Source organism: Thalia democratica, chromosome 8, assembly GCF_965202585.1.
Source record: "Thalia democratica chromosome 8, ktThaDemo2.hap1.1, whole genome shotgun sequence".
Taxonomy (NCBI): Eukaryota; Metazoa; Chordata; class Thaliacea; order Salpida; family Salpidae; genus Thalia; species Thalia democratica.
Window position 1 is genome coordinate 17,714,428 of NC_139172.1, and position 63,063 is coordinate 17,777,490.

The 63,063-nt window shown below is 26.1% G+C and overlaps 5 protein-coding genes across 5 annotated transcripts; all 5 read left to right on the forward strand.

The window, feature by feature from the left end:
• The first annotated feature begins 6,163 nt into the window (after window positions 1-6,163).
• LOC145842946 (spermatocyte protein spe-26-like) lies at window positions 6,164-7,501 on the forward strand. Its single transcript, XM_082950419.1, has one exon. It carries the CDS (start codon window positions 6,164-6,166, stop codon window positions 7,499-7,501), a length of 1,338 nt encoding a protein of 445 aa, XP_082806545.1.
• Window positions 7,502-20,029: 12,528 nt separating this feature from the next.
• LOC145842483 (uncharacterized) lies at window positions 20,030-21,024 on the forward strand. Its single transcript, XM_082949934.1, has one exon. It carries the CDS (start codon window positions 20,053-20,055, stop codon window positions 20,812-20,814), a length of 762 nt encoding a protein of 253 aa, XP_082806060.1. The 5' UTR covers window positions 20,030-20,052; the 3' UTR covers window positions 20,815-21,024.
• Window positions 21,025-23,530: 2,506 nt separating this feature from the next.
• On the forward strand, window positions 23,531-31,249 carry LOC145842697 (uncharacterized). The gene is made up of 3 exons (XM_082950173.1): window positions 23,531-23,792; window positions 27,549-27,766; window positions 30,828-31,249. Exons 1-3 carry the CDS (start codon window positions 23,571-23,573, stop codon window positions 30,991-30,993), a joined length of 606 nt encoding a protein of 201 aa, XP_082806299.1. The 5' UTR covers window positions 23,531-23,570; the 3' UTR covers window positions 30,994-31,249.
• Window positions 31,250-42,024: 10,775 nt separating this feature from the next.
• Window positions 42,025-51,623, forward strand: LOC145842947 (cationic amino acid transporter 4-like). The gene is made up of 11 exons (XM_082950420.1): window positions 42,025-42,126; window positions 45,160-45,336; window positions 45,587-45,731; window positions 47,597-47,811; window positions 47,923-48,079; window positions 48,538-48,835; window positions 49,315-49,481; window positions 49,786-49,998; window positions 50,427-50,739; window positions 51,065-51,173; window positions 51,289-51,623. Exons 1-11 carry the CDS (start codon window positions 42,030-42,032, stop codon window positions 51,360-51,362), a joined length of 1,965 nt encoding a protein of 654 aa, XP_082806546.1. The 5' UTR covers window positions 42,025-42,029; the 3' UTR covers window positions 51,363-51,623.
• A 1,183-nt stretch (window positions 51,624-52,806) lies between these two features.
• Window positions 52,807-57,204, forward strand: LOC145842753 (double-headed protease inhibitor, submandibular gland-like). The gene is made up of 4 exons (XM_082950229.1): window positions 52,807-52,906; window positions 54,887-54,945; window positions 55,211-55,323; window positions 56,985-57,204. The coding sequence occupies exons 1-4, from the start codon at window positions 52,843-52,845 to the stop codon at window positions 57,046-57,048; spliced, it is 300 nt and encodes a 99-aa protein (XP_082806355.1). The 5' UTR covers window positions 52,807-52,842; the 3' UTR covers window positions 57,049-57,204.
• Window positions 57,205-63,063: the final 5,859 nt, after the last annotated feature.

Here is a 63,063-nt window from a genome sequence, read left to right on the forward strand (position 1 = left end):
TGCCAGAAAATGAGTTTACAAAACTTTTTTTTAATGAATTTCTCAGGTTAAGTTTGAAGCCACTTAGTGAGTTCAGATAAAGTTTACACTTTGATGAAACTCATGAAGTTGATGAAACAGCCTTAAGTTGGATTGCCCACAGAGTTAATTCCAATTGTAAACTCTGGAGCTTGGAATTATATCTTCAAGGCTATTTCACAGAAACTATATGGTACTTATACCATCACCAACACCTAAGACTCAAAGTTTTTGTTTTGATGTTGCAAAATAAAGAAACTGTTGTCAAAATCAAAGAAAAGTACAACTACCTTATAACAGACATTGTGTTTTTTCCTTGACGCTACAAATTGGAATACCACAAACTTGGCTGGGGGTTGTTCCATATTTCTTGCAGTGCAATGGCATTGAAGGTGCACATAAGTACTTTTTATCCTCTTGTTAATGGTTTAGAAAACACTATAGCTGAACTGCTTAACACAATATACAACTGTGAAGTAGTTAGTAGCGTAGTGATCATATTGGCAGCCTAATCATTTTGTGAGTTTAGTTGAAGAAGTTTAAAAAGTTATAAACTTGATAATAATAGCCGGGGATATATATAACTTGACAGTGATGAAAATGATAATGGTAATTTTTATGGTGGTAATGATTCAAAAAAAATTGTAAGCAAGGTAAAACAAAACATTCTATAGAAACTGTTGATTATTAAACACAAAATGAAATTTATAAAGCTTCACAATCTTTTTCAAGTTATGATTCCGATGAAAATTATTTGTTTAATAATGCTCATTACAAGGAATTTGAAAGTAACTATAGTAAACAAAAAGTAACTTAAAAACTGTTCATGGTGTTAAAGACAACAATACGGGTAATAATATTGAGCAACTTGTTTCAATTGAAGATACAAAAAACAATTATTTAGTAAACAACTTGGATAATGTCTTAATTAAACCTTACAGAGAATTAAAACGAAACAAGAATATATATTAGTTTTTAAGTAACTGTGATCGATTTTTTGATAAAAAGCAGTAAACAATTTATTTATTTACTGTAAACATGAGTAAATATTTTTTACTAAATAGCATAAGACCTTTTAAATATGATGATTGCGGGGAGTGGGATTATAAAACTAAAAACTATAATGTATTGTTTTAACTAAAATTAGATTTTTCTCAAGTTTATCAAAAAGATGGTGTTTTTCAGAAAGTCGAAAACCTGTTCTGTAGAAACTATAATGAAACTACTAGATGGAATAAAAGAACATGTCTTAATCAAATTTGTATGGTATAAAACAAAACAAAAACTTGATAAAATTTTTATTAGAATAGTTACTGTAATAGTTTTAAATAAAATCAAAAGAGCTTTGTTTCAGTGCATAGATAAAAAACCCATGAAATGTAAAAAAACCAGTGCGTGCCTTAATCACTTCTTAAATTGCGTACCTTATTAATGTACTTACTTTGTTAAAAGCACATTCAGGGTTGCCACTCGGTCAGGAAAAGTCAGGAAATCAGAAAAAGTCAGGAAAAGTTTTAAAAAATGACAAAAGTCAGGAAAATTCAGGAAAAAATTGGGGGTTTTGAAAAAAAATCAGGAAAAGTCAGGAAACTTGATAAAAAAAAAGTCAGATTTTATCAGTTTAAATTTAAAAAATTCCTTGTTTTCCAAAGCCTTCAAATGATAAAAATTAATTAGAAGTCTTTTAAAGTCAGAAAAAAATTTCAAAATTTTCCTAGAAATTTACAAAAATGTTTAATTTTATTTCCAATGCCTTCACCTAGTATAAATTAGTAAAATACCCTTTATAAACCTGCATAAATTTTAGATTAACATATTGAACAAGTACCCTACTTGAACAAGCAGATTTTGTAAGCTTTATAGAATTGATGATCTGTAGCAAGGACACTTCCATAGTGAAACTGTAATATATACACAAAAGTTTATCTAGCATAATTTTAGAATCAAAGTGTTTTTTTTTAAGTAAATAAATGAGTTCTTTATAACTAAGCAGTTAGTTTAAGTTTTTAAAGTAAATTAGATTTTATTTATTTGTTACAAATTTTATACTAAATGATAAGAGGAAATGTTTTATACAACAGGTATATAGTAAACTTTTTTATGTCTTTTTTTTACAGTTCCTTATATGTCGTTTCGTTTATTTAGATACATTTATGCTAGGAAATTCTAAAAAATTGTGTTATTTATTGTTTTAAAGTTTCAACTGTAAAAATTTGTTATTGTTTTAATATTTTAGTTGTGAAAGTTCGTTATTAATTCAAGGTTTTAATTGTAAAAGTTCCTTATATGACGTTTGTTTATCTAGATACATTTATGCTAGGAAATGCTAAAAAACTTGTCATTATTCAGACAAGCTGTGTTTATAAGGTATAATACAAGTATTTTGCTGATAGAGCTGTTTATTACAAACATCAATCATACACAGATGGTTTAAGTCAGTGCTTCTGAAATGGGGTTCCGCGGAACCTTAGGGTTCCGCGACGCCTCTCAGGGGTTCCGCGAAGCCTTTTTAATTTTAAAAAAGAAATAAAATTATAAGAAAAAAAAACATAAATAATAAAACTTCAAAAAAAAAATGGAACACATAAAATAGAAAACATATATAATTATAGCATTCATTGATCTTCTTAGTGTGTATCTAGCGGTAGGACTTTTAATGGGTATTCATTATTAATAGGGGTCGTAGTGGCGCAAATTATTTGAAGATGATGTTTTTTCGGCCAGGCTAGCTTATCTCACCGTTATTTTTGAAAAATTTAACGCTTTGAACTTAAGCATGCAAGGGAAGCAAAATTCCATTTTTGTCATGACAGACAAGATTGAGGCGTTTAAAAATAGAATTAACTTTTAGAAGAAAAAGGTTAGCAATGGTAAATTTGCGATGTTTCACCGGTTTAATGAAGCCAATGAAAAATGCATAGAATTCAACTTCTCTGACGAAATATACAACCACCTTGATCTTTTGCCTATAAAGTTTCAACATTATTTTCCTGAAAATGTTCGCATCGGAAATTTATGGATTTTAAATCCTTTTATGTGTGATATTGCTTCAGAAGAAGTGAATCTTCCTACAGATACAGAAAACGAGTTGCTGCAACTATCTGAAGATAGCAATTTAAAATTGAGTTTCAAAGGGAAGGAGCTTTTAGATTTTTGGAAATGTGCAATTTCAGAGTACCCCGTCTTAGCAAAGCGTGCAGTAAAATTTCTTTTACTATTCGACACCACTTATCTTTCCTAGTCCGGCTTTTCGCATGTAACAAACATTAAAACGAAGCAAAGGAACTGTATGCTGACTCCAACCTTATCTGCCTGTCTCAGTCTATCCAAAATCCAGCCGCGCATTGACATGCTTGTTGCTAACAGACAAGTTCAAGTTTCGCACTAAATGTTTTTTATTTTTTTTTCGTTAGGCATCTTACCCGTTTATTACAGTAATCTGTGAATTCGATTAGGTTCATGTTCATTTCGTTATTGTTTGAAGCTCTCATTTTGATTTTATAATGCAAGGAAAGATTTTTATGACGTTGCGATTAATCATGTTTGTTTTAGTTTATTTATTATAGAATCATAAAATATCTATTGCCTCTGGCGCACTTTGAGTTTGACTCGACTTAATACTATTACAATTGGTATGATTTCTAACAATGGTACAGTTTTGCTAAAAAATTCGTTTTTCACTGAAATTCTTTCGTTTTTTGCAGGAAATATTATATTAAACATTTTGTGTAAAATTAAATTAGGAGTTCCGCGGAAAAGTTGAACTTTGGAAAAGGGTTCTGCCACTAGAAAAAGGTTCAGAAGCACTGATTTAAGTGATGTACTAGAAGTTTGATGATAGAATTCAGCAAAAAACTGTTGTTTTTAACCTGTATTAAAGTTAGATTGAAAGCTTTATATAGTTTCAAGTGTTAAATTATGTATTTTAGAATAAGTTTAATTTAAGAGTTTGATTTAGAAAAGTCAGGAAAATTTTGGTGAAAAGTCAGGAAAAGTCAGAAAATTTTTCTCAGCTTGATCAGTGGCAACCATGTGTTAAGATTGTGGTTTAGTTTATACTAGAACCCGAATTAAATGAGCATGATTTTAATTTAAGTTCAATATTGGTTTAACATCATCCTAGTTAATTATCAAATATCTAGCTAAAATTATTTTTGTTTGTAAATAATATAAATTACATAAATGCACTTATAAATCAAACAATTAGTTTATTTGTATTTAATTTTTTCACATAAACTATACATACTATTTAAATAAGGACTAGTAACTATTCTATTTTACATTTTATAGCAGCAACATTTCAATACTACATATAACTTTAATGACATCAAATTATGAGTAGATTTGATTGCAGCAATTCTACCCTTAAAATAGTACCCATAAGAAGTCCTATCAAAAAGGTTTATTTTTAATGACGACGTTAAACTAAAAGGTAAACAATCATCCATCCATACAAACACCTCCTAAATAATCCTAGCTAAACTGAGGAGTAGATTCGAAATTCTATCCAGAGCGAATATTCTTACCATCTCTCAGTTCTAAAATAATTGTTGATTAAAACTCGCAAGCTTAAAACTTTTAAACAATGAAATTTCTACAGTTTAAAATTTGATAGATAGCTGGTTTTTAGTATCATTATTATAGTTTTTTGTAATGTACTTTTTGGTTCATTTTCAAGTTTTAGTCAAAAAGTTTATTTCTACTAACACTGTTTTCTAAACCAGTGTGAAGTTAACTTGAATAATTTTTTTTTAATGTCCAAACTTTGGATCTAAATTTTTTCCTTATCTTAATAGCTTATTAAAAACTTTTTTTTTTATTCTAGAGAACGGTCCTTTGTCTTTAATTTAAAAAAAATTCATTGGATTGGGGTTTGGTTTATTTAATGAGGCCCCTTAGAAAAAACTGGGTTGTTTTTGTTTTTATTTTATGAGTATGAGTAAAAAAAAATAAAAATTTATTTATAACCTTCTTTATAATATGTGTATAAACGGCTATAATTTTTTTACTAACTGTCAATATTTTGCACTTGGCCTTAAAGGAGTTTTTTCATTAACTTTTTTATTTTATGAGTTTGAGTTCATAATTCATAAAAAAACCCAACTAAGTTGATTAAATTAAACTTTGAAAATTTAAGGACATGATTAACTTATTTTTTTAATAGTTTTTAAACTAATTTTTTTTTTTTATCTTTTTTAAGTAGGTAAGTTGTAATTTTTTGAAAAAAATACTGTTTTGCATTATACATTTTAGACTAAAAACATAAAAATGATTACAAGTGATTCAAAAAACAATGAAAGTCTTCACAAAGATGTTTGTGGTGATAAAACTAAAGGTTTAAAGTTCATCAGTCTATGCAAAGAGAACTCAACAGACTGCAGTGTTGTTCTGAAACAAAGTGAGATAACTTTAATTTTTTTAAACTCAGAGTTGGAACAAATTAGAACATAAGGTTTGTAAAAAACAGCAATCATTTAAATATAATCAAAAAACATTTTTAGCTTTTATTTAAAGTTTTAAAATTGAACACTAATTTTTCATTTTTAAATTAGTTTTAATGTTATTGTTCGAAAACTAGTTATCTTAATGTTAATATCGCATTAAATAGTATTATAGCATAAATAAAGTTGTTTTTAGAAAAATAAATAAAGATTAATCGTTTTTAATATAGGAAAATTGACAATAAAATTCAATTAGTTTTATAAAATTGTCAATAAAATTCATTCTTACATAATACTAATTTTTTAATCTAATCAAACAAAGTTTACATAGTTAAAAAAAAAAAGATTTTTTTTTTTCAAATCTTAAGGAATCTTTTTTTGATTTCTAAGCTTACAGTTTTACAACCAACCAAATTTATTGGTGGTAGTAATCGTAAATATTAAAAAATATTTTAGTAAAGAGAAAACATTGAATCAAAATTGGTTTTGTTAAGCATTAAACTTATTGCTACTTAGCAGCAACAACTAATCAATATGATTCAATCTATTACAGAATTATTCTATGTTTGATTAAATAAATAGTACCTCTTTAAATATATTGATATTATATATGATAAACTTAAGGTATATAAACTTTAGGAAAACTGAAAACAACTAAACTGGAAAATTTAGTGTTTGTATTGAAAACGAAGCATTGCATATTAATGGATGAAGACAAAGAATATAGAATGTGCAAGATCATCAAACAAATAATTGACATTAATAACGTAACAGCAGTTTTTTTCTTCACACAACTTTTTAAACTTTCTAGTTCACTTGAACTTTCTATGAGTTTTATAGAACGCTGTTTCACAATAATTTCTGATTCGATAAACTTCCTAGAGCTAGACATAGTATCTGTGGTAAAAATACTCTCTAGTAATGAACTGAGCATTGATTCAGAGATAGAAGTTGCTGACGCTGCGGAAAAGTGGCTGCTTCACAAAACTTATGAACGCTCAAAACACGCGCAACTTCTTTTGCGCTGCTGTCGCCTGCCACTGTTATCAATTCCTGCTATGAATTACGTTCTGAACAAGGCGTGCTTCGCTAATAAAGCCGTAAAGGTGAAAAAGCTCTCGAGTTCATGTAAGCCAGCAACTCGATATTGCAGCCAAAACAACTTTAACATCATTATTAGTGGAGGCTGTCTTTTCAGCTCAGGTTTTGTTTTCAGCGATGTTTATCGAGTCGACGTAAATCGCTTTGATGTTCGGAAATGCCCAGAGCTGAAAAAAGGACGACAGTACTCAAACTTGCTGTGCGTTAAAGGTGAACTGTACGCTTTTGGCGGCGAAGACGCAAATCATGACGTGATAATGTCCGTTGAAAAATATTCGCCTACGACCGGCGCTTGGGAGATCATAGCTGAGATGTGCGACGATCGCAGCCATTTTTGCGCCTGTTCTCACGTGATCGACGCCTACATCCTTGCGGGTCATTGGGGCAGAAACATTGTGAACAGAACCAACTCTTGCGCAAAATTCAACTTCAAATCTGGAAAATGGACGGAAATAGCGCGGCTGAAGGAAGCAAGGAGCAACGCGTCGTGCACCGTCTTCGAAGGAAGAGTCGTTGTTTCAGGCGGCTTTAACAACAATCGCGACCTGAGCTCTGTTGAGGCTTATGATCACGCGACTGACTCGTGGTCGTGCTTGCCCTGCATGGTCGAAGGAAGGAGTTGGCACAAGTCGATTGCCAGAAAAAACAAGCTGTTTGTGGTCGGCGCAATATCTAATATGACTTATGAAGTTTTTGACTCGACTTGCGGCAAGTTTGTGGTGCTGACTCCGCCAACAGAACTACTCAGAGAACGAATGATACATCCTGCCGGGGTTGTTACCGTAGGGTGCAAGCTTTTTGTGTTTTATAGTTTTTATAAAAAAGTTTTTATCTACAATATGGACGAGGGTGGATGGAGAGAAGAGCGGTGTGAGTTTTTAGACGGTGTAATAGAATTTGGTTTCGCTAAAGTGCCTCATTTTACACAAACCACAACTTAGAAATTTTATCCTGCAACGGTTTTTCTTTACGAGCCAAACGAAAACAGTTTTTTTTTTTGGACTTAATTAAGATTTTTTTTATTAGCCTTATGTGTGTTTAGGTTTAAAACTTGTACATTTTATATGTTTTTAAGTTTATTTTTAAATAGATAATAACGTGAAATTTTGAATTCCTTTAACTTTAAAAAAAATATTAATGAATGCTTAGTTGTATAATTTTAGAATTTTTAATTTAGAATGTTAAATATTTACGTTTATTATTTTGAATATCATAATCTAAGTACAAACTATTATAGAGTTAAACTTTCTAAGTTGAAAATTATTTTATAAGAAAGAAATAAATATAGCTTACATTTATAATAAGTTAACTTGTGTTTAACTACTTTTTATTAAAACATTATTAAGTTCAATTGGATATGTCGTTTATTGGTTACAAAAGATAAACAAAAAAAGAGCCTAATTTTATTTTTTGTTTTTAAATGATTAGAACAAAAAAACTTAAATCTAATTATTTTTATTATTTACAAACTGACACAGTTCATCAAGTATGTTCATTGATATTTGTTTAAGTTAAGTGTGGGCAACGTATGGCCCTCAGGCTGGATCCGGCCCGCAGAGTGAAAATGACCGGCCCTCAAACGTTTTTTTAAATTTCAATAGAATCCAGCCCGAGAGTGATGTGACCGGTCCGCCAAGGTTAATTACAAAACCTGTGTACCGCTTACGCGGTAGTTTTCTCTTTTTTACTTTCTTCTTTTTTCTCAAGCGAGTATAAATTCAACAGTCTCGAGTAATAGAGAGGGCTTTTAGTTTCTACTGCATGGCAGCAGTGTGAAGTCAGTGCAGCTTTTCGCTGCACTAAAGTTTTAATGGTTTCAATCTTGTTGTTGTAATGGTTGATTTCGACTTTAGAACACTTTTTGAGTTTGGTTTAAGCATTTAGTTTTTAGTTTCTTTTATTCGAGTATTGTCGTCTTTTAAAAGAATTGATAATTTGGTTTATTAGTGTAATGTTGTGCAGTTTTTTATCATCTTTTCGTTTCGCAAATTCATTGTAAATATAATCATTATCACAGATTCGAACTAAGTTTAAATTAGTATAAGTAACTGATTTATTAAACCTTTAGTAAATAGTAAGTAGTTCATATTATTTTACTTAAGTCAACTATAATTTAAGCGTTATCTTGGGGACTTCTATTATACAAGTTAGAGCGCACGTTCCGTTGTAAACCAGGCCAATAAAAGTGTATAAGTAGACCCGGTGATAGCGACACCTGTATAAAACTTTGTATAAAAATTTACAAACAAAAAAAAAACGTAAAAGTTAGACTTGAAAAAACATGTTAATTTAATATCTTTTGAATTATGTGTAGTAATAAAAACACTATTTTATCCTAATATTTAAACTCAGTTGGAGATTTGTTTAAACTCGGTTGGATAATTTTTTTGTCAAAATACCCAAAGGCTTAAGCAAAACGTATCATTTAAAATCTGATTTTTTACATATCTACCTTTGTCAATCTACTATGTCTATAGTAATAATACTCATTGACAATGGAAAAGTCAAAATTGAATTTTTTCTCGAGTAAAAAATGATTTGTTTATATCAGTATTTAGAAAAAATAATTTTCAACAAGTAAATGATAATTATTTTCACTCGAACTGCTCAACTTTATATTTTAACAAAGTTTAGGAAAAACTTTAAAATGCGTTTAGAACTTAAGCCGCGAGTTCTTCAAAATAAAAGAAAAGTATAAAGGTTTCTCAAGATTGGTTCTCAGACTTTGCATTCATGGTAAATTTGTTTGAGCATATGAACGAACTAAGAATAATACTATAAGGGTATTTTTGCTCATGAAATGTATATGTAATTAAGGTATAAAGGTTGAAGTTGAAACTATTTTCCTCCATCTCAGAAAGAATAATTGACGAATTTTGCAACACTTATAAGTACAAATATTCAGTGATGTCAACAAAAAATAGTTTTTTACTATCGTTTAAGCTGACAATAAATTTCGTTTGATGATTAATTTCAGTATATAAAACAATACCCTAATAGAAAAATTCGAAGTTTAAAAATCTAATCAAAATTATGATACACTTTATAAGTTAAAGTTTGTATTAAGAATTTTTCAGTAATTTAATTGTTTAATTTATAAAATTATTATTAATTTGCCCAGGGTTATAATATGGGCAGCTGTAAAATTTGCACGAGCGTACGAAATTGCACGAAATACTTTTGCACAAAAAATCTTTTGCACGAGGGGACATTTTTGCACAGAGACATTCTTGGACGAATTGAGTTTTTTTTTATTAGTTTTTATTGTTTTTTTTAACTATCACTGTTACACCTCACCCACTGTAGGTAGCTTTTTTTTTAATTATTAATTTTTAATCATTTATTTTCTTTTCGTTTTTATAATAATTTTTAATTATTACTTTTTTCATTTTAATTTTTACTATTACTGTTACCCTCGGTCAGTTACTATTTTTTTGTTTTCTTTTTGTTGCAAAATTGACCTTTCATGTAAATTTGTCTTCGTGCAATTTTTACCCCTCGTGAAAAAGTATCTTCGTGCAGTTTTGTGCTCTCGTTTAATTTAGTAACTTCGTGCAATTTTGTCTTCATGCAATTTTGACCCGTTCCTTTATAATATAAATAAAATCTATATACTTTTTAATATCAACTTAAATTTCATACTTGAAAAATTTTTGTGAATTAAAGAAGTCGAAATAGTAATCAACGGTATCCATAAAATTAGTATTAGGCCAGATCAGGATAATAAATTCTAATTAGGACCAGGCTGGATCTCGATCCAGTATATTACTAATTCGAATTGCTTCGGTCCGCCAAGGACTAAATTCTACCTGATTCGGCCCACCGACTAAAAAAGTTGCCCACCCATAGTTTAAAACAAGGGTCGGCAAACTGCGACCCGCGAAGGGTAAATCTGTGGTACTCGAGCACAATATTTTTTAGTATGGAATGCGGCCCGCTGAGCAAAAATTTATTTTAAGTTAACTCCTAACTAATGTTTTAAATTCTTATAGCTCGTCTTATATTTCCTATTTACTGTTTTTAAATGCAATAACTTTATTGCAGATAAAAAATTGCTATAATGCCCAATAAAAATGAGTTTTTACATTTCATTTATGGCTCAATAAACTTTTATACTTTTGTTAAAAATGTTTAATAAACTTAACAGTCCTTTCAAACTGACTTATAATAATTTAATCAATATATTTAATTTACTGTAAATAAACTTCGTTATTTCTTTTTTTGTGACTTTATTAGGGTTGCTAAACAAACAGGCTACTTTAAAAGTTTGAAAAACTCAGACTAGGTTAAACCTGTTTACGACATTTTTTGAAAGTCAGATGTGTGTGAAACTTTTACTTCAAACACTTTGAATAAATCTTCAAATTATCAGAATAGTATTTATGACTGTAATGTAGCTTACTAATTGTTTTTTTTTTCTTGTCTTCCTATATATTGTGTACTGTTTAATATTGGTGGTGTTTTAATTAGTAGGTATTTAAGCTTGATTAACAGCAAGTTTTTAGCTCTTTCAGCTTTTAATAAACTTAGGCCGGTTTGATATAACTCAGAAACTTTTGCTTTTAAAGTGGCAACCAAGTAAAACACTAATTAATTACTGTTAAGGTAGTTTATTAAAGTATTTCGGAATTAATTATGTTAAAAAGTTTGTTTTAGCTATGCACAATACAAAAAGGTATTAATTTTATTCAATTAACTAATTACTGAATTTTTTAAAGAGTGTATTTAAAACGCAAAAACTATTTTTATAAGTAAATAATTTTATAAATATGAAAAAAGAGTTAATAATATAAAAAAATGTATAAAAGTGACCCATAAATGTTTATAGAGACTTTTATAGAGAGTAGTTTGTCAGTAGAATTACAAAAATATTAAGTTTAACATATTTTGTCCTCAAAAAAGTATATAGTTTATTAACACTTAAGTATATTAGTCAATGTAAATTTTATTTTAATAAGTATATGTAATTTAAATAGGCTTTCTGTGTACAGCTAAACTTCATTTAAAATAATCAAGTGAATAAAAGTAAAACTTTCACTAGTGTGACTAAAACTAAAATATTAATCAAATGTCACTTAAATTAAAATTGCAGCCCACGAAATTTTTGGAAACTTGAAATTTGGCCCGCGAGCACCAACTGCCTGCCGACCCCTGGTTTAAGGAGTTAGTAACATGTTTTCGTTTAAGAAGCAACTTTACTTCATTTTTTTATTTTTTTGTTAAAAAGTTGAATTGTTTGGTTACAATAACAGTGGTTTAGTCTAGATTGCAGCATTTTCTATCTGGTTATTCTTCATTTTTTTTTAAAGATTACCATTTCGAATTGAGTTCAGAATACTTACAAACTTTTTTATTTTGAATGCCAACGTAAAAAAAAAATTAAAGTTGTATATACCTTAACAGAAAACTAAGTATTTAAAAAGTACGCTGAGATAACTGTTTCAAGCAAACTTATGTTAAAAAAATTTTTTTTTCTGAAAAAATCAGAATTTTTTTTTATGTTAACGAATATTTTTTGCCTTGTAGTATTACAACTTTAGACTTTAAAAATTGTTTAAAATATAAAAAAGTATATTTTAAAACAGAAGGAAATTAGTTGTTGTTAATATTATTATTATTTTTTTTTTCTTATTAGAAGCATAATTTTAACAGCACTTATCTTTTTATTTTCATTTATAAAAGCTAAAATTAGTTGTGGTAGAATTAACTTCTTTAAAGTTTAAAAAAATTATGCAATAGTTTATTTATCTAATCGCGTATAAAATTGTTTTTACTGTTCAATTAAAATTATTAAATAAAATAAAATAAAACTCAAAGTACTGATAAAATTAAATGTAAAAATATTTTTGCGTATTACATTTTTACTTTCTTTAAAGAGGTTTTAACCTATCATTCAAGTATTCAAATGTTTTCTTTAAATATTGTTTATCTTCTTTTATAAGTTTATTTAAAGTTATAATTATTTTTTAGTTCTTATGTTACTAAACAAGTTTTTAAGTACATTTTTATACACAAAATTCATTTAATTTTCGTTTATTAAAAAATTTTTTTTTTTGTTTAACTGATTGTTCTAATACTTAATATAAAAATATTAAAATGATAAAAAATTAAATCTAATAGCTCGTAAGAAATTTTATAATCATATAGTGTACGACTCGATAACCGAAAGGTTCCTTTGTACACCTTAGAATAGGGTGGGCAACGTAAATAATTAACGGGCCGGATCCAAAAAAAATAGTCCTCAGCGGGCAGGAGCATTTCGAGTGAGTGATCTACTGGATCTAGTTGGACTTTTTTTTTTAGATCCGGATCTTTATTCAAAAATGTTATCCGGATCCAGATAAATACTAATTTTAGACAAGGTTTCGTATCCGAATAGAACTAATTTCAAAAGACTTGAATCCGGCTGGATGCTAATTTATCTGGTGTTTTAAAATTTTGAATCAATTTATTAATTACCTATAAAAAAGAGTGTTTTTATTACTACAAAAATTAAAAGCCATTTTTAAAAATGGTTTCAGGTTAAAGTCTTACAGCTTATTTTGTAAAAATAATTCAAAAAAAGTTTTGTACAAATTTTTTAATATTTACATTAGCTTATAGGGTTTCATATAAGTTTTGAAAATTTCTAGCGGGCCGGATCATCCACTCGCGGGCCAGATAAATTTTGTCCGCGGGCCGGATTCCATTTAAATTTTAAAAAGGTTTGGGGGCCGGTCATTTTGACTCTGGGGGCCGGATCTGGCCCGCAGGCCGTACGTTGCCCACCCCTACCTTAGAACAAACTTTTTGAGCGATTTTTTTTATCGATCAGTAAACAATATATAATGTCATCTTTTAAAAAGACTAACTATTCTTTATTTCAATTATAGCTGTGTACTTTGCAAAAGATACAAAGCAAGCTCCTCGAAATTATGATTTACTGGTTTTATGTCTAAGGTAAAAATTATTGTGAACTTTCATAAAATTCTATGTATCTTTCTCGCTGTGGGGGTACTTGGCCTAAAGTACCCCTTTTTACGCTCTTTTTTTTTAAACGCAGTGGCGTTACATATGAAATATCATAAAAGTTAAAAAGTGAAAGTTACCATGCCTAGTAAAAGTTATGTTCTTTCTGCTATAAAACCGTTTATTAGTTAGTAAGCTTAAAAACAAACATAGTGCAAAAAAAAGTATATGTAATAACTGCTATATGATTTTTTCGAAAAAGATGTTTTCTATCTGTTTACTGACGAACTCTCATAGCGAAACTTTATTTTTAAAATAAATTATTTAAATATAGAATTTCGTATTTGTTCCCCTTCTATGAAATAGAAACTTTTTTTTTTTAACAAGCAAAGTTATATAAAGGGTTTGTAGCAATGAAAATAAGTTTTAAGGGTAAATTAAAACTATATTGAAATTTCTTAATAGGTTATTTTGTAATTAGCTAAGTAAATCAACCGTTTAGATAAGTTGGTTAAGTACCTAGCTTTAATAGTTTTGATGGTAAATTTTATCGCCTTCAGCAACAAAAAAACATAAGTGAAACAGAAATTCAAATCAGAACCTATCAGATTGTCAGTTGTGGCTTTTTTCTCTATATAATTATTGTGAAGTAATTAATATTTCCTTAACGTCCTAAAACCGCAAGTGGGAATCTGTAAACAAAAACTTTATATAGACCAAATGACCTGTTCCGTCAAGTCTGTTAAACGAGAAGCAAATTTGGTACGATTTTTTTGCTCAGTTTAAAGTTTGTTATTGACAATGAACAGAAAACAAAGCGTTTTAGATTTGTTTTTTTATTTAACGATATAAAAAACGCTTAAATTTGGATCCTAGGACCTGGTGTACGAAAAAACCTTTCTGATATCGAGTCGTACACCACGTGGTTACAGTTTAACGTCTTGTTCACGACAAACATGTAAAGGACAAACAGGATTTGATGTAAACATCTGTTTGAAGCTTGAAGGTACATAATCACATTGCTTGTTAACTTACCAATTAAAAAATAAATATTTTTTACTGCTTATAATTCAAATAATTTATAATATGGCTTCTTTAAAAAAAAAAAAAGATAAATATCTCAATTCTCAACTCAGTCAACTGTCTATCGCTATTTTTTATAATGTTTTAGCAAATAAGACAAATGTTCTATATACAAACTAAAAAAATAAATTCGATTGGCGTATAACAATTTTTTAGGTGCTTACAAGCGATGTTTTAATGCGTTTAAGGTTTTTTAGTTTTTTAAGTAATTTATATTTTTTTTTATACATTACAATTACATTGCACTATTTTTAATGAACACGGTGAAATTTTTTTATAAATAAGTATTTCAGGTATTTTTATGTTAGATTCTTCATGCAAGTTTTTCACATAAACTATGAAGAAATTTATGGAGTTTTTATACTGTTAAAGGCAAAAACTTGTTGTATTTAAACTTACACATCTTTTTAAATACTTGAAGCAGAAAAGTAACAAAACCAAATTTTGAACAAAAAAAACTAGTTCTATCTAATTATGTTTGGCACTTAGTTTCATTTTCTATTCAACGAAATTTGTTTTTGTAGTCAATAGCTACTTGAAAACTGTTTTCAGCCCACTGTCTGAAGCGACCGTTAGTGGGTAGAGAGAGTCAGCAAAATTCTTTATATTTTTTAAGCTAAATTACTAACCTTTAATCTTTTTTACTTGATGTTATTAAGTTAGTCTTGAAGGTAGAATGTTTAATTTCTTGTGTTCAGTGAAGCATAAAACAGTAAATTTTATACTGAAAATTTAAACAACTGAAGTAAAAAACAACTGTTTAAACCTCAAGTTCTACTTCATAATGCTTTCACTTAACTCTGGTAGTCTAAATTTAACATCTACGTTTAAGGTATCATTTAGATTAGAGGTGGGCAAACTGCAGCCTGTGGGCCACATTAAAAATCTTATATCAACTAGTTTAATATAATTGTTCAAAAGAATAAAAAAAAATTGTTTAAATTTTTGATTAAGTCTCAAAATAAAAAAAAATAGACTAGCTTAAATAGTTTAAACTAGAGATGATTTAAAGCTAAATTTTATTACATTATAGACTAGTGTTTATTTTACCTATGATTTAGTTTTATTTCTTAAAAATTATCCAAAAAAGAGCCTTGTGTTCTATTTGAATTTTTATTCATAATAATTTTCATGTGCCCACATTATTTTTTTAAATATTTTCCTTATTGCCAATGTTAATATTACTAGTGACTCAGGCTACTCAAGATAACTCAGGCTAGTTTTATATTTTTTTAAATCTTAGGCTAATTTTTGGACTTAGTATATATTTTTAAGTATATTTGTTATTATACTCTTGTTTTTTTTTGTTAATTGAAAATTAATTATTAATAAGGCAGGTAAAATTTTATATGATCTAACACACTTGATTTTGCCCCAAATATGTTTTTTGTTGTAAAGGGTAGAGTTTGAGACTGATTAATTTTACCATTAAAATATATATGTATATTTAACTGTGAATTTTTAGTTGTAATGCTCATGTTAATCAAGTTTTTAATATTGCAAAAACCCAGGCTAAATCAAGCTAGCTTGTCATATTTTGTGTTTTTTTTGCTGCAAAAAATTGAGACCCTGCTATAAATAGAAAATAAACATGTGAACTTCCTGTAAAAATGATAACATTCATCAAAATAATGTGTGCCAGGGTGGCCAGTTAACCTAAAATCCTAGAAAAACATGGAATGTGAAAATTTAGGCTAAAATAACCCATAACAAACTAGAATTTTATACTTGATAAAAACACCTGTGGTTTGAAACTAAATCATAGAAAAAAATTTGAATTTACTACAAGAGTAAAAAATAAAATTTAAATTTGATAACAGATAAAAATTTTACGAAAAAAGACACTTTCTTATAATTTATTAACTAAAAAACTAACTTATGTTAACACTTCATTATGTTTTTTGTAAGTTTATACTGTTGATTATATTTTTAAACCTTAATTGATTTTTAAAATAAATTGAGACCATAAAACTAGTATTTTTAAAAGCATAGAAACAAGTCATAAAACATTGAGGAAATTTTTTAAAAACAAAATGCTACCCTGGAGCATACTTAAAGTTGTAACAACTAAATTATTTAGTAATTAAGATATATTTTTTTATTTTTTTTTGTTATTACTAATAGCATAAATTATTGAATTGAAGCTAGTCTTTTTTTTACATTATTACAGGGTTGCCATAAAACCTAGAGTTCTGGAAAATTATGGAACTTGACAATTTATACAAAAAAAAAACTTGAAAACCTGGAGTTTTAACAAACTTTTCCTTTAAAAATTATAAATTTTAAATTTTGTTAGAAATTTCTATCATACACAATATAAATTTTTGTATTGTCTAAATTTATATTTATTTAAAAAAATATATAAAGTAGTTTTTTTTTAAATGTATTATACTATTAAGTAAATAAATTATAGTAACCTCTCACATCTTTACGCACTCGTGACGTTACGCACTTGTGACGTTACGCACTCTTGTTTAGTTAGCATTTTAGAATTCTAAAATATTCAAACAATGAAAATTTTAGTTTTCTTTAATGTTGCATAAATTAGGTTAATTGTAAAATGGTTTAATGTAAAATATGTTTTTAAACACTAACTCACCTCTCTATATCTTTATACTTTAAAAACTTATGTTCCTTGACTAGTTAACTTAAAACTAGTTAACTAAAAAATTAAGTTATACCTCAGTATATCAGAAATTTTGTTAGCAATAAGAGATTAAATTAAAATTCTGAAAGAAATATGACTGTGTTAAATAATGAAAGTATAATGAAATAATGAGAGTTTGTAACGCAAATAAATAACACAGTACTCTTGCCCTATATATGAACAAACATCTAAAAAAGAAATTTAATGAAATTTCCTAGAAAAAAGTACAATGATACTTAATAAATATATAGCTAACACGTAAAACAAATTTCAATTGTTTTTTTAGTAAACATATCACTAATTTTCATTTGACTGTTTATTTTTAAGTATAAGTTCTTCTTCTGTAACACTTGCTTTACACAGCATTTTGCTTAATAGAATAGAATATAAATGTAAAGTATCAAATAAGTCAGATATAAGTAAAGATAAAGATAAAATCTACTTATTATTAAAATTAGTATTTTTTTTACAAGTATTATTATTTTATATAAAATTAAATCCTATTTTATATGTATAGTTTTATATATTGTTTTCATATTTATAAATTTAGTAAACAAATTGTTTAAAGTGAGAAAATCCTTAGTCTGCTTTTAACTAGAAGCAATATCAAAAAACATCCATTATAGTAAGTATATTTTGTACCTCTCGTATCTTTACAATATCTCCATCTTTACGCACTTTTTCTGTGGACACAATGTGCGTAAATAAGCGAGAGGTTACTGTAATAAATAAATATATATGTAAATAATAAAAAACAATGAACTTCACGGCAGACCAACAACAACAGCATCCGAGACAACCAGTTTTGTCCTTTTTAGGACTCATCAGGCAGGCTTAGTTGTGAGAAACCGCTGTTGTGATCTTAACCAAGCACTGTGATCTCAACCAAGCGGGCCTAAGTGCAAATGCACTGAAGCAACTGTTTGTTGGTAAAGTCCAAAAAGTATACTAACTAGGACAGACTTGTACTTTTTATTTAGTTTTGTATTTAAAATGACTTTCAAAAACCTTGAAAAATTCAGGAAACCTGGAAAAAATTTCAGAAAATCTTATGGCAACTTTGTTTAGGACATAAGGGATAACACTTTTTTCACAATTTGATCTTATTTTATATAGTTTTTATTAAGCTACTAGATGCTTTTTACAGATTTAAGAAATTAAAGATTAATTGCTGTTTTGGTTCGCGCCTCCCATATGGAATTATTGCCTCCGACTTTGACTGGCTATATCTCAAAAAATATTTTGAATTTTTAAAATCTGTAAAAAACATTTTGTAGCTTAGTAAAAACTACATAAAATAAAATCAAATTGTGAAAAATGTGTTTTATCCTCACTATGCCCTTAATAACTAAGCTTGCAGTTGTATTTAAAGTTATTTTTGAATTCAAAATAATTTTAAAGCTTTTACAGTTAAACAAATTCTTAATGGAAAACACATAAAAAAAAAAACACTAATATAGTAAAAATCTATCTTCTACAGTGATTAAACAATTGTTTACTAACTTTCTCCTTTTACTTTCAAATAAATTAAGAACAACCTGTAGGCAACAAATTTTTAGTTAATAGCTAAAAATTTTATGTATAGAATTTACAAGTTTTTGTGGTCATATTTTTTCTCTCAAAAGTATCTTCCCACAAGTTGTTTATAAAATAAAAAGTTCATGTCATAAGAATTAAAAGTAAATTGTTTTCAAAATGTAGGAGTAAACAGAACTTAGTAAATTTTCAAATTCAGAGAAAACTGGCCCAAAACATATGTTAAGATGTTTGTTTTAAAAATTAGTTAAATTCAAAACTAATTGATTTTTTTATTAGTTTTATCAAATTATGTTAAAGTGTATACTGGAAGTATACATTTAGGAGCAAATTTTAATTTTCTTAAAAAAGATAATTTACCCCTTTAAGAACTCATTTGTTTGTAATTTTTTAGATTATGAATTAAACTTAGATTTACTTCAGCAAGTTTTTAGTAACGTTTTTTTTGCCAAAAAGTTGCATTCTTAATGAAAATTGAAATTGTATTTGTATTATTTAATGAACAACTTAATGAATTTAACTCCTGCTACTTTTAATGACATTCAAATCTTTTTTTTTCTTATTAATTGTGTTTTGTTCTAAATATCAAGTTTTTTTTTATTGTTTGATTTTTTTATATCCATTCAAGGTTTACTGTAAATTTATTTACTTTAAGCTGTTAATACTCTTTATTAATAGCTTCAGTAACTTATGCTGACTCAGAGTAGTTTTTTTATCACTCAGGCTGGCTTTTTTTTTCAATCTTTGTCAAGAGCTAAATATTTTTTTAGTATTGTTGGTTATATTGAAACAAGTACTTGCACAAAGTTAAGTAAGTTGTTTTCATTTTGATGTTGATATTTATTCCATTCTTTTACAGTACATAGTTCTGAATTGAAAATGTTAGTTGGATAAAGACATGTGTGTTAGAGCTATCAATCCAAAATAAAGTCTAACATTAAGAAAGTTATTAATATCCACTAAAAACTGATGTTGGAATATAAACTTTGAATAATAATAAAATTTTCTACAAAAAAGTTTCTGAAAGTATATCTATAACGATACACATAAAAATAACTAAATGTGCAGTTGTCTGTTTTGGTATAATTATAAATAGGTCATGGTTAAAAATCAACTAATTATGAAATGTCATAGTCAGTTTCTATAAATGTTTAAGATTTGTAAAAAAATAGTTTGTCTTCAAAATATAATAATATCCATACAACTTTAAGTGAAATAAAAAATAAGAAAATAGCTTTTTGTTTCTTTTAGAATTTCAAAATCAAATTTTAAGTCAAAATGGAAATGGACAGTTTCAGTTCCCCAGCTTATTTTCAAACAAGCAATGATAGAAGGTCAAATAGAGGTAGAGGCAGAGGTAGAGGCCGTGGACGTGGTGGAAACCGTGGAAGAGGTTTTTCAAGAAATTTCAGGCAATCATCTAGAGGTGGTGCTTACTCCAGTTTTCAGAAAAAAGCTGTGATCAATGGTGGTGTACAGCAAAGGAAAAGAGATGGTTTTAAAGTGCAAGCAAATACTAAAAGGGGGAAGTTGATGATAAACAACTTGCATTTTAAAGTTACTGACAATGATATTGAGCAGCTTTTTGGAAAATTTGGAAAGCTCACAAGAGCTTCAGTGCACTACAACAGTCAAGGCAAATCTCTTGGTTCTGCAGAAGTAATTTACATTGATGTTAGGGATGCTGCAAGAGCTATGAAACAATATAATGATGTTCCTCTTGATGAAAGACCTATGAAAATTTGCTTAGTTGGAGCAGATAACCAGCCTTTACCTGCTAATGCAGGCAGTATTGAAAGTAGACTGGGTAAAAGAGTCTTTACACCAACAAGGGCATTTAATAGTCAAAATGGAAGAGGTAGAGGTTCAAGAGGTAGAGGAAGGCTTGGAAACAGAAGCAGAGGAAGAGGTAGGGGACAGAGTAGGGGTACTGGCAGAGGAAGGGGTGGTCGTGGTAGAGGTGGAAAAATTTATAAAGATACACCTGTTTCAGCTGCAGATTTAGATAAACAACTTGATGCTTATATTAACCAAAACTAATCATTGCTTCATTATGTTTGGAATATTATATTTGCATGCAGACTTTGGAATATATGATGTTAACTGAGTGATAAAGTGCTACTTAAGACAAGTTTTATTCTGCTTTTGCATTAAGACTGTTGATTTTTAAGTATTATAATTAAGTTTTAGATTCTGAAATGTGTTTAACAATTTTATGATAATTGAAACTAATGTTTCAATCATTTTTAGGCTTGATCAAATAGTAACAAATGTTGTTATATAAAAAGCTGCTTGTTATAATGCATCAAAGGGATATGTAAAAGTCCATGAGAAGAAATTTGTAAGTTTCAAAACAATATAAAATTTTTAAACCAATAATTAGTCCTATGTTATACTTTAATTCTGTTCAGGGTTGCCACTTTACCTGGAATCCTGGAAAAACCTGAAATTTGACAATTTAGGCAAGAAAAAACATGGAAAAACCTGGAATTTTAACAATTTTCACATGTTCAGTAGTAAAATTTCAATTTGACACAAAAAATCTATCATACAAATAAAAAATTTTTGTCATTACAATTTTTTTTATTAAAAAACAGGTAAGCTATCTTTTTAACAGCATCTTTTTAATGTTTTTATACTATTATTTAACACAGTTTTTTACCTTAAGCTTAACTTTAAACTAAAAATAAACCCAAAAATGTGTACTTTTAAAATCCTGGAAGAAATTTGGAAAACCTAGAAATTTTTTTGAAAAAGCTAGTGGCAAGCCTGTCTGTTTAATGTCTACTTTATTTTAGTTAGTTTATTATATTGCGATGAAAATGCTAATTAATTTTTTTTTTAATTAATAACTAAGCTAAAAGTTTCTTTTACTTGTTATTAAAATATAAGTAAATAGTATTTATCTTTTTCTGTTTATTAAAAATTTTAAGTTTTTAATAATTTTTTACTTTCATTTACTAATTTCTACATTTGATAAAAAACTTATTAAGAAAAATGATTGTTTTTACATATGATTCTTTAAATATTTAAAGTTAATTTCCTTTAAATCTGTGAAGCCTAGGAAAAATTAGGGTTTTTATAAAACATAGAATCCTAGAAAAACCTGGATTTTGACAGTTTAGGCAATTTTTTTTTTTAAACCTGAAATTTTCAGTATTTTTACATGTTAAGTTATGGAATTTTGATAACACATGAAAAATTTATCAAAATAAAAATCTTTAATTAACCACTTTTAGAAAAGCTCTACAGTATCTTTTTATTGTTATATACTATTAAAAATTTTTTTTTTTAACTTAAGTCTAATTTTATACTTATAGAGCACCTAAAAACTTGTTTTTTAAAAACCTACATGAAATTCAAAAATCATTGAAGAAATTTACAAGACTTTAAAATAAACCCTTTAAAAGATCTTTGTAGGATTTCTTAAACTCCAAGAAAATATATCATAAAGAAAGTCTCTTGCATATGTATAAGAAAAACTAAAACAAACTAAGTATATCTCAAAACTTTATGAAGGTTCATATTTTATAAAAAGTATTTTATAATATCAAATAAAGGCCAATTAAGTTGTTGTAAAAATGCTGGACCTCTAGCCATAGTAAATACTATTTAAAAAACTGACATAAAAAAACATGAAAAAAAAAACAGTATTTGTGTTTATTATTTATTACAAAAAAGTTGAACAAAAAAAAAGTTTTTTAATTTTGTTCAAAATTTATAAAAAATTACTCTGAGAAAGTTTTAAAACAATTACTAAAAAATGAAGAAGGAGGAGATAGGTACAGTGCTTATTCACTTATCCAGACATGTTGGGCAAGATTTTTCTGTAAACATGTCGGATAAGCATTTTTCCGGGTAAGTACAAAAAATTGTTTTCTTCATAAAATAGTAAAACTGCTGTATTTTATGCAATGCATAATAAATTATAAAAGCGTTATAGTAAAAACAAAAAGTAATTATGAGTAAAAGATAATGAAATTATAAATAATAAAAGCTAACTTTAAAAAATTATGAGTAAAATATAATGAAATTATAAATTATAAAAACTAACATTAAAAAACTTTTAAAACAAAAAAAAAAATTAAACTAAATAAAAAATATGTAAACCTAACTCTAGTTTTGAACTAAGTATGAATGTAAGCTTTAGTAGTATTATTACGCCATAGTAATGAAGTAAATTTCAGAATTTATAAATACACTAAAAACTTCTTACATCATGATAACTTAAATGTTTGTATTTAATATTGAAATTAAGACTTGTTTGATCTTTTTGCTAATCTAAGCTTGGTTTTTGAGTTTCAAATCATCATTTCTCGGATTGATTTTGATCATGAATGGTATTTATGATTTAAAAATTATTTTTATTTCTTACAATTTATACTTTTTCTTATAAATATTTAGTCAGTCCTTATGCTTTTTTTTTAGTATTTTTCAATTAATTTGAACTGATTAGTATTAATTATTCTCTTTTTGACTCGTACTAGTTTTTATTTCAAGTTTTACTAACTTAACTAAGGCTAGCTTTTTAACCCAAGGAGTGGCAACCCTATCAAATGCTTACTGGGTTAAAGATTTTTAAAAAGTATTAATTAAGTCCAGTTTAGTTTTTAAGAGTGGTAACCTTGAGTATACTTAAAGCTAACAGCTTTACTGCAGAAGATAGGTTGATATTGACAGTTAAGTATAACATGGAACAAACGGTATTTTTTTACTGTTTACAAATTACATTGCCCTTTCTATTTAAATTTTATTTTATATTTTTAACTAATTTTGTTGTTTTAATTAATTTTATTATGTTCATATTTATATTTAATCTTCAAGGTTTAAGTAAAATGACGACTTTAGTGTTTAACAATAAGGATAGAGAGGAATACCTTACTGGTTTTCACAAAAGAAAAGAGAACAGAAAAAAGAAAGCAAAGGAACAAATAGCACTTAAGCTAAAAGAGGAAAAATTGATAGTCAAAAAAAAGAGACAGGAGATAGCTAAAAAGCTCTTAGGTGATTCTGCATGGGTTAGACTTTTTTTGTTTGTTAAATTTTAGAGAAATAATATTGTAAAGTTATCTTATTAATTACTCGAAGTGTATATTAAGTTTTTAATGTTTTTTTTGTTAATTAACGGAATTTGCTTAATTTTTTAAAAATAGACATATTAGAAAAATATTGTTATAATTTCTAAAATACTTGAAACCTTTGTCCTTAAAATCACGTGATAAAAATAAACTTAAATAGCACTGAATTTGTACTATCGATTTAATTAAACTATTGAAACCATATTTTTTGTAGCTTGTTTTGTTGAAGAATTTATATTAATTTTTCAGTGCTTTTTCAGTTATCTGCTTATGTTTGAAAATACTTTGAAAGTACAATGTTATTATTTCTAAATATAATTTATTAAAATATATTTATATCGATACTATAAAGTGTAATATACTTTTTATTTCGAGTTGAAAATGATTTAAAATCAATAAGTAAAGTTTTAAAATTGTAAAATCAAAACGTTTAAAAATAATTTTAAATAAGGTTATGTTTTATTTATTTAAAAAAAGTTGAAATAACATTCTAGTGCTGATTTACTGTGGTTGTAAAACTTCAAAAAACTGCTCATTTTCCTTATTGTTATATTGTTCAATATGTTTAATCATAACTGAACAAATCATTTGTAATCTGTTTGCAACGTATTTACACATAGTTACTTTAAGTGTCATCAATTTACGTTAAGTTTATAAACAATTTATGCGGATCAAATTCATTAGCTGTATAGTATAACTGGGTAGGTGTCAGAAAAGCACAGCATCACTTTAGCACGCAGTGACACTTTAGCACAGTGTGAAATTTTTGCACAGAATAATTTTAAATCTTTAAAAATGCTCATTTAAATAGTGTTTAGTTATATTATAATTATTAAGTTAACAAACAAATAAATTTAAAAACTAGTTCTAACACTATTGAAAGTTTTGTATTAAAAAAATTATAAATAAAGTTTTAACTAGGAGTATTTTAAATTAAGCTGTTTGTTAAGGTTTTAAAACAATAAAACTAATAAAAAATCTAAACGGGTGAAAAAATTGTTGAATTAAGTTTATTTACCCTTGTAGTAGTATATAAATTATTTTTGTAATTAAGCATAAAAAAAGTTGCGAGATGCGTACATTTATAATAAGACATTTAGATTCTTAAAAATGAAATAAGTAAGTTTTTCACTTTTATATATCTCACTTTTTATTAAGTATTTACGCTTTAAGTTTAACCTTATTAAAATAAATTTAAGCCTTTAAAAAAAAATAAAGAATCCTAGACCTTGTATATATACTAGTTTTATAAAGATAGTTTAATGTCGAAAACTTAAAAGTATAAGTATCAAATTATATTCATTTAAAATTATATAATAAAATAAGTTAATAAAATTTATAAATTTATTTTTGTTTTTGTTTTGATTAAAGCTTAAACTTCTAACTGATCTAAAGCTTGATAACTTTTGGTTTACATGTTGCATAGTTCGCTTTTAGATTTTCAAACATAATAGTACAGTAACCTCTCGCATCTTTACGCACTCGTGATGTTACGCACTCTCGTTTAGTTACGCATTTTAGAATTCTAAAAAGTTCAAAAAAGAGTTTTTTTTTTTAATGTTGCACATAATGGGATTATTGCATATTTTTAATTTAAAATATGCTTTTATATGCTAACTCACTTCTCTATATCTTTAGACTTTGTAATCTTATGTTCCTTGACTTACTGATAAACATTTAGTTAATATATCTTTAATACAATGCAAGACAAGTTTATTCTTATGTGGGCAAAGGTCAAATCAAAAAATGTTTCTAGTAACATAAACAATTTCTGTTAAACATTTTCTTATATTTTATATAATTTTTTTTTTAAAGAAGAAATAAATTACAGCACCAAATGCATATTTTTGTAAAAGACTATAGAAACAAATTTTAATATAGACACCACATCATTTCTTAATTGTAAATAAATGCTTAATTATAAGTTGAATTTGCTAAGTAGAATAGTATATAAATGTCAAGTATCAAATAAGTCACATATAAATAAAGATAAAGCAAAAATTAAATTATTATTTTACATAAATTTAAAACTTTTGTTTTTAGTATATGTATAGTTTTATCTCTTGTTTTCATATTTATAAATAAAGTAAACAAATTGTTAAAAGTTGGAAAGTCCCCAGTCTGCTTTAAATACAACCAAAAAACAGTCATTATAGTAAGTATATTTGGTACCTCTCGTATCTTTACGATCTCTCATATCTTTACGCACTTTTTCTGTGGACACAATGTGCGTAAATAAGCGAGAGGTTACTGTTCAAATGTTTTTTAAGCATAGAAAAAAAATTGCAAAATAAATTCTGTGCTAAAATGTACTCCGTGCTAAAGTGACACTCTGTGCTAAAGTGTCATACCGTCTAAATTGTCACTCCGTGCTCAAGTGTTATTCTGTGCTAAAGTGACATTCTGTGCTAAAGTGACATTCTGTGCTAAAGTGACGCCGTGCTTTTCTGACCCGTTCCGTATAACTGTATCTAAAACCTTCTGTGTTAACCATAAAAGAGTTTTCTACATAAAAGTATCTTTTTTACCAATAGTAAAATAGAGTTCTGATGAATATCAATTTTTTCGCTCTACAACAAAACAACTATCATTAACATGTCAAAGCTAAAAGTTATTATAATTAAAGATTTTGTCTTAAATCTTGAGCAGTTGTTAAAAAATATTTATCCTTTGAAATAACCTATTATTTAAATATGTTAAAAATTAAAACATCTCTGCAGAAATTTTTTTTAACCAAAACAAATCTTAAAATATTTAGTTATTTAGAACGATAGATCAATAATTGTTTAATTAAGTACAAAAGAACTTAAAATAACTCATTTTTGTATTTTTTTTGTATTTACTATTTAAATCTTTACTATTTTAAATAAAATTATAACCATTTTATATTGATTTTTGTTATTTCTATTTGTAGAAATCTTAAAATTTGGTTACAATACTTTTGCTTTTTAAAGATATAAGCTGATTTGTAAAAACTTCCATTCAAAAATTTACATAAAAAAACTTTAGTATAATTAATTTTATTTTCCTAAGGAATTGGTTATTAGGTAACCTTCATTTTAATATTTATAAAATCAATGGTAGTTAAAAATTGAAAATTTTTTCATTTTATATAATTATTTTTTTTGTATATTTTCTAATCTTTTATTTTTAACCAGTAGTTATTACGGCCATCATCAACAGAGTTGAGATGTTTCGTGCCATCAATAACAATTAATGAACTCTACCGCAAGATCAATAACAACAGCATCCGAGACAACCTACGACCGAGAAGTTTCTGCGAAGTTCACAACTCTGTTGATAATGGTTAAAACTGACCAAAAAAGCACAGACTATAATCTCACAATAAGCTGACAATGTCTGAGACGTTGGGCTGTGAATGATTTAGCTGTGTCAATTTTTTTAACTTTACCCATCAACGGTCGCTTTAGTACTTAAGCCCGTTTGGTTAGATCTCAACAGCGCCTTCTCGTGAGTGTGCCTGCCTGATGAGTCCTAATTAAAACGAAACCGGTCGTAGGTTGTCTCGAATGCTGTTGTTGTTGATCTTGCGGTAGAGTTCATTAATTACTAATCGTTTATTATTATAGATCTAAACAAAAACACTTTTTAATCAAAGTATAAGAGAAGTAATTTTCATATATTATACAATGTAATTATACAAATAACAAATATCTATATATAATGTAAATACAGGGAACTGTCGGTAAAGAAGAGTGTGTGGAAGCGAATGAAACAACGATGGACTGCGGGAGCGACCAGCTCGTGACGATCGTTGAGAGCGAAGTGCACGACCCGACGTTGATGGGAAGCACTTACATGGGTGAGAACAGACCGAGTTCCGACGAAGAGAGCGGCGGTGAAGACAGTAAGCCAGTGAACGAGGATAAGCAGGATAAAAAAATTTACATAAAGTTAGTTTTTTTTTCATAGTTTTTTTTTCTAGTTATTGAGACTATGTTTTTTATTTTTAGGGATTCAAACGTTAACGAAAAAAAAATGATGCTTTATTGATATTGATAAATTTAAATTATTTTGATATGTTTATTGTTAAGCATATATAGAATATTAAAAAAAATATACAGTAGAGGGATATCAAGTCAAAGATGTACAAGTTTTGTTTTTTGTTCTTCATAACTTCATTATTTGTTTTAAATTAATAAATAATTAATGGAATTTTTGGGATATTACTGTTTTACTTATATTCTACTATAAGTTTGTTATATAAAAGTGTTCCAAAATCGAATTAAAAGATGTCGGATTTTTTTAAATTTTAACTTGTGAATTCTTAAATATCAATAGTATGTATATATGACTTGTGTAAAACTTAAAGGTTAAGACGAATATTTGTATTTTTTAAACTGCTACATTTAACCCTTTTTTACTGGTAAACAGTTTTACTTGATTATGTATCAACTTTTCAACCAGATATGATATTTAAACTTAAATGTTTTTGAACTAAATGGCATTCAATTGATTGTTTGATGTAAATAAATATGTGACATAAATAAAATAATTAGTGTATGAAGTTTATAAATATTCAATTGTTTAAAATGCAGCACATTCATTAGTATTCGCAGCGACAATCCTACGTAATTCACACTACTAAAGTCTCAATTAATCCTTTAAATTTTTTATAAGCTTGTTATTAACTTATAACTTTTAAGTTTTCACCTCTTGTTAAAATTAAAATTCTGGTTGTTTAAAAAAATTTTTTTTTCAGTTTTATAGTAGGTAAATAGTACACTTTGTCTTTAACTTAGTTTTTTTTGACACACATTTACAAATAAAAATTTAGAATATGTACATTAGGTTATTAGTTTGCTAAATAATATTTAAATACCCATGCATATAGTAAACGTTGTTAAAAACTATTATTTATCTATTTTTAAAAATAAATTTTACTAACTCTCTAAGTATTTAAAGCATATACTTAGACAAAAAAAAAACGTTAAATGATGTTAAATCACTACTTCAATAGCTATTTATATTAGTTAATTAAAAAATATAATGAAATATTAATTATATTGATTTTCTTGAAACTATTATTTTTGTTTATTTAGTATTTTATATTCTTTAATATTTGAGATGGATAAGAAAGTTTTAACTTAGTTTTTTTCTCATATTGTAATAGTTTTATGGCAATCTGATATTTTAGTTAACAAAACAACAAACTCACTAGTTATTTCTTTCTTCAGCTGTCTCATAATAAGGTATGTTTTGCAACGGTATTAGTTAATTAATAAATCGAACATGTTAGAATTGAGTACTGTAATTTTAAGCTAAATAAATTTTAATTAACCGATATTAAATTGTTCATTTTTGTAATTTCTAAAGTTGTTTATTATTATCGGAAAAATTAAAAGAACAAATAAAGTTCAGCTTATTGAGAAGCTTTGTATAAACCAGTGAGACTGTTTTATTTAAGTTTTTTTTTTACTTTTGATAAAACTGTTAAATTGTCACTACATACTTTCTTATTTATAAGAATTATTAAAAAGGTAAAAAAATCATATAATAATTTGTTTTTATTAATCGTAAGTTTTAGCATACGAGTTTATGACTAGTATTAATGGTGTGTTTTTTTTAATCCTTTTTAAGCACATTGTTTTACATATTACAAAAGGGATGACTTATATACGTTTTAGAATTATTCATTAAGCTTAAGTTCTAAGTTTTATTTGTAATTTTTACTACTGAAATAAACATTTAAAAATTTTATTGGATTTTAATAACTTTTAAAAAGTCTTTTTTCGTTGTGTGTACAATTGAATTATTTTTTATTTTTTTTGTTAAAATATATGAGTAACAAAAATTAGCTATTTTTTGTTTAAATATCCCTACTTATGTACCATTTTGAAAACTGATTAATTGCTGATAAAAAAAGCTGTGTAAGATCATACAAACTAAACTTGAACATTTTATTTTATGTTTAACAACTTGAATAAAAAATATTTTATTATATTTTATACTGTTTTAAGGTTTGTTATACATTCGGTAGCATTAATTTTGTGTTTCATATGCTTTGTTGAGTATTAAATAATCACATATATACTTTCATATTTTATTGATTATATATTTACAATTTTATTAGGCTAAATTGTTATAGGTGTTAACTACACTAACCAGACATTTTGAATAATTTTGTCAAAAAAGTTTTTAGTTTTTAAAAACTGTTTCAAATTAAGGTAGACATTGTATTTTTCTCACCTAGCTCGGAAAAAAAAATTATAGTAATACTAGTGTTAAAACAAATTTTTATTACATCTTAAATAATTAGTATTTAAACTTATGCAAATTATCTGTAAATAAATTAATTTTGGTTCTGAATTTGTTGTTCTATAATGTAGTTTTAAAAACTGAAGTTTTAGTAAATTATAGTTCTACTAATTGAAATAAAAATATAAAATAAAATAGTTCAATAATTTTATTCAACGAATATTTTGCTATCAACAAAGTTTCATTGTTTATCTACAGCTCTTCAGGGTAGTTGTCTGCAATCTAAATAATTTTCTTGATTCTTTAACAACTTTGGTAATAAATCTGTTGAATATTATCGTAAAAACTTAATATAACTTAAAAATTATTGAGTTTTTGACAAAAAATTACAAAGTTTACTACTTATATTGAACCTGTTATACTTGCAGTATAAAAAGTTTAGATTAGTTTAAGATTGAAAGTATTAACTTAGTTTGTAAACTATAGTTTTTTAAGTCTTAATTTCAAACTTTTTATGTTAAAACTAAAGTATATTTTCGTTAAACTTTTAAACATAGTCTTGAGTACTTTTTTCTTGTATCACTTTTATATTAGATATTGCAAAATTAGATAGAATTTTAACAAAAAGGTTTTAGTAACTAATATTTTGTTGATACAAGAATTAAAAGATATTTTTTTTACTATCACAAATACTAAGGGATGTTTGTTGTTTTGTACTTAAAGAATTAACAATATAATATTTGATAATAAACGCAGGAAGACTGCCAAGAACGTGGCAAAGTTGAGCAGGCAGAAGCAAATGTTGGATTGCACCAGGAAGCACAGGTCTAGTGGTAATTCAAAGAAGGTGGGCAAAAGAGCTAGAAAGTATATTTCCAAGAAACAAAAAGCTACGAGAAAGGCAAACAGAAAAAAGAAGTGAAAGTTGTAGGAAAAAATAGAGCATGGAAAGTTTTTAAAGAATTTATTTTACATTGTGCTGTTTTATTTTTGCAAAATTAGGGAAAAGAGTTTCTTTAACTTTATATTCATGCACTTTTTAAGTTTGTTGTTATTCTAAACTAATGGACCACTATTCTTTTAATTAAGTACCGTTTGCTAGTTTTTAGATTTTTACAAGTTTAGGAAATTTTAAATAGTTTAAGCTTTTATATTTATATATATACATAGCGGTTTTTTGTCTACTAAAATAATAAACATATTTTGATTAACTTCAATTTTATTTAAATAGGTTTCATAGAGAAAGGAGTTCAAAAATAGTTATTATAACAAAAAATAACTTTGACTAATTTATAGAGAATAGATTAATTGTCTTTTAATATTAAACAGTAACTGAGCAAAAAGTTGTATAATACCAAACGTGCTTTACTAACCAAACTAATCAAATGTGTTCATAGAATGTAGATGAATAATATTATTGAGACACGATGTAACAAAAGTTCGAAAATTATGAAAAAGAGTTTATGATATTGGCAACCTAAGGGTCCTTAACTTACTTTTTAGCTTAAAAATAGGTGTGCAAAACAACATACAATATCATAATATTTGTATAAAAACTTACAAGAATGCTATTAACTTTATTGTCAGGATACTGCTGTAATAAATTAATAGATATTTATTATGTTATGATAGGTAATCAACTTTTATTTTACGTTTTTACAATTCATACGAGGTCCAACACATCACAATTAAAAGCCAACCTCAATCCATTTGTTTTACATGTTAACTTGAAACGTTAAGTCTTCTACCTTGTTATGTATTTCCAACTTTTTCAGTATATTAAACTTGTATAATTATATATTTTTATATGAATTAATAGTTCTGAATACTTTATAAAGCTACGATACCTAGTTAAACTAAGTTTAATAACTTATGAAAAAATAATTTGAATGGTATTTTTTCTGTTCTAGTTTTATTTAAATATTAGGTAAATCGATAACATACTCACTTTCTACCCAATTAAAAGTGTGACTTACGTTAAATGCGTACCTTACACTTTTTAGAGAAATTTAGCCTTTTATCGCAATAATTGGTAATCTATATTTTTTTTATTAGAACTAAGATCTAAATAGACTTTGCAGAATTGAAAAGAGGAAGTGTGTATTATTGGCATTTATCATATTAAGATCAAGTTTTTGTTCGTTTAACAACTTTCGATTGTTTTTGTAAAATATTTTGACTTTTTTTCTTGCACAGGTACCTTTAGAATGCGTACTTTATTGATGTCCCTACTTCTAAAAAAAGTTTCATTAAAAAAGGAGTTCAAAAAAAATGATTATAAAAAATAACTTTGACTAAGTTATAGAGAGTAGATTAATTGTCTTCTAATATTGAATAGTAACTGAGCAAAAGTTGTATAATACCAAACGCGCTCTACTAACCGACCATCAACAACAACTACTGAGATAATCTACGACCGAATTAATAAGTGCAATACAGCATAAGCTGTAATCTCACATTTGAGATTATAATGTCTTTGACGCTGAAATGTGTACGGTTTTTTATCTTTTTCTTTCAGTGTTAATGTGGATGATCCCGCTTTGTTAGACTCAACACAGCACTTTCTCGCGACCATGCCTACCTCATGAGTCCTAGTAGTGACGGAACTGGTCGTAGATATTAGGTCACGCGGTACAGTCTAGAACAGGGTTTCCCAAACTTTTTTTAAATGGCCCCTTTAGAGAAATAAAGAAAGCTGTGGCCCCATTCAACAAGATTACTCAGAAGACTATCATTGAAAACGTTTGAGATCTTTTTTTGCTCTTTCCTATCAGCAACTACAGAATATTTAGTATTAGTTTCAAATGATGACCCCATGGCTCGCTGTGGCTCCTTTACTGCTCATGACCCCCTGAATATCTGTCATGGCCCCCGGGGGCAACTTTGGAAACCCTGGTCTAGAACTAGTTGGTTGACGGCGAAAAATATTAGATTTGATAAAGATAGCCGAAACGTTGCTACTAATTTTAAATAAAAGTATGAAATTAAGAGCTTAATTTTTTTCTAAAAAATAATTGAACTTTTTCATTTATTTAAGTATGATAACAAGTTCTCTTTTTTATTCAGCTACATAGGAATATAAGATTTGTTAAAAATTCTATTTTGTACCTTTTAAAACAAAACTCAATTGACCCAAGAGTACTTAAAAGACAAAATATATAAAGTGAAAAAACTGATATAAATATAAATTTAATCGTTTTCTAACAAAATACCTCCTTCATTTTTATTGCTCCATTGAAGTGGGTTAATCCGTTAACACATAGAAACATGTGTTAGTGTAATTAAAGAAAGACACTGTATAATTTGTTATTATTAAAGTGTAAAAAGCAATTTTAATTAAATAATTTAAACCTGTTTATACATGTACTGAGAAATTAATTTAAAATAAACCTTTTAGGAATTGCTCAAGGAAAGCTTACTAAGTTTGCTAAAAATAAACATAATTTTCTATTAAACTAAAAAATACTCTTTTTAAAAGACAGAAGTATTTTTACCTATAAGTTCTTGTTAGTAATTTTCCAATACTTGTAGTTATTTTGTTTTGAAAAAAATACTCCAAACAAATAGTCCTAACAGGCTGATATAAATTTGGAACTTTACTAGCATTATTAAGCTACTAAAGGTGCCACACTATTTGAGTATAGATTTTTAGTATTGCATTAAGTTTTAAAAACTACATAAGAATAGGTAAAAGTTTAAAAATTATATATTTTATAGCAAAATTATTGTTAATTAATCAATAATATGGGTTTTACGAGTTAATTTTCATACCAGGATTTAATATTTGTACAAGGTGTCAGATATGCACGTAGAGTCTTTTTTTTTTTTGCGGTTTTGATTTTTCACGAATCGGCAATTTGGTACTAGTGTCCTTTTTTCACGGATGATTTTTGTCAAAGTAAATAAAACTAAGTGAAATTATAGCAAAAACTATTATAGTTGTTTATTGAACGATAAAAAAAGCACTCAAAAAGTTTAGTACAAGTACCTGGTGTACAAAAGACCAATCAGTTATCGAGTCGTAAAACACAACAAAAATTACAAAATAATTTGTACTAAATTTGTAATATAACTAAAATAAACATAACTTTTGTCATCAAATACCACGTAAACAATATATTTTTGTGTAATAAAATTTACTTATAAGTAAACACTATACTACAATGTGATAGAAACTAAAGTAAAGTCGATTAAAAAATGTTTACGCTGGAGCAGGAAACACATTTTTAGTTTTTTTTTACTGATGTTTTCACAAAAAGTTCTTTGTTTTCATATTTTATTTGTCTTCTTGTAGATTCAAATGTCTAGATTATGCTTTTATAAACTGACTAAAAAAATTTGTAATAAAAAAAAGACATTTAAACTTTTCAAGAAAGTTTAATTGCATATACAAAAATAAAAACTATCTTTTTCAAGTAATTTCACGACAAATATTAAAAAAAATCTCATAAAGTATTATAGTGTTATTTCAAAATTAAAAGCTATGTCATTCTCTCCGAATTGTCGTTTATTGAACGACAAAAAAAGACGCTCAAATATTCGGCAAAAGGACCTTGTGCACAAAGAACCTTTCGGTTATCAGGTTGCACACCACGTATACTTTAAGTTAGCTTGTTTAGTTTTACAAAAGTCACCTGTGCAAAAGTGACGTTCAGTGCATATTTGACTCGTTTCCTTAGTGTTACATAAAAAGATTACAAGTTTGACTGTATTCTGTGCTATTCTATTAACTATTTCTGCTAGTTATTTTCACTAGTTTTCATAAAACATTTTGAGTAAACATTTATTTATAGGAGTTGAAAATAAAAATGTTGTTTTTGAATATTATTATGCTAAATACTAATATCTGTTTAAAATAAACAGAAAATAAAGTTTGCATAGTGTTATAAAACTAGAAATAACCTTTTCAGTAACAATTGTTTAGCAAGTGAATTATCCCAGTTTACACAGTAGTGTGCATTGAAATTATTTTGCAGTGGAAAAAATGTGAGTAAAGTGAATATATTTTTTGATAATAAATTTGTTTTTGTTCTAAAAATAAACTAAACATAACATAAATGAATAGTTCTTCACACTTTATTTTATACTAAGATACCAAAACTTAAACAGTTTTTTTAAATCTTAATTTATATTTTCAATATTTTAGTAAGCAAAGAATTTATTTTTCGCTAATGTAGTGTGCACAACTTTTAAAACGGTTTGAAATCACTGATATAGACCACATAAAATCGTTTGTTGTTGTATGAAGCGTCAGTTTTACACATATTGTGAATTTCTCAAGATTATTTTTTATTTCCTAAAAACTCCTGAAAAGTATTTTTTCCTTGGATATTAACTTCTTCGCGTTTACTTAATTTTAACTCCTATCTTCAACTTTTGATTTTATATAGAAACAAATGATGTTTTTTCAAATTAAGTATTAATTTAAAGTCAACTAATTTGTCATAGTTTAAATCTTAATTCTTAGAAACCCTGTCAAAAATAAACCAATCGTGCAAAAAAATCATCTGAAAGTTGACCATTATTGTTAAAAGTCGTATAAATGTATCACTTATGAGAAAATTTAACAATTTAGACAGTTTATTATAAACATTCCTGATTGAAAATACTTTTAAACGTTTTATTACCTACTTTAGAGTCTTATTTCCTTTAGAACATTTTAACTGCTGACTGTCAGTATTAGTATGTACTACATACTATGTAGCTAATGTAGTTATACAGTTAATGTTTGTAAATTAATACTGTATACAAAAAATGTTTGTTATTATTAATATTTAATTAGTTTATATATAGTTTATATTTATAGAAACTATTAACCTATCTTCTATAAATAATCTTTTATTCTTCAAAAGACTATTTTCAAAACTCTATATAACTGCATTGTTAGTTAAGTTGAGAAAAACGACGTTAGTTTTTAGAAAATAAAGTATTTAGCAAATATTTGTTGTTAAATCCCAACAAACTTGTTTCGTTCAGATCTCTATTAATAAACACTGTTGAAAAATTATTATCTTTCAAAGTTTTATTTTCTTGTAAATATTAATTTTAAAAACTATATAATAAAACATTATCTGTTTAAGCTTCAACAGTTTGTTCAGTAAAGCTACCTTAAACTTTTTTTGTAGTATTTAGAAGAGAAGTATCAAAAATGTTTATTATTATTTTGTTTACACTTAAATAAAATCAGACCAGACTTTTGATTTAAAACTATTTATTTATAAAAGTTAAGTATTCATAGTAACTTTATTTCTAAAAATAGGTTATTGAGTTTTATTTTAATTGTAGCTAAATTTGTTTAATAAAAAGTATACTTACTAAACATTTTTGCCAACTGATTTAATCAGCCTTTAAAAGTAGTTAACAAATTAAATTTTGGCGGGAACGGGTCAGAAAAGCACGGGTGCACTTTAGCACGGTGTGACACTTTAGCACGGAGTGACATATTCGCACGGCTTCACTTTAGCATTGAATGACACATTTGTTTATGCTTATATGTTATGTTGGAAAATATAAAAACAAACTATGCAACATAATACTACAAGCTTTTAATATGTTTCAAGTTAAAGCTTTAACTAAAACTTCGTATTTAATATAAAATTACACTAGTTACTTTATGGCAAACCTCAACTTAATAATAACAATATAAAAGTAATTTTAAGAATTCTATCAAATTATTTTATTAAGATATTTTAACTAACGTATTTAAATATACTATCATATTTTAAACGTTAAACTACTTGTTTAAACCTAGCAACATATACGAGCTCAAGGTTTTTTATAACGTTATTTAATAAGATTATAGCTTAATTTAACTTCAGTGAGCAAAGTATAAATATAAATAAATACTAGTATATTAGTAAATACGTTAAATAAATGTGTAAGATTTATATATAGACTGCAACAAAAGTAAATAGAACTATTTTACAATTTTCTCTGTCTATTTAGGTTTTATATTCTTTTAAGTTTTAAGAAATAGCATAATTTGAAGTTTGATAAGTAAAATTTTAATTTGATTAGTTTAATCCGATTGTTTCAAAAGTGTTTGTACTCATGTTTGCATTTTACCATCTGCCGATATTGCCATTACTTTTATATATGCGGGTTTAGCGTTTAACTGACTTAACGCGTTATTATAAGATAGGTCGTAGATAGTTTATTAAGTTACTTTTAAATTAAGTTGACATGTTAATAAAGTCGATGTATTAAATCCGGATCAAACTTTTACTATTATCTTAATATTTTATAGGTGCTAAACGAACTATTGTTTATTAAAAAGGATTTAGAAAACAGTTAATTATTTAAATTTAGACTAGTTGTAATAAAATCGAGTCAAGGAAATGGTGTATTTACAATTAATAAACTGCGAAACATAAAGACGATAAAAAACTAAACAACATGAATGCCAACTAATCGAATCACCGAATCAAAGAAACAGAACACAAAATTTTCGTTTAAACTAAAGTCTTGAACAACTGAGCAACATAATAATGGCGTCAAGTTATCTGTGCAAAAGCACAGCTAAAATGAGCTCATAACAAATTTAAATAACATGAGAACATTTAATTAATTATAGATTTTTAAAACTAGTTACTATTTAATTTACCAACTTCTTGTTTTTCAGTACTTATTTTTGTTATTAAGTATAGTTTTTCTTAAAAAATACAGGCCACTAAAGATGTTTTCTAACGTTTTGCTACCTACAAATGATTTTTCTAAATATAATTCGAAAAAACTGCCAAACTTTAACTTACAATTCACTCCTTACTTAGATAGTATTTTTATAAAAAATAATTTTGGAAGACACGCTCTTCCTTGAAATCACACTTTAAAGTGCCTAAATTGCATAATAAACAGCATGCTGGTTATATAAATTTAATTTTAAACGTTATATTAAATACAAATTTTACACGCATTTAATTAAATTACTTAAAACTATCGATGGCGCTTAAGTATCACTCCGTGCTTAAGAATCATTTTGTGCAAGAAAATCAATCAGTGATAAAGTTACACTCCGTGTTAAAGTGTCACCCCGTGCTAAAGTGAAGCCGTGCTAAAGTTACACTCCGTGCTAAAGTTCACCCCGTGCTAAAGTAACACTCCGTGCTAAAGTGACGCCGTGCTAAAGTGTCACCCCGTGCTAAAGTGACGCCGTGCTAAAGTGTCATCCCGTGCTAAAGTGACACTCCGTGCTAAAGTGACGCCGAGCTAAAGTGTCACCCCGTGCTAAAGTGACACTCCGTGCTAAAGTGTCACCCCGTGCTAAAGTGTCACCCCGTGCTAAAGTGTCACTCCGTGCTAAAGTGTCACCCCGTGCTTAAGTGTCACACCGTGCTAAAGTGTCACTCCGTGCTAAAGTGTCACCCCGTGCTTAAGTGTCACACCGTGCTAAAGTGTCACCCCGTGCTAAAGTGTCATCCCGTGCTAAAGTGATGCTGTGCTTTTCTGACACCTACCCAATTTTGGCAGCTATATGTATGCAGTATAGTTTATGATGTTCTAGAAATCTGCTTAATTAAAGCAAATTTTATCTATGTACTTACTAAAGTATAAAAGATATATGTTATACAAATTTAGGCTTCAAACTTTCTAAAATTCCGTTGAAATTAAAGTTATAAATATTTATTTACAAAATATAAATCAAACGAAGTTATCTGATACTGAACTTAAATACTTAGATTGAAATAAAAACATCGGTTTTCTTTTGATCATCGTAAGTTAAATATAAAATTAATATTAAATTTGGTTAAAGAAAAGTTTAAAAAAAAAGACTTTGAACAGCTTAACTATGCATGCTTTTACTTATCTATCGTTGATTAATTGACAAAAAAGCGCTTAGAAAGTTCAGTCTAAGGACCTTTTGAACGAAAAAACTTTCGGTCAGTGAGTCTTAAATAAGGATATAATTTAATGTCTTGACAGATTATGTTCAGGTATTTTTATTTACCCTGAAGTCAGTTTACTTGTTAAATATATCTAGTAGTGTGTTGCATAGGTCGACGGCCTTTTACAAGTTGTGTGTCAATATCTTTAGCAAAATTTTTCCGCGGGCCAAAGTTATTAAAAAAAGTTGTAGTAGTCTAAGAAATATATTATTTAAGGCCAAAAACTTGATAAAGTATGCATGCGATAATAAAGCACTATTAATTATTATCTATTAAATAATTAGCCATTTTTACCTTTAATGAATAAATTACACTATTATTTAACATATTTCACTTACATAAAAACATTTTACTGTTGTTTTAAAAAAAGTTGTTTGTTCCTAAAAGTACATCTCAAGCTGCAGTTTTCCGATCCCTGTAGTATTTTAACTAAGGTGTTTTAGTAAAAAATATAAAGTAAATAAAAGAGTAAAATACCTAAGAGATTAAAAGTAACATGTAACGTCAATTTCGCTTTTAATTTCAAATATAAAAAGTCTTGCTTTACTAATACTTTGTTTAAAACAAGTTTTAGAAGTCTTTCTAGCTCATTTTTAAACAATTTACTGGATTTAATCTTTACCAGTTTGAAACAACAAAAAAATCTACTTTAGTTTACAAGTAAATAATTTAAAGACTAAATATCTATCCATTTAGTTAAATCTTTAAGAATTAAATCGTTAAAGATAAGTTGTAGATTAAAAGCAGTTAAAAAAACTTCAGCTACTTAATTTCAATTAAAAATTTTAGCAAAAATAGATGCTGACATCATAACAAATATGTAGTAATACATTATTTAGAAAATATTCTTTTCTTGTTGTTTAAAAAAATCTAGTTATATATCAAATAAAATTCCAATTCCAAAGAACTTAATAAACTTTAGTATTTTCTATTATTGAGTAATTTCAAAAAGAAATAGGGTTGTTGTCATCCCCACCTGAAATAAATAATATATTGCCGCCCACGTACATAATAAAAGTTTACATTTATTCTCTTTTTCTGCTCTTACTACTTAATTATAAAATTGTCGCGTTTTATCTCAATAGTTATAATAGAAAGCATAAAATTTTTGTTTAATTCTAAAATAATTATAACATGTTATTATGGCTGAGCTTACATTTTAAGCACAAGTATAAATATAGTTTTTGTACCCTGCTTAACTACTTGTGTCCCACCTTATGTTTTGTTAATTTTAAGATATAGTTAACTTTTAATTTAAGCTTTAAGGTTTCTTATTTCAATTTTTTTATATTAGATACAGCTAAAAACAGTTAAAGTAAATAAGTTACTGGTCTATTGACCAAATTTATGAGCTTCTTTTTTGTTATAGTGTCTGTTAGATTATATTTTTAGGGTTTAATTAAGTTTATGCACCTTTACAGATTTTAAAAACTTAAACTTTAAAATGTATACACAACAACAAAAACCAAAGTTTAAGTTTTTAAAATCTGTAAAGGTTTTTATGGAGATGCTTTTTCTTGTATATACAAACATATACGTTTGGATATTTTTTAGAGAAATTTAAAAAAACTTGTTTTGTTTTTAAAACATAATCAACTCTTTTAATCGTAGCCAAACTGACGTAACCACTAAAAACAATAAGGTTTATCAAAACATAGGCTACAATAAATCTTTAAATAACCCATAACACAAAAGTATTCAATAAACGATAAGTACTAATGTCATTATTTTTTTTTGTTTGTATACTGTAACAATTTGTTAAAATTAAACAGTTAATATATTCAACATAAAAATAAATAATAGCTAGTTTTGTTTATTTTTAAGCTATATAATTTGTTTTAATTTACTTCCGGCTTGTGATAGACTGATCAATATTTATTTTTTTTAAATTATATTACTGAAAACGTGTCTGTTTAATTTCTAGAATTAAGTTTACTTAGATAGCATACCACCAACATTAAAAAAATATCTTTAAAAACATAACTTATCGGTGTTAATTAATTAAATAAATTTATATGTATAAAACTGTTAAAATATTTTCTTAATTTTTTTTTAATATTTGCTTAAAGCTTTTTACACTTTGAATACTAAACTACTGTTTAATAAGTAATAAAAAAATGTTAAACAACTGTTTATCCTAAATAAGATTTATTTGATTGGTATTTTTTAACAAAATTATTATCAATTTCTTCAAAATCTATATTTATCATTATGTAGTATCAATTTTTACAAAAGTTTTTAAACAACCATTACTTAATAAACAGAAAAAAATACCAAAACTAAAAATGAGAAGTTAAAGATAAATTGAAGGGGTTTTAAAGTTTCTAAATAACTGAAAAAAACGTAAAAAAAAAAAATTAAAGTTTAACAAGTTGTTTTTGATTCTGAAGAAGTTTGAAGTCTTTTTTTAGACTTGTCAAAAGAGAAAAACAAAAGTGCCCTTTTTTTTGGAAACTCACTAAAATGTAAGTAGAACTATAATAAAAATTTGTATTCTGTAAAAAAGGAGCTGTTTAAGTTTTAAACATTTAGAATTTAGCTAATTTTAATGGTTTAATGAAATGATAACAAACTTCAAGTTTTTAGTTTTATTGATAGTTTTATAGAATTAAGTTTTTAAGTTAAACAATTATTTTTTATGATAATACATACATTTTATTCTGATTATGTATCTGTTTATTTAAAATACCTAGTAATAAAGAAAAATCTTCTTTATTAAAAAACGACTAAACATTATAAAAGTTATACAGAGTAGAAAAAAAAAGTTAACATTTATTGATTAAGGTTTAATAGAAGGAAAGAAATCAAAAAAGGTATATACCAAGTTAAAAGAAAACTAAAAAAGATTTTTACTTAGGAAATTGTTTTCATTTGTCATAAACAAGGTTTTTAGTTTAAAAAGAACTTATACAACTTGTACAACTTTTATTTTCTAAACTCTACTATGAATTTTGCAAGCATATTTTAGAAAATGATCGATACATTTCTTTATTAGCTTTTTTTTTTCTTTCTCGATGCAGACTGCAGTTGTGGAAGTTGAAGTTTAGGTGCTCAGACTAAACAAACACTAATCGAGATGGTAGCTGGGGGAGCAGTTTTGAACTCCTTTGCAAACACTTTGAGGGAAGGATTTCAAAGGAAAAAAGATGTTTCACACGATATGATGCGAAAAGGTTCGTAACTTTATGCTTTTTTTATACTTAAGGTGTATGAATTTTTGAACAGTTAGCATAATGCGTTACAGCTAAATGAATAAAATAATTTTAAAACGTTTCTAAATTATATTCGTACGTTTTGAAAGAAAAAGCTATAAAACACTTTATAAGCATTTTATTTATATTTTAACAAATGTATTCAACAATTTGTTCGTTACCTACTATTCAAGTATTAAAAACATCAAGCTTAAAGAAATAAAATAGCAAAAACTAAATAAAGCTCTAAACAGAAAGCTATCCTCTTTAAAACCATACCAATTTAAGAAAATAATATACTTATATGTTTATATAACGGTTCATTTAATTGATTAGAGATAAAAGAAGTACTATCCTGAACACATGAACCTCATAGTTATTTAAGCTCGACGGTAAAATTTAGCTGAAAAAGTAACATTTTAGTATTAGAATAAATTTGCTACATTATATAAATAAAAAAATTAAGGTAAATATTTTCTTTATTTCTTATCAAAAATTTAAGGTGAAAACTTCTACATATTAATCTAGAGATAAAATGCTTCCTGTATGTTAGAAAACAAAACATAATGTTTAAATTTTAGGCAGAACCTCAAAAAATAAATCGATGTATCAGCTTTTAACATGATTACACATAGTCTGTAAGTCTATATATAACTTAAAGAGGAAGAAAAAATTGGATTGTAAAAAATTGTTGATGTAAAAGTTAAAAACGTGTCAAGTAAACGAAAATGTGTATTTCCCAAAATGTAATCAATGCAAAAGTAAAGTATTTATACAAGAGTTTTATATTCAACACTTCATTCGTTTGTTTACATTAGAAAAATATAAACACCTAACTTGATGTAATGTTAATTTCCTACCAAAAAAAAAATAAAATATATAGATCACACGAAATTTTACTCTCATTGTTTCAGCAGAAAGTTTAAAAAGTAGTAAGTTATTTGTCGATAACTGTTTAAGCTTTTCATTATTCATTATAGTTACGTTTAAGTTTGCTTAAAACTTAACTCTGACTAATTTATATTTGGTGACTTGTAAAAACTAATTTGAGTTTATTTAAGAGTTGACCCAGATATAAAAATTACTTAGAAATTTGTACAAACAAAGTTATTGCTAAAAAGTTTTAGCAAAATCGAGAAGTTTTTTTAATATTGATTTTTCTCATGAATTATTAAGAATATTTGATATGCTTTCATAACAATATATTATGCATATAATTAATTATTCAATGTTTCTATTGTAGTAAATTACAAACATTCCGTGCACAATTTTAAAGTGCAGTACTCTTAAACTTTATAAAGTTATTCGAAATTATGCCTTAAAGTATTACAGTTTTAATCGTAATTTTTACAGGTTTAAAATGTTTAATTTAAAAACTAATGTAGTTTCTGTAGAAAATTATAAAATACTGTAGACATTTTTATCCGGTTCAATATAATGAAGTATAATTTAAGTATGCTTTTAAATTTAACAAACAACTTACTACGAACATTTAAAAGTTAGTATATATATAGTTTTACAATTTTATGACTCTTACAATACACTACTTTTATCATAACTCAAAGAATTATCACTTTTGATTAAAAAATATCGCAAGTTGTTTAGACTTATTAATTATTCATAAGTCTCTAATTTTGAATAAGTACGGTTTTGAATAAAGAAAGTTTAGCTTAAGTAAAGTTTTTGGAAAAAAAAAAAAAAATTTAAAAAGTTATTTTGTAAGCAAATTTTTGAATTTTTTTTTTTAAACTAAACATAATTTTTGCTTTGAAAATCGTGCAACTTTAATATAAATAATGACTCTGTTGTTTAATACAATGTCTTAATAACTTTAGTTATTTTTTATGTTTTTTGTATGTTTTATATATTATATATATAGTTTATTGAACGTCAAAAAACACGCTTAAAATATTTGGTCCTAGGACCTGGTATACGAAAAACTCTTTTGGTTATCGAGTCGCACACCACGGATACTTTAAACGTCTTGTCCAGGACAGTTAACTAATTTAAAGTGAGGATAATTGGTAAGAAACTATAGAACAGTTTTCAAATCACGTTTTTAGCTTAAAGTAAACGTTATTGACTTAGTTTTTGTTAACTTAATAAATGATAAGCTGTTAAAAAATTCAGAAAGCTTGCAAATGGAATAGTTGCTAAGAAAATAAAAAGTTTGAAATAGTTTCTCAACTTAATATTTTTCATTATACATTGTTATTAAATAAAGCATTTATCAATATTGTAACGGTCTAACAACCTTAAACCTTAATCAAGAAAGCAATCGTACATAAATTGGTGAACAAAATATCTTATATAATTTTTAATACATTAAATAAATAATATTTTTTTACAACTAATTTTTTGAAAACTAAATTAAAGAAATAAAGTAGATATACAAGAACATTCTTAAATGCATAAACTATATAGTTTAACACGTTCTTTTCAATAAAAAAATAGTTTATGCCAACAAAGCTACAACAGTTTTATTTTAATAACTATAAGTAAAATAAGTACTACTTGATAATTCAACAAGCTTATTGTTTAGCTAGTGAATTTTTATTATTTCAAATGGCAACAAACAATTTTTTCTTATTTTTTTTTTAGTTAAGTTGTTTACATAAATGATTTTTTTTTAATTAGTGCTTTATTCATTACTTAGAGTTTAGAATTGTTTCTGGTTATTAAAACAAAACTTATTAAATATGAAAAACAGTTTAGTTTTTCCATAAACTGACAAATATTTTTTTTTGTTGAAACTACAAAAGGTGCTTACTTGAATTAAACCACTTTGGTTCCATCAAACTAAATCTTAATAAATATTATACTATAATAGTTACTAGTAATAATAGTACTAAAAATAGCTACATTCTATAGCTTTTCCATAAATATAATTTTTAATTATTATGTAAAAGCTAGCCATTAAAGATAAAAAATCAAGATGCATAAAATATGTTTTTTATGAAATATAAGAAAAAAAATTAATGAAGGACTAGCGTTTATCTATATTTAATTTTTCAGACCTGAAGAGATGTTTTGGACTTTTAGACCTGACTTTTCTCGCGATAAGTGGCATGGTTGGGTCGGGTTTGTATGTTTTGGTTGGTACGGTTGCAAAAAACACTGCAGGGCCATCTATAGTGATTTCTTATGTTCTCGCAGCTGTTGCTTCCATACTCTCTGCAACTTGTTATGCTGGTATAACTTTGAAGCCTCTTAAAAAACTTAAACTCAGATTTTAGACGACTGAAATTTGTTAATAATTTATTATAAAAACGCTGTAAGGTTTGCATATTTTTAGTTTTTAGTGAAAAAGATTCTACTTAATTGTTAGTTTTGTAACTGACTAAATATGAAAATGTTTTATATAACTTCTCTTCTTTATAAAAACTACTAAGCTTGAAGTTTTGATCATAAAAGTTTGTATATTATATCAACTTTGCAACAGAGTTTGCGGCAAGAGTTCCAGTAGCCGGATCAGCTTATCAGTTCACGTACCTCAGCGTTGGAGAACTGTGGGCCTTTATAATAGGATGGAACGTTGCGATCGAGCATGCCATATATTTGTCAGCAACAGCTAAATCATGTGCCAGGTCTGTCTCATGCTGTTGCGTGAATTTTCATAAAAATTATATTTCTATAGATATATTCGATTCGATTGAGGTGCTAAGTTTTTCTTTTGAAACAAAATTAAATAATGTTTTCCACGAACATCAAACATATCATTATTATAATTTTTTTTAAATGTTACCAAACATGCTCAAATTCCAAAAGAAAAACTTATAGCTTTGAAGTTACTACACAAGCAACCAATTAAAAATAAAGCTTTTTGTTTAATAAACTTAAGATTTTTATTACTACACAATACATAGAAAATACTAACCTTCACAGAATACTTACAAACAAAAAATATAATATTAGGGCTCAGTTAAAACTTTGTTGCTCAGGAAACATTATTTTTTAATACTTATTCTCAATACTTAATAAAAAAAGGCAAAATTAACAAAAATTCTTGATATAATTATATTTTTAGGTAGTTTTTAATAATTCTAAAAAGTTTAAAATTTATTAATTTTTTTAAAAAGTTGGTTTCAGTCAATTTTTTCGGAAGTTTTACACTCAAATTAACCAATCATATTTGACATGTTTTAAAAATATGTCTTTTACTCAATTTTTGCACTTAATAACTTTGTTACAAAAATTATTAAAAAATATCAAAACTTTTATGTTGAAAAAGCAAGCTAACAGTTTATTATATTCACTGTTTACTTTACACATAAGTTTTGTTTATCATATTTTTTTTAACAACAGTAGACGATGTTATGTCAAAGACTAACTTAATTTAAAGAATTGTAAATTAAATTTACTTTAATTTTTCAGTTTTTATTTTATTTTATCGGATAAGAAAGTAAAGTAAAAAATTTAAAGTTGAAACAAACAAAACAGTAAATAGATTTTCAACAACACTAACCTTTTTGCTAAGTGTAAATTTGGAATTTCGAGTGTTGTGTGTAATTTTAAAGTTTTGCTGGCGCGAAAGAGCACTGCATAAGTTCATAAATAATTCATTGAGTAAGCACCTTGCTTGTACCTTGGTTAAAACTTGTCATCACTTTTTTGGCTTCTACAACATGCGCGCCTGTTGCCTTTCCCTAAGTAGTTTGTTTTTCGGTCGATAAAACTTCCGCTCTATGGCGACCTTTATCTTCTATTGTGTTAAAATTTAGAAGTTGTTTAGTCTAGTTTATTTAAATGCATCATTATATAAACAACCCGATGGAAAATACTTTTAAGCTTTTTTAATTAAGGCATTCGTATCGAAAAATAATAAAGTGTCTTACCAATTTGTTTTTGAGTAAGAATTTGTTTGTAAATAAAACAAAATAGTACGACTAAAACTTTTTTCACATTTAATGATCGGTTTGTTTTGAAGAAACCAAACAATACACTATTACACAAAATAAGTTAAGCTATTAGTTAAGTTATTTTAATGTTAAATGATACTTTCTAAAAAGATACTCTTAAATACTAAAACACTTAGCTTAACTTATTTTGAGATAACTTTGTGTATTGTTAGGCTTCTTCAAAACAAACCGATAAATAAATCAGAATAAATTAACTTAAGATAATTAAATGTGAAAAGAAATCAACAGTTTTTGCAAATATTTTAAAAACAACAAACCTTTTTTATTTGAACTATTAGAAAATTACTGAGTAAATGGGATTTTTTTTATTCTTTTGACTTTTGCTATCATTAAACTACCTAAGAGTGTTTTAAAACAATCCAATTGAAACAAACGGGTAGCTAATTACTAAAGGTTATTTATTTCTAAGAATATATGATTTCTTTCTTTCAGTGTCTAGTTGCTTTTTCTGACTATTATAAAACTCTAATTTAAGGACTTTTCTAATATAAATAAATGCCTATTTAAAACTGACTTACAGCTATTTTAAACAGTTACATCGATCAGCTTAGTAACGGTACCATCAACAATTTTTTTCGCCACACAATGCCTATGAGTGAAGGAGGATTTTTGTCAGAATACCCTGATTTTTTAGCGGCATTTCTCATAATAATTCTCACTTCTGTTCTTCTTTTTGGAGTTAAAATATCTTCGAAAATAAATATTTCTATCTCACTACTTAACCTCATGGTTCTTCTATTCATTATTGGTAATATTATTTTAATATCTTAAATTTACGAGTCCTAAATTTGTTACTTACTTACTTTTTGGTACAAGTAAATAGTATACTTTTAAACTTTGTAAACTAATAAACTTCCAGCAACCGGATTTGCACTTGGAGAAAAGAAAAACTGGACCAACGACTTTTTTCCGTACGGATGGTCAGGCACCTTGAAAGGAGCGTCAAAATTAATTTTCAGTTATGTAGGCTATGAAATGATATCATCTGCCACTGAAGAAGCTAAAAACGCTGCTAGGTTTTATACAGACTTGTATTTTTTATACAGTTAAACTTTCTAAACTTTTTACAAAAAAATAAATATAGTTAATCAACTCGTCCAGTAATAAAACCTTTTATGAATTAAAAAAAACTTTTAGAATATGTAAAATGTAATAAAATAAAGACATTTTAAAAAAACTGTAACATAATAAAATCTGTATAAAACAAAAAAGTAAGTTACTAGTTTATTAATTAGAATAAGACAGTGTTGTAACTACTTTTTAAATGTAGAGTAATTAGTAAGTGTATAATATGCTTTTAAAAATGCTTATACAATAACATTGTATAATGTCCTGGACAAGACGTTAAAAGGTATCTGGGTATCTGTGGTGTGCGATTCTACAACCGAAAGGTTTATTTGTACACCAGATCCTAGGACCAAATATTTTTAGCGCTTTTTTTTGTCGTTCAATAACGTTATATATTAAATTTTAGAGACATTCCTTTGTCATTGGGTATTTCCGTATCAATAGTCATGGCAGCATATGTTGGTGGTGCGGCCTCATTGACTTTGATGGTGCCTTACTACGATATTGATGCATTAACTCCGTTTCCGTCAGCTTATGAGTTGAGGGGAGTTTATTGGGCGAAGTACGTTATTTCCGTTGGTGCTTTAGCTGCCATGCTGGCATGCCTCTTAGTAATCTTGTTTGTTGTCCCCCGCTATCTGCTAGCTATGTCTAGGGATGGACTTCTGTGGTCATTTCTAGGTCGAGTTCATCCAGCTACTCAGGTTTGCTTGTAAACTTGTTTTTATACTAAAAAAAAAGTAACGACGAGGAAAAGTGCTTTTTGCGTATGGTTATGATCATTAAATTTTAAACATTATTTAATTAGTATGTACTTGTTTGACTTATTGTTTAACTAAAGAATACTGGCTTATTCTAATTTTTGTATTTTGAAACAGTGTTTTTATCGTAAATAGTTTTTAGTCTTTATTAATTGAATTTCAACTTTTTACTTTTTTAACATAAAAATATAAACTAAATAAAAGCCATATCATTTTTTATTTGTACAGACTAAGTTTTATGTATAAAGTGAAGAATTTAAAGTATACTTTATTGATTTTTATAAAATACGAAAAAAAAATCAAAATATAAGGTTAAAAGTATTTATAAAAAAATCTGTTTTGAGCCTACGATGTTCTAAAAATCTTAATCAATACAAAATGTAAATAAATTAAAGTTAAAATTTGCAGTCATCATGTAACAGGTACCTCACATTGCAACATTTACTGTTGCAGCGATAAGCACTGTGTTAGCTATCTTCTTCAGTCTTGAGACATTAGTAGAGTTTATTGCAATAGGCCAGTTGCTTGCTTGTAGTTTTGTTGCTTTCTGTGTAATTACACTCAGATATTCTCCAAACAACCTGTCTAGGTTAGTTAAATTGAAGTATTCTAACTAGTTATAAACTAATATTATATATTTCTATAACTAATATTTTAAGAAACATAAACAAGTTTAAATGACATTAAAAAAAACTACTTAAACGACAACTCAATGTAAATTAAAATGAGAACTTTTAAAAATAATGATGACAGTATATTTTTATAATTATTTTAGTTGACCATAGTTCTAGGTTAATTTAGTTACTGCTTTATATTAAGTTAATTAATTTGATTAAAATATCTATTATAATAAAACTAAATAATATAAAGTTTATACAACTTGTCTGTTGCAGTCTTTCGAGATCAGATAAAGTTGACGAAGAAATAACACCAACGATGGCAATGAAGCAGTTAGGATCGTCAGTAGATAACAAGGAAGTCGACAACAAAGATGATGACGTCATCGTGGAAAGAAGTCCCGGTGACGGGTCGTGTTCAGATTCCTACGAGAACGAAAAAAAAGATTGTTCAGTGAAGTATCAGGAAGAAAAAGTTACAATAGATAGGTATGAAATTTTATTTTGTGACAAAGTTAGTGGTTTTGAGTAAAGATAATGAGTTTACTTTTTGCTCATAACTAAAAGCCATTGCAACTATTCATTAAAGGTACGGCTAAAACTGATAAAAAAATTTCTTAAATAAAAAAATTAGAGGACAAAAGACGTGTTAAAATTTTTATTTTTTATATTTCAAAAACTTTAATTAAGTTTGAAGTTCAACAATTTCTAATGTAATTTTACTTTTGTTCATAGTCAAAAAAAAATTAAAGAACGAAAGGTGTTTATAAACATACAAAACTAGCTTAAATTTTTATCTTTTTTAGAAGTTCATTATATATAAAGTATCTTATTTATAGTTTTAGCATAGTTTTAAGTAAACAACTTTGAATGCAAAATACTAACTATCATTTTGATTAAATATGTATTTTCAAAAGAAACAGCTGCGAAAATTTTACTTTGCTTGGACAAAACAATTGTGGTACGATCAAAAAGTCAGTTATAAACTCCTCTTTTGGTACATATTTTTATTGGACATTGACGTATAGACCTGGTCAAATTGTCTTCAATGCTTTAGTTTTAGCGGTTGTCTGCTCTATTGTGATAATATCCCTTTTAATTTTCGTACCCACAAATGTTTTAGAGCAAGCATACGTAGTAATACCACTTGTTGTTCTTTTTACAGCCATAATTGCTTGTCTTCTACTAATTTCCCTGTTCTACCAAGATTCAACTATTACCACTTATAAGGTTCTTGTTCGTATTCTATTTTTTATAACAGTTTTTTAAACTTAGTTTTTAATAAAAAAGCAACAAATAATGTGTATTTTTTTCAAATACTTTAGAAAAAAATAAAATATTAATTGCAAAAAACATTCAGTATCTCATATGTCTTATACTTTTATCGTTTTTAAACCTATATAATATTTATTGAACTTCAACACCAATTTTTTAGTTAATTTTTAAAGTATTTTATTACCTTCTATAATAAAAAACATATAAGTAAATTCAGCTTTTATCAGGCATAATCAGTTTTATTTTTGAGCTATGTATTAAACTAAAGTTTTTCTTTAAGGTACCGTTAGTTCCATTGGTTCCCTTCTTGAGTATTTTGATAAATGTTGCACTAATAATGAAACTCAGCCCTTTGACTTGGTTGCGTTTATTCATTTGGATTATAGCAGGTTAAATGAAAGAAATTTAATTAAGATTATATAGATTTTGTTCCAAAAAACTAATAAAACTTAAACAATGTCTTAAAACTATTTAAGTATTATTAACCTATAACACTAATTTTAGGATTAATCGTGTATTTTTCTTACGGTTTTAATCATAGCAAGCTTGCGCCACTAAACACTGAAGATGTCCGATAAAAAGAATTCAACATCAGCAATCAATTTCAAGCTAAGAGTTTAATATCTAAGCTTAAATTTCTTATTATTTTTGTAAAAGATGTTTTTATAAATTTTATTTAAAAATTTATATACTCTAGTATTTTTAAAATTAAAACGTTTTTTCCTAGTCCCAACATTTTAAATCTTATCTTTGTGTTCTGGATATTTATTTAAGTAGTTTTATCTGTATTATACTCTTTAAAATTTAATTACAAAGTCTAAATATGTTTTAGAATAATGATAAACAACGTATAAATTTAGTAGTAAAACTTCAAAACTGATTTTATTTTAATAAGTAAATAGAAGTTGAATAAAAGTTAATTGTCTCAGATATCTTATTTGGATGTTTTAGACCATTTTATCTACAAAACATTTTAACTGCAGCATACTATTAGATTTTGAAACATCTTTAATTTATTAAATCATGTTCTCTGAGGTGTATGTAGAGCTTATTTTATTATTTTACAAAAATTACTTTTATAATATTTTACGTACGTATTTCACAACTTCCTATAATCAAGTATTTTTAATTGTTTTTCGGGTTATTTTGTTTTTATTTAATGCAATTTTAAATTAAACAGTTAAGTAATACCAATAAATAATTTTATAAGTTTTAAACGCTTTTTATTTCACCATTGTTATATATAATTTATTATTTCTGTTGTTGCTGAATATGTAAAAATTATCTGTCTATATTTTCTGCATAGATTTAGTATTTAAACTTTATTTAACTGTTTTGTATTGGTATTGTAAGACAGTGAAGGCAATTATATGCTATGTAGGAATACAATAAAACAATTGTTAAATGTTTTTGATTACTATTGTTTAAAAATATTACATATGTATAGTACTTAATAATGTGTATTTGTATTTTCATTTCGAAATAAAAAAATAAAAAAAACAAATATGGTATGAAAAAAGTTTATGCATCAAAACATGTTTAGTTTTTAATATCTAAAATATATATTAAAGGTTTTAGTATAAACGGTGGGAACTTTTCTACATAGCGGACGGATTTAAAAAATCTTTTTTGGCCGACATGTTTATCAAAAGTCTTAGCGGACAGCGTACAAAAATATAAACTGTAAGTGTCTTCAAAATATAATATATGTCAAGAACATATGTTTTAAAAACAAACAATCTTTTATTGTCTGTTTACGGCTTTTTATACAAGGTTTTTATTTAAAAAAAGGTAAAAACAGTATAATAGTTATATTTTAAACATAAAACCTTATAAAAATTTAACAGTGGCACAACTACTGTTAATTAAAAAAAAAATTATTTTAAAACTACAAATAAATACTTAAATATATAACTTTTGCATTTACGTAGTTTGAAACCTTATGAAACTTTTTAATTGCGGAAGTGATGACTCATGCAAAAATATCATAAGTTTTAACTCAAGTTTATCATAGTTTTTTGAAATACACTCTGTTTGTAAACATATCTATAAAATAAGATGAAGTTCACGTTTTTTAGCATCTTTATTTACTTTGCAATGTTAAACTTTTGTAAATCTAAAGGTATGTTTATTTTTAAAGCTTCATAAACTTAATATAAATACAGCTATAGTTTGTTATATTTTGTTGAATAAATAAGTCTTAGTTTTACATAAGATCTACCTTTTATTAAAAACTAACTATTGAAAAATAAAAATTGTAAGTATTCAGGGACTTTAATAATATAATTTTTTTTTTAAATTACACGTAGTTTTAGCAGCAATTCATTCTTGGAAGTGTTCATAAAGAACAATAAATAAACTTAATAAATGTCAAGTTACATTTCATATAGGTTTTATAAGTTTAAACAACGGTTTGGCAAAACATGACCAGTAGGGTAGATCTGACTTACCAAGAAGAAATTTATAGCCTGTGACTTATTTATTTTATAGTTTGAAAAGTATTTGTTAAAAACAAGAAAACTTAGCTTTTTTTGGAGATGTCTTTAGAAATATGCTCCTGTCTTAATTGTGAGTAGTGCTTACTCAACGGTCATGTCACTACAATTTTGCTTCTAAAACTATTATTTTTTAATTTTTTAAAAACTATCGCGCTCAGAAGAAGACTTTTAACAATAAGGCTGCAAAAGACTTTATAGCTCATGACAAATATAAAAGGCAGTTGACACTTGGTTAAAACGAAATACTCAACTGTAGTTAGGACATAACAAATAAATATGTTATTAGAAATAAACAAACTTTATATAGTTTATTTTTTATAGTGCTAAAATCTAAAACATTTTTGAACTAGTTAAAAAATTATTGTTAGATGTAAACTTATAAGCTTTCTACAATATTTATAAAAAAAAATTTTCTAGTAGAATAACAAGACGCTGTTAAATATTTGTTATACTTGGAAAAAAAAAACACTTGTAGTCTGTTTAATAAAACAAATAAAACATGAATTTTTGTTAGTGTTATTGATATTAGAAAAAATATATTATGAATTATAGCTGTGTAAGTTGCTAAAAATAATAAATTAGCTGATACTAAAAACCAACCAAAATAAATTTAAATTGTCAAAAATTTCAAAAATTTAGTTTGTTAACATGCATATCAATATTTTGGTATCAGTTTTTGTATTAGACTTTATACTTCTATCTAAGCTTAAAAAACAATGCAATCAATAAATAATTCTTTGCAAACCAGATTAGAGAATAAGGTATCTATCTAAATTAACAAAAACTTACTTTAATTAATGACACTAGTTATGTTAAAATTTTTTAAGGAATATCAGTGAAGTATAGTTAAAAAGGAGAATATAAAATTTGCAAAAATACTTTTACATATTCATTAGCTAGATTAAATTAGAATATGCGCTAAAGATTTTATTCGTTATACACTCGAAGTAAAAAAAAAACACCCGTGTCATCTTGAAAAATTTTTAAACGACATAATTCAAAAAAAAAGAATCTAAGTACACTTTAAAATAAGTCTAGACAAGAAGCAGTTTTGATGTTTCACATAAAAGTCAAAATTTTTTGTCAGTCAGTAATAATTCAGTTATTATATAGTATATTGTTTCTTGAAGGATAAAAAAAAGCGTTAAATATAATAGTTCTTAGAACCTGGTGTACGAAATAACCTTTCGGTTATCGAATCGTACACCACTTGGATACAGCTTAACGTCTTGTCTTGGAGTATAGTAGCTAGTATTTCTATACATTCTTAGCAGTATTAAATTTCTCGTAATAGCTGCTTAAAAGTTATCAACTTAAAATCACATCAATTTCAGAAGAACATAGTTGTTTATTTCGTATATAGTAGGGAAACAATATTTCTTATATAATAGAGATTATTTCTACTGGAAACTTTTCAATCTTTATAATCTCATTACTTTTCACTTTGTATGTGTATTTTACAAGCACAATAGTTATCTAGTATTTAGTTAAAAACTAGATTTATTATAAAAGATTTTTTAGTGAATATAAAAATAAAATAAACTGGTAGAAAAAGTTTAGTAAATTTTAAGTCAGAAAGAAAAACTACTATTTTTTGTTTACAGAGTGCATTCATAACGGAAAAACTTTTTTTACTCCCCTTAACATTGGTAACCCAACTAGAGTAAGTTATTCCAATGTTTTATTCTAGCTATATAATCTAACTCGTTATTAAATTAAACTTAAGTGGTTAATTTTTTAAAGTTATAAAAAGCTTATCATTATACAGTCCTACTAAACACTAGCTAAGTATTTCTTTAAGTAACTAAAAGTTTTAAATTGTTAAAAGTTATAAATTAAAACATTAAAATTTATTGATTTTTTTTCTTCAGAAGTTTTCACCTTATTTTTTTATCTCAAAAAAACTTTTTAATTAATAAAATAAACAGAATTGCGAGTGTAGAGAAATTATTGGAGCATGTACTAGAATTTTAGAACCTGTTTGTGGAAGTGATGGCAAAAAATACAGCAATTTTTGCGTCTTGTGCAGTAACATAAAAAAGTAAGTTATAGATAAAAAATTTTCGTATGACGAAAATAAAAATACATCTTGCTGTTTAAATAGGATATCAAGTTAACAAAAGACTAGCTATTGTCCTAACTATCAGTGACATTAAAGTTTCGTAATGTAAAAGCTAAAAATTATCTTGCTATAATTTACTAAAAAGGTGCATTCGTTAAATTTATACTTTTCAGATAAGTATTTAAACTCAATATATTATTTTTGATATTCAAAATTTAAATCTTATCGTTTGTTCATACAGTTTCTAGCGAACCAAGCTCCCTGGAGTATATTAAAAAAAACAATTTTCGCAGTACTTTTCTTTATTGAACTGACGTATGTTTCTGTGTGTTAAACGAGTTAACACACTTCAACGGAATTCTGTAAAAATATAAATACTAAAAGAAAACAGTGTTTGTATAAAATTTAGTGTATCTAATACTAACTATTAATCTGTAGTGATTATGCTTACTTTTTGTAAATAAACATACTCACCTACTTTTCTTCTATTCTTTTGTTGCAGTATTTTAACTTTTACAGAACTCCGTTGAAAAACAACTCGTTTAACACACAGAAACATATGTCAGTTAAATAAAGAAAAAGTTTTTACTATCTTTTTCTTAATTTTTTTTAGCTTTTTTTCTGACTTGTCTGTCAATAGCAGGGTTTCCAAAACTTTTCTCAAATGGCCCCCTTGTAACACCTAAGATTTTTTTTTGCTCCTCTTCAGCAACTCCAGAATATCTAGTGTAAGTTTCAAATTATGACCTAATGCCCCCCCTTTGGCCCCTTTGCTGCTCATGACCCCCTGATGATCTGTTCTTTAGCCCACTTTGGGAAACCCTGGTCTATAGTATATCATCAAATTTTTTAACTGTACCTTATTTCGATAAAATTTAATGAAAAAAGTACAAGTTTGAGACAATAGAAAGCACTAATTCGTTTTTTTTAGTTTAAAATTAATTGTCTTTTTTTTCCTCAATTTTTTTAAAAGGAATAGGTAATTTATTCTTTATAATAAAATTATCAAAAATAGACTCAACTTTATTCAAACTAGAAATATATACAACAAATTTGTAAACAACTGTGTTTTTTAAGCAAAAACTTTATTGACTAGTGGCGTTTCACAGTTTATAAAATATGAACATTACCCTATATTCTAGTAATTTATAATAGATTAAGGTATATTAAAAAAGGCATGCAAAATTTTATGTTTGTGTATTAAACATAATAACTATAAACATATATTTTTAACTAAAATCAATATCAGGCAGACACAGTTACAATGACTGTTAAAACGATTCATCGTGTCTATCTGTGCCTGATTAGTACTTCTGAGGACAAAATTGTAGTATGAAATGTTGTTGATTTTCGTGCGGTTTAGTTTAGTGCTAATTATGATGTTGAGAAATCATATTAGCTCTGCTGATTTATAGCTAAAAACGTTACTACTTGTTCTAATCAAATAAAAAAATTTTAAGTAGCTTATTTTTAGCACTAATTACTTTAATTTTTTTAAATTGTATAGACCCTAATATGCGATTAACTATTTTAAAGGTAAAATAAGACGTACTACATAAAAAAATTGTTAGGTTAGTGCATTAGTAACTGTATAAAGCTTTAATTAAATTTAAAACTACAGATTATTATTTATTTTACAGCGACCCTGAGCTAAAGTACGCAGGAGAAGCAAAGATTGGTGAAGAAGGAAAACGTTTTTGTTGAAAGTAATAACTAGAATAAAAAGTTTTTTACAACATTTATTATAATGACTTCAAAGAAAATAAACCCCTTTTAAATCTAAATAAAGATGCACTTGCTATACTAAATGCTTTTGATAGATTTTAAATATTTAGCTTTAGAACTGAAAACTATAGTAGTAAATGCTTGTATAATTGTTTGAAATTTATAACTGTTATGTATTTTTACAGATTTTAAGATATAAACTATATTTTTCAAAATATTTTGTTTAATATATATTTTACTAAAAAAAATATCAAGTTATAGAAATTTAGATTTTAAACTAGTTATAAATAGAAGAATTGTCTTAAACACAGTGTAGTACTAGACTTGCCAGTTGTAATAGTAGGGACCTAAGATACGGTACTAATGTTACTTGTTAGAGCAGTTTGTTTAGAACAGCTGATTTTTATAAAAATATTGTTCGAAAACTACCTTATTCTGTCTTTTTTTTTTGTTAAACGTATTGATCACCTGAGGATAGGCTTAAGAATATCTTTTAAGCCTGTAATTTGTTTAATATGACTTATTTAACTACCCTGACTAAAAAGCTTTAAGATTAAATTCACATATAATTAATTAAGTCTAGTTAACAGTTATAAAATAGTTATAAATTATTATTAGAAAAACTTAAACTCTTACCGAACACTAACTATTTAAAGATATTACAAATACAAAGCCTACAAAATAACTTCAAAGATTTTTATGTTTTTAGAACAAGGTTATAAAAAATATGCATCACATAGCGAACATTTATGGACAATTAAAAAAACGCTAGATTTGAGTGCAGCTGAGAGGTTTAAACGAACTGAGCTTGTTTTTAAACATTTTTACGTTTTTATTAGCTTATTTTTTAAACAACTTGGTTTGTTTAGCTCATTAACGTCAACTAGCGGAAAACCTTAAAACAATGATAAAGAAGCATAAAATTTATTAGAACAGAGCTCTTGCTATGAAGTATAATTTTGAATAATTCAATGTTGTAAAAATTGTTATTTAAAACTAAATGATAGACTAACAAAAATTACATTTTATATAACAATAATTTAATTTTTAAGACTCTTAATAAAAAATATATTATTAAACTAAAGTTACTTACAAAACCTAACTTTATTGTAAATGTAAACTGTAAAAGGTTAAAAAATAACCCGTGAGTCAAACTATTTAATTGTAAGTGTTCAATATGTACAAAACTGCTTTAAATGTTAATTAAATATACTTTAAGTAATAAACATACTGTTTTTATATATAGCTACATATTATATGCTAATTCTGTATTAACATAGTTCTGTGCTATCTAGTAAAATAATTGTACTAAGTTTGAAAAATATTTACTTTGTGAATATTTTGATTCTGTTACAACTGGTATGAATTAATACTAAACATTTTCTTTAAAACTTTCAAATTCCGTGAACCATTATAACTTGTTTTTTTTTATTGCTAGAAGTTTTGACACGCAATAACTTATTTGCTTAGAGCAGGGGTTGGCAAACTGCTGCTGGCGAGCACGTTTTGGTTTTGAATGGAATGCAGTCCGCGGAAGAAAAAATCTGCGGCCCGCGACCATATAAATGTGGCCCGCCGAACAAGAACATTTTCTCAGTCAGTTTTCTACTTTGTACAAAAGTAATGCCTAGTGTTGACCTAAAATTAGATTTCTTTAAAACTTAGTGTTTTGTTTAGCATGTAATTTAAACCTAAATTTTTACAATATATATTTCCACTATGTATCATACTTTAGTGTACACAGAAACATTTAAAGCTCATAATAAACAGACATGAAGTATAATTGTTTGACATTTGATTTTGAGTCGTTTTAATGTTTTACATAAGTTTTTGTATAACTTAAAATAATTTTTATGTACAGTAAGGTGCTTATAAATACGGTTTGACCTTATTATAAATACGGTACGTTTGAGGTTTCACCTATTTTTTTAGTGGTAGGTACCACAAATACACCCTGTATAAAATTTCAGATGGTTTTAAGAAACTTTCATCTTGGCGGAATTCGATTTTCAAACTATATGGGATCCAAAAAATGCGACCTTACAGTTTTTAGTTGAATTTTCTTTACATGTGGCAATTATCACATGAACACTTGTGTCCAATTTAAGACAATCAAGAGAACTTTTTTGGTGGCACTTCTTGATTAAAAATTTTATTATACTTTAATTTTAAAATCTCCGACTAGGTTTTGATCTTCAGGCTGACTTTTTTGCTTTGAACAGTGGTAAAGAAAACTTATGATGTATGTCTTTTTAAATTTACAGTTTCGGTTTAAATTATATGTAAAACTTTAAGTTTTGAAGGTGCTATGAATAAAAATAATATTTATACTACTTATATACATATAAGTTTAAAAAACGCACACTGGCTTTAAAGGCGACATTTAAGCCTAAAATCTTTTTTAGAAGTTTTTTTTAATAAACCCAGGCTTATTCAAGCTAGGTTTGAATTACTTAGACTAATTTTCCTTTGCCTTATAAAAGTGTAAGACCTGATCCTCTTAAACTTGAACAGCAATTTAAACATTTTATTATACATTCAAAGTTTTATTTTATAGAACAACGCTGTACTTAACAATCCCTTTATTTGTAATAAAAGTATACGAAATTAATTTTATTAATGATAAGAATATATAATAACAAAGTATTAATTGCCTTGTTTTGTGTTTACATTCTTTCTAAGGGTTGAAATAGCACAAGATTTTTTTTTAAATTTTACATATGCCATGGTTATCACACAGGAAAAACGAGCTTTCAAAAAATAAACCAGTAAAAAAAGATGGTAAACGATAAAAAACAAGCTACTTATTTCTATCTTTAAAACTGATACAATTTTTAAGACTTTTTTTTCTGTTAATTTAAAATGTTTTTGAGATATGGTGAAAGTAAGTTTTAAAACTTACTAAGATATGGCTATTTTTAGTAACTATTAAACTTTTCTTTAAATAAATACTTTTCTTAAATACTATTAATTAGACCTAAATAAGCATTATTACTTTCAAAAACTAAAACGATTTTTTGAGAAGTGGCCTTTTAAATTATATTTATAAAAATTTGAAATAACGTAACTTGAATTAAAATATTTATATTAGTTTAAATAGCTTTTCGAAAACTACAATGGTCTTTTTACATTTAAACAGAAGCGTCTTTTGACTGGTTACTTTCCGTCTTAGCAAACCATTAAATAAATAAAAAATAAGTAAAAATAGGAAGGTTAGATTACTAACTGTAAATGTTTTCAAAACAGAAACTTTATTACTTTCAATGTATTTGGTCAATGTTTGTTAATAGTTTTAAAGACTTTGTATGGTGAATTTATAGGGTGTTAACATTAGACTCGAAGTAGCACAAATAAGAAATGAAACTTTGAAGATAATTATTTTATTACAAATTCTAATTTTAAGTTCATTTTTATGTCATCATAACTTTGAAATTAATGAGATGGTATTTTTTAAAGTATATCCTGCACTAACTTGCTCAAGTTTTCAATTTAACAAATTTACCAGTATATGTCAAATAATAAGATTTTTCTATTTTTTAATTAGAAACTGCAATTTTACTTAAAATGTTTTAAATTCTTTATTTGTAATGGCAGGTTTATACTTAATAATTATAAAAAAAAATTGTTTTAAGAAAACTTTTTATTTTGCAATATAGCGTTTGTTAAGTGGTTCATTAAAAGCAGATTCCATAAAACTTTATTAGCATTTCTTTCTTTTTGATATGTCCTGGACATGACTTTAAACTGTATCCTGGTGTATGTCTCGATAACCAAAAGGTTTTTTTTGTACACAAGGTCCTTGAACCAAACATTTGAGCGCTTTTTTTTTTGTTCAATAAACAATATATATCTAAATTTTTGAGTTCTGATTCTTATATTTCGTTATAAACTCACAATAATGTTTCAGCTGTTTAATCACGACATTAATTTAGTGAAGTTTAATTGTTTTTTGTACTAGGCATCTAACTAAAAATTAAGATTGTCTTGCCGTTTAAAGATACTTTAATTTGAATACTAACAGGGTTACTATCATTAAATTATGTCGTAGTTACATTTTAACTTTTATCTATTAAGTTTACACTTGCACATAAAGCCAAAATAGGTTTAAGGTACTTAACTTAAAGAAAGTTAAAATTCCAATAACAAAGTAAAAGCTGATTGTTAATACAGTAGAGTTTAGAAATTGTTAATTCTTACAACCATGTAAGTAGTTTTTAATAAACTATAAGAAATAAAACTTAAAAAAAAAATTATACTCGTCTATATAAAATTTTATTAGTATTATAATTTTTTAAAATCTATCCAATGAACAATTATAACTAAAATATATGGTTATTATTTCAAAACTATACTTAACAATGTTTTAATACGTTTATATTGTATTAAAAATGTTATAGAACAAGTAAAGACCTGTGCTAGCCTACTTTGGAAAGCTAAGAGCTACCCCATGACCATTTCTTTGATTTCAAAACTTTTAGGTCTTAAACTAGTTTTTAAAGTGCGCTTGTACATAGCGTATTTTTCACTTATAAGTGGAATTTACAAATTTTGCTTAAAAACTAGTTTATCTGATTCAACTAACACTTGTAACTTATCTTAAGTTGTTTCTGTTAAACGAATCTTATTATTTTAATTATTATTCTTGTTAAACGAGCAGTACAAAATCAGTACACAGATTTATTAATTTTCAAAAAACTTATCTATTATTAAAGTTGTTTTAATTGCCACTAGAATATCAGTAATCGGTATAACCTGTTTTTAGTAATATATTTAAATCTGCTTAAAGACCACAAACATAGCTTTTGAAATAATTTAATCCATTTGTGGTTAATCGCAGGACAAGTAGTAACCATAGTAGTTTTTTTGAATTTTATAAGTTAATAACTTTAACTACTTAAATATGGATAAGTATGTGATTAAAAAAAGCTAGTTACGGTATCTGTTTAACAAAATTATCTAATTAGATATTTTTTTTGTTTTATAAGCTTCTATTTTTCATACAAAGTATGAAAAAAATTAAAACTTCTAAAGTCAATCCTTTTTAGTTAGGTTTAATTTGTACTTAAAATTCATAAAATTTTACCTAGAAATAACTTTTTAGATCTAATGCCATACAATATGATTTTTAAAGGCGTAAAAAAATAACTTTATTAAATTAACAAAAATTGGAAATAATGTACTAAATAACATAATATGCAATTAATCTTTAAATAATGCTGTTATAGAAATACTTATGGTAAGTTATTTTTAAACCTTAAAAATTAATCTTTACTTAACCTTTTTATTGAAAAATTATGCATATCGAGGTATTGAGTTGGACTTTAAATAATACTTAACTATTATTTTTAAATTTTAATTTAATGGTAAGTCAATTTAAAAGAAAAATTTAAATCATTACTATTGTTTGACAACATTTGATCGAAAACTACAGATGTACGAGCGACCATAATTAGTTTAAGGTATGTCCATCGCGTTTGAATTTTACGGCGTAAAACTTTAAACGTTAGCTGACAGAGCTTTTAAAATTCCTGAAAGTCTTATTTTACTAACAATATAAAATTAATTAAAGTGACTATTTAAAACCCAACCAAAGGTAGGTAGTTCGGAAAGAAAAAAAAACTATGTTTTTAATACTTATTTGTTTACAGCGTTGAAATATTTGTTTTAATTTATATTAATAAATATCAAGAAAAATACTTTAGTGTTTAGTTTTCTCCCTTTGAAAAAGGTTTTAGTTTAAAAAACTTTTTAAGTACAACAAAATATAACTCAATTTGAACTACATATACATTTATATTTTATGTGCTTTTTAATGTAACTTAAATACAAATGCTAAATTCGGGATTAACTAAGTTTAATCTGTTATAAATACAATTTTGTACAGTTTTAAAGCCATCAAGTACATAATCAATTGAAGTTATAAAAGATGTGTGTTTGCTTAAATACTGCTTTTATTAGTAATATAAAACTAAATTTAAAACATATTTTCTAATA

Coding starts and splice junctions, on each gene's coding strand:
- LOC145842946 (XM_082950419.1), top strand. CDS start 6,164: ATGGATGAAGACAAAGAATATAGAATGTGCAAGATCATCAAACAAATA.
- LOC145842483 (XM_082949934.1), top strand. CDS start 20,053: ATGGAAATGGACAGTTTCAGTTCCCCAGCTTATTTTCAAACAAGCAAT.
- LOC145842697 (XM_082950173.1), top strand. CDS start 23,571: ATGTTCATATTTATATTTAATCTTCAAGGTTTAAGTAAAATGACGACT. Junction 23,793..27,548: donor TCTTAGGTGATTCTGCATGG/GTTAGACTTTTT, acceptor ATGTAAATACAG/GGAACTGTCGGTAAAGAAGA. Junction 27,767..30,827: donor GATAAAAAAATTTACATAAA/GTTAGTTTTTTT, acceptor TAATAAACGCAG/GAAGACTGCCAAGAACGTGG.
- LOC145842947 (XM_082950420.1), top strand. CDS start 42,030: ATGGTAGCTGGGGGAGCAGTTTTGAACTCCTTTGCAAACACTTTGAGG. Junction 47,812..47,922: donor GGTTCTTCTATTCATTATTG/GTAATATTATTT, acceptor ATAAACTTCCAG/CAACCGGATTTGCACTTGGA. Junction 48,080..48,537: donor GAAGCTAAAAACGCTGCTAG/GTTTTATACAGA, acceptor ATTAAATTTTAG/AGACATTCCTTTGTCATTGG.
- LOC145842753 (XM_082950229.1), top strand. CDS start 52,843: ATGAAGTTCACGTTTTTTAGCATCTTTATTTACTTTGCAATGTTAAAC. Junction 52,907..54,886: donor AAACTTTTGTAAATCTAAAG/GTATGTTTATTT, acceptor TTTTGTTTACAG/AGTGCATTCATAACGGAAAA. Junction 54,946..55,210: donor ACATTGGTAACCCAACTAGA/GTAAGTTATTCC, acceptor TAAAATAAACAG/AATTGCGAGTGTAGAGAAAT.